Genomic DNA, 72,089 nt, shown 5'->3' with positions numbered 1-72,089 from the left:
CCGACAAGGGGGACTGTTGCATAGCTGTAAAGCTGACTTTGACATTGGGATCTTATTCCAATGAATGTAACACCAGTCATGTTGAATAAGTTTTCTTTAAGTACTGAGGCTTTGTTCCCAGTCCCACATCAGCCCAGAGAGGCTGTTTGCACTTGAAAACATATTGGAAAATATCTGCTTTTCAAGGAGAGAGGAAATTAGCTGTATGTATCTCGACAGCTGATGAGATCTTGTAGTTTCTTTGTACTGGGGTCTGCAGGTACAGCTTTTAAAGCCACCTGATATTATTCCACTTCACAGGGATGACGATCTACAATCTGAAATGGTCAAGAACATGGTCAAGGTTGCTTATGACTTACATTCCCTCAAATTTCTCCAGTCACTGTGCAGACTTCCATGGTCCATTATGGCAGCAGCTGAAAGAATCAGAAGTGAATGCATTGGCACAGAGTTGGCAGGCCGATCAGTGGTCACAGACTCATGGAGCGGCTGTGTAGCCACATAACCTATGATCACCCTACAAGGATACATTTCACATGCAGCATACAATGACCACAGATGACTTCAGTATTTACTGTGAAGGGTTAATGCAATTCCCTCTTGAAGGGCTTCTTGTTACCTTATTGGTACAGCCCATGTTTTATGTCAAAAAAAACCACTGGCCCCTCTCACTCTAGCTGTAGTTGCAAACATATTCGGATGTAACTAGAGGAGTCTGATGGAATACTGCCCACTTGCCTGGATGGTGCAGCTCCAACAATGATCAAGAAGCTTGACACCATCCAGGACAAAGCAACCTGCTTGATGGCCACCACATCCACAAGCATCCACTCCCTCCACCATTAATGCTCAGTAGCAGCAGTGTGTACTATCTACAAGATAGAGTCATAGAGTCCAACAGCAGGGAGATAGGCTCAGTTCCCAGACTGGAGTGATACAGACCCTCTGACCATTTCCACCCTAAGTGGTCCGACTGACTGTGCCAAGTCCCCGGATTGAGATCGGATGATGACCAGGACTTTTTAGATGGGAAACCCCTGACTGATTGTGTCCCCCTTGACTTGACTGTAGATGACTGAGCTATAGCCATTTGATTGAAGCACATGCAGCTGTGTCAGCTGCTGGCACATGGTGCAAGTGTAAAATTCCCATAGCATTGTGTCATACAGCAACATGTCCACCCCATGACTGATCACTGCTGACAACCATAACAAGCTGTCTGACTTTGTGTCTGCACTAATCAGCAAAGCAAGGCAGAAGTACTGCAAGCCTTTAAGGTGTAGCTGAGAGGGCATAGATCAAAAAAGGCAAGGCAGGAATACTGTGAGCATCGAAGCAGGCAGAAAGTGAGGGAGTGCTAAGAGAATGAGTGAGAAGCCCCGAGATGCAACCTGCCCTGGCCTAAAGACATGAGACCCTCCGGGTTTGCAAACTGTCCACACCTTAGCATTGCATTGTAAACTTCCAGCATGCTCTGAAGTGCAACATTAAAGTGCAGAATGTTCTATAAGTAATCAGAGTGATGATGAAGTGAGGCTGATATATATCGGACGCCAAGGTGCATGCCTATGGACCGTGCCAAGAGACATTTGTGACTGGTATCCAAGATGGAAGTCCAGAAGAGCAAACAGCAAGTTGGAGTTGCCAGGTAACTGCTCTGAATTTCATATCAGAAATTGTCTGGTTTCTATCCAGTGAATGGACAATGGGAAACTGCATATAAATAAGGCAAGATAAACTAATAATGAGATCCTAAGACATACAAATATGCCTCTCACCACTCACTAGTGAGGATCTTATCTCACCGTACATCACTTGAAGTGAAAATAGACAATGTTGAGAAGCTCCTTCCTAGCTAGCTTGTAGATTTTCCTCGCTTTCTTGCAGATGCCCACATTACTGAGTGGCTGGAAAGAATTCTGCCAGGATTCTATGTGCAACATTGTGTGTCTCCGTACGGTGCACTAACCATCTGAGATAAACAGAGGTTGAAACTCAAGGCACATTAATCACAGAAGGAGAGTCTAAGAGAGGAGCTGAGGTTTTTTGGGGCTCTAATTGTTAGTTAGTGAATAACATGAGGAAAAAGAATCACGTGGTTGTGGCACATACAAGAAACTGTAACGGGTTAAAGCGATACGTAAGAATTTATGTTAATCAACCTGCACTATAAGCGAAATAATTACCACTAAAACTAAACACAAGCCACCAAACTCCAATTTTTCATACTGTATATATTGTACACTGTATAAATTATTGTGTCAGTGCTTGTTTTTTTCATTTATTAATCATATCTAACAAAGACTAGCTAAATTTAAATTAAGAGGAATACTGACACAAGAATGTTCCTATTTTTCATTAAACTAATATTTGAAATATGTAGATTATAAGTATTTAAATGAACCACTTGGTAAAATACAGTGATATCAAGACAAGGAAGCAGCTGATTTGTGAGTAACTGGTGAGTGGTTATTTAAGGCTTCTTTTTATCTCTCTTCATTAATTAATAGTTAAATAAATCGAAATATGGCAGGGCACCTTAGTTCCATGGAATGCACATCTTGTGCCATTTGTCAGCTTCGGCAAGTTGCTGGTGACCTGCACAACCACAGGTGCTGAAAATGTCACCCAGTTGGAAGAGTCAAGTTCTGAGATTTGAGGCGTTAGCAAAAGCTGATCTTTTAATAGCAAATCCAAGACTGAGAGCTACATTTCTGCATGTGACCATTCCACAGCTTATAGTCATACAGAAACAGACAAAATGAGTGACTCAAACAATCCAGGAGAACCAGGTGCAGACTGTGCAAGAGTCCCGCAAGTGCATTTCACTCTCTAACTAGCTCTCCATGCTGGTAAGGGTGATGGTTCCTCAGGTTAGTGCAATCACAGTCAAGTCCATGGCACCAAGAGTGGTAGAAAGAAGATTGGGAAAGCAACTATGATAAGAAATTCCACAGTTAGGGGAATGGACAGACGACATTGCTTCCACAGATTCCTCAATGCTGGGATGCAGGATAGAATTGAACAGGTCAGAACATTCTGAGGGAAAGGGTAAATGGACATAGGCTGTAGTACACATGCATATCACCAATATTGGGATGAAGAAGATTGAAGATTAGGCAGAGTATAAGGAACTAGTAAAGGTGTTACAAACCAGAAGTAAAGTAGAGTAAAATTTTTGATTACACCCGATGCCACATGCTCTACCTTACTTTGAACATGCACGTATGCCACACCTATTTCAACTGCACAAAATAGGTGACAGCCATTCACTGGTTAATTCCTAAGGGAACAGCTTAACTAATCACAGTCAACATGCCTGATTTAAATTTTAACAGTCAATTAACTGTCAGTCATCATCTAACTGGTGCGTTCACCATAGCAATGCCTCTAGCAATCAGAATTCACTTGCCAATTGCCACTATACCCCCGCTTTATGCAGAATAAAAATATTGTTTACTTTACATCGGTGTTCTTACAAATTATCCTGATGAGTACAATACAAAAAGAACACCAGCAAAATGCGCCCTTTCTTTGCTATGCTCAAGTTCTGTATTATTAAGCAATCATTTGAAAGGTTAAATATCTCTGAATGAAAGGGGGAAATAATTTATTGAAATGGATCAAAGAGCAAAATTGGAAGCCAAGGGAGTAAAAAGAAGAGCTCTCACTTCTCAGTGATGAGGGCCACTATTGTGAGTAAGCTCCATGAGGCATAACTGCAAAGGGCAGTGAAAGGGCTAGAGAAATAAGGTATAAGGCCTCAGAATTTACCCAAAATAGAAAAATTAATACTCAAGTTAAAAGAGGAAACACAACCATTTTGTTTGCGAAGAAGAGCAAGAACTCCATCCTCCTGCACAATGCTGGAAAATGCTGAAGAATAAGGGGCACCATAATTTTGATCATTAATGAAGATGGGAGAGCCCACTAAACAGAGAAACAGTATTGTAGTTACACAGAATTTAAAACCTTGAAAGTAGCAAATCACTACAAGGCAGTCTTCTATGAAAATTTAAACGTTTATTGGAGAAAAAAACTTTAAATATTGTGATGACACAGAGTTTAAAAGAGTGAACAAACTTTACAGAAACAGAATTTGCAACAGCATTCAATTTTAGAATATAAGCTTGAAAACAGCGTAATATAAATGGTATTGAGATGCTCCAGATTTAAAACAGCTTTAAAAGTATAAGAATATACATGTTAAGACGAAATGGATGGAGAAATAACACATCTAAAAGTATTTAATATTTGAGATGGACTAAACAGAACACAAATTTAGACATCTTGGAGAAGACAGTTCTTAAGGTACAGAATTCATAATTAAATTAATATAGCAAATTTAATTAAATTTAGTGATTCCAAGTTAAGCACTAAATCTGAGGCTGAACAAATTAATAGAACAATCTATTAAGTGTGTCCTGCAATGGATGATGTTATTGATCACCAGAATGTTAAAGAGCGTTAATAGTTTTGCTAATGTTCTGAAAGTTTTTGAAGTTCAATTGGAGAATCAACTAAATTCACAAATAAGTACGACAGAACTGAAGAGTTCAGTTTCCAGAGGAATCTAAGTAATTTAAACTCTACAGATAAATGGAAACTGTGACAAGGGAGCATTGAATCAAAATTCATTAGAAATGCAATTGTTGTTAGAACCCTTGATGAAATTTTAGCAGATTTCTTACAGTCCAAGAAAGATGTAACTTTTGCAAAAGTTACTCAACTTGTGCTGGAAGCAGAAAGAGCCACTGACAGATCCCAAGAGGGGAACCACCCTACCTCAGAGAAGCAACAGAGTATTCAGATCATCATACATGATTGCTCTACAGAGGCAGGTGACAAGCCAATACAAAAAATAAACCAAACTGTTTAAGTGTCAACACTGTGGGACAATAAGATCTCACAATCACAGAGGGTGCCCAGCCATGACAAAGAAATGTTATATTTGTAAAACTGCAGGTCACTTTCTGAAGATGTGCAGAAGCAAGATGAGTGCAGAAAATTATGACATACAGTTGTCTCCCCAACATTAAGTATTAAACTGATAGATAGTAGTCATTCTGCCTGAGTGTATGGAAGTCTCTCCCTCTTGAGTTGATGTTCCGTCACCAGCAGTCCGACAGTGCCAGGGTTTCATAATGGGCGCTGCTGGGACTGCAGGCAAGCCAACAAACAAGTCCCAATGGATTCCAAGTGAGAGCTTTGGGCCAGGGAGACTTAAAGTAAATGTCAATGGGAAGGTAAGGAATACTATCTTCTTGGGGAGTGCCCTAATGTTGGCATAACTGTTTTATCCTGTCAAAAGAAACAAAGACACAGAGTTTACAGCACTGGTGAAAATATTCAATTCTCTGTCTTCAAAAGCAAAGTAGTGAATGGGATTTACATAGATAGAACTGAGAGGAATAGTAATATTTCAATAATACCACTGAGAATGTGGAAAGGTCCAGTTCATAAGTCAAATAACTTAAGAAGGTGACTGAAAGCATCCAAAATAATAAACAAGTTGAAGTAAAAGTAATATATTCTTTATTCCAGGTGCATCAACAGATCAAGAGTAAAGATTTGCTTCAATGAAATGGAGATGAGCTATAAAGGATTCCATGGAAGCCAGACCAACTTCTACAAACCCAAAACACAAAACAAAAGAAATTGCCTGGTCTGAAAATGGTTAAAAAAAATCTGTAAAGGTTACTGTAAAGAAGAGAATACATGCTGCAATTTTAAAATAGGTATTGCCTGATCCAGAAATCCATACTACTGCAACAAGAACGTGCTTGTTCCAACAGAGCAGCTGTCTTTGCATGAAAAGCAGGACGTCCAGGGTGGTTATCTTCGGTTTGCTTCCAGTTCCTCAGGCTGGTGAGGCCAGAAACAGGGAGATAATGGTCTTGAACGTGTGGTTGGGGAACTGGTGCAGGAAGCAAGGATTTAAATTCTTGGATCACTGGGGTATGTTTTGTGGTAAGCATAAATTATACAAGAGAGACGGTTTGCACCTTAATAGGCTGGGGACCAGCATTCTGGCAGGCAGGTTTGCTACTGCAACGCAGCTACATTTAAACTAAGTAGCAGGGGGGAGGGGACAAACTGGATGTTTAAGAAGGAAATTGAAGGAAGAGTTAGAACAAGGGAAGTCAAGAAAGACAACTGTATCAATGAGGCAGAAAACTCAAAAAGGGACCATGCGGTAAGGTTGAGTGAAATAGGAGTTGATGGGAAGGGTGAGGGCAGTAACAAATTAAAAATACTATACATGAATGCACGAAGCATTAGAAATAAGATGGATGAGCTTGAGGCTCTTTTGGAAATTGGCAGATATGATATTGTGGGGATAACTGAGATGTGGCTTCAAGTGGACAGGGCCTGGAAATGAGTATTCAAGGCTACACATGCTATCGTAAGGACAGACTGATGGGCAGAGGGGATGGGGGGTTCCAACAGAGCAGCTGTCTTTGCATGAAAAGCAGAACGTCCAGGGTGATTATCTTCGGTTTGCTTCCAGTTCCTCAGGCTGGTGAGGCCAGAAACAGGGAGATAATTGACTTGAACGTGTGGCTGGGGAACTGGTGCAGGAAGCAAGGATTTAAATTCTTGGATCACTGGGGTATGTTTTGTGGTAAGCATAAATCCCCCCTTGCGCGGGGGGACCTAGAATCAGGGGATGTAGAGTCAGTATGGATAGAGCTGAGAAATTCTAAGGGTGAAAAGACCCTCTTGGGAGTTATCTACAGGCTCCCAAACAGTAGTCTGGATGTCGGATTTAAGTTGAATCAGGAGCTGAAATTGGCCTGTCACAAAGATGTTACTACAGTTGTTATGGGGGATTTCAACATGCAGGTAGACTGGGAGAATCAGGATGGTATTGGACCCCAAGAAAGAGACTTTGTGGAGTGCCTCCGAGATGGATTCTTAGAACAGCTGGTGCTGGAGCCTACCAGGGAGAAGGCAATTCTGGATCTGGTACTGTGCAACGAACCAGAATTGATCAGGGACCTCAAAGTGAAGGAGCCATTGGGAAGTAGTGACCATAATACATTAAGCTTCAATCTGCAATTTGAGAGGGAGAGGGTACAATCGGAAGTGACAATATATCTGTTGAATAAAGGGAACTATGGAGCTATGAGGGAGGAGTTGGCCAAAGCTCAATGGTACAATACCTTAGCAGGGATGACAGTGGAGGAACAATGGTGGATATTTCTGTGTAAAATGCAGAAGATGCAGGATCAGTTCATTCCAAAAAAGAAGAAAGATCCTAGGAGGAGGCATGAGTGGCCGTGGCTGACGAGGGAAGTTAAGAAACATATAACGTTAAAAGAGAAAAAGTATAACATAGCAAAGATAAGTGGGAAAACGGAGGACTGGGAAGCTTTTAAAGAACAACAGAGGATTACTAAGAAGGAAATACACAGAGAAAAAATGAGGTACGAAGGTAAACTGGCCAAAAATATAAAGGATGATAGTAAAAGCTTTTTTAAGTATGTGAAAGGCAAAAAAATGGTTAAGACTAAAATTGGGCCCTTGAAGACAGAAACAGGGGAATATATTACGGGGAACAAAGAAATGGCAGAAGAATTGAATTGGTACTTCAGATCTGTGTTCACTGGGGAAGACACAAGCAATCTCCCTGAGGTAACAGTGGCTGAAGGACCTGAACTTAAGGGAATTTATATTTGCCAGGAATTGGTGTAGGAGAGACTGTTAGGTCTGAAGGTTGATAAGTCCCCGGGGCCTGATGGTCTACATCCCAGGGTACTGAAGGAGGTGGCTCGAGAAATCGTGGATGTGTTGGTGACTATTTTCCAGAGTTCGATAGATTCAGGATCAGTTCCTGCGGATTGGAGGGTGGCTAATGTTGTACCACTTTTTTAAAAAAGGTGGGAGAGAGAAAGCAGGAAATTATAGACCAGTTAGTCTGACCTCAGTGGTGGGAAAGATGCTGGAGTCTATTATAAAGGTTGAAATTACAACACATCTGGATAGTAGTAACAGGATAGGTCAGAGTCAGCATGGATTTATGAAGGGGAAATCATGCTTGACTAATCTTCTGGAATTCTTTGAGGATGTAACTCTGAAGATGGACGAGGGAGAATCAGTAGATGTGGTGTACCTGGACTTTCAGAAAGCTTTTGATAAAGTCCCACATAGGAGGTTCATGAGCAAAATTAGGGTATATGGTATTGGGGGCAAAGTACTAACATGGATTGAAAGTTGGTTGGCTGATAGGAAACAAAGAGTAGTGATAAACAGCTCCATTTCGGAATGGCAGGCAGTGACCAGTGGGGTACCGCAGGGATCAGTGCTGGGACCGCAGCTTTTTACAATATATGTTAATGATATAGAAGATTGTATTAGTAATAACATTAGCAAATTTGCTGATGATACTAAGCTGGGTGGCAGGGTGAAATGTGAGGAGGATGTTAGGAGATTACGGGGTGACCTGGACAGGTTAGGTGAGTGGTCAGATGCATGGCAGATGCAGTTTAATGTGAATAAATGTATGGTTATCCACTTTGGTGGCAAGAACAGGAAGGCAGATTACCATCTAAATGGAATCAATTTAGGTAAAGGGGCAGTACAAAGAGATCTGGGTGTTCTTGTACACCAGTCAATGAAGGTAAGCATGCAGGTACAGCAGGTAGTGAAGAAGGCTAATAGCATGCTGGCCTTCATAACAAGAGGGATTGAGTATAGAAACAAAGAGGTTCTTCTGCAGCTGTACAGGGCCCTGGTAAGACCACACCTGGAGTACTGTGTGCAGTTCTGGTCTCCAAATTTGAGGAAAGACATTCTGGCTATTGAGGGAGTGCAGCATAGGTTCACAAGGTCAATTCCTGGAATGGCGGGACTACCTTACGCTGAAAGACTGGAGCGACTGGGCTTGTATACCCTTGAGTTTAGAACACTGACTGGGGATCTGATTGAGACGTTTAAGATTATTAAAGGTTTGGACACTCTGGCGGCAGGAAACATGTTTCCGCTGATGGGTGAGTGCCGAACCCAGAGGACACAGCTTAAAAATAAGGGGTAGACCATTTAGAACAGAGATGAGGAGAAACTTCTTCACCCAGAGAGTGGTGGGTGTGTGGAATGCTCTGCCTCAGAGGGAAGTGGAGGCCCAGTCTCTGGATTCATTTAAGAAAGTGTTGGATAGAGCTCTCAAGGATTGTGGAATCAAGGGTTATGGAGATAAGGCAGGAACAGGATACTGATTAAGGATGATCAGCCATGATCATATTGAATGGTGGTGCAGACTCGAAGGGCAGAATGGCCTACTCCTGCACCTATTGTCTATTGTCTATTGTCAGACATTTAAGAGATTAAAGGTACCAACAGCCTGGTCTACCAGGAATGACATCCTCCACAAAGGAGACTCAAGAAGTAAAAGATCCTGCAGCAGAGAACTGATTTACAGGAATTTACAATCAAAGTCAACAGTCCTCAAAGAAAAATCCTACCATTCCTTCAAGTCCAAAGAAAGTATAATCATGGAAAAATTACGAAACATCCAAACCATTGTGAAGTCAGGGATTTGGAGGACAGATGCAGGAGTGGTAAATGTAAAAGCAGTTATGTGCGTTAATTTACAATAGGCAACTATGAGGAAAATGCTTGGACAGAAATGTTGTATAAGGTAATCATTCCAAAGCTGTTAATTTTATGCAAGAAGATCAACCCATTTTGATGATGTCAGAAAATCTTTGGCTGGAAGCAGTTCCAATCTACATGAGTTCTGAAAAGGAGCAAATACATTGTGTAGACATGTTCCTGATAGTCGTATGTATGTATGCCTAGCTAGTTAATATAAATTGATATCATGCAATAAATAATCTTGTTGCATAAAATTAGTGCTTTTCGATTAAGATTCACCAGTGGTCTTTCCTGTACTCCCTGACAAGCAGACAGGCTCTACACTTAGCATACGGAAAGGAGGATTTGAAAAGGTGATCCACTCAAATCAGAGCACTACAAAGTTAAATCCAGCAGGACAGTTTTCCATCAATCCTGATACATCTACCACTTCAAATAGACCTTCTATTTTGGTCATGGACAGCGTCTCCACATTGAGGTGTCTGCAGTTGCTGACCTGCCTTAGTAATGCTCACCTCTCTCTGGAGACCTGCTGCATTGAGGGCCCACTCATCATCCTTAATAGGGTGGTAAGTGCAGAAACAATCATTTAGGAAGCCTCCTCCCCGAGTATTGCGCTAATACTTTTACTGCCAACAAATGCAGAATGTGAATTCCTGTTCAGTCTTGACATTGTACTCCAAAAGCCCGTAAGAAATTTTATCCCCTCTCCTCAGGAAATTCTAAGTTCAGAACTTTTTTTTATTAGCAAAGACGTGTCTTTATAGGACCCACTTATATCCTGAGATTTATTTTTTTTAATAGCTTTTCTGGAATCTAAGATAGATGACAAAAGAAGGCAGACAAGGTTAAATAATGAGCGTGTGTGAAGCTGGTGAGGTGGGACTGGTGAGCTGATTCAGTTATGAATGGTCTGAGATGAAGGAGCAACCGCTAAATTAAGTGAAGGAGTTGAGAAATTTGTATCGTAAATAATCATTTTTGATAATATTGAAAATCTGCATTTTTTACATCTTAAAGGTTCCCACCACTATTTCCTCTTAGCCGCTGCCACAGCCCTCCCCCTCAAGCATCACTACGCATGCACCAACCAACACCCTCCCCACCCACCCCCTCCCCATCTGCTTTTGCACATCCCTCCCTGTTCAGCTAAGTTCGGAGAGGCTGTGTTTTTCCCATGAAAGGGTGGCTGGCACCTGTGAGTTATGAATTTTAAAGTGATCATTTTCCTTTCACTAGCAGTGGACAATGGGGAGGGGGAAGCTCCTTTGACTCACTTTCACAGTTCAGTGAGGTTCTCAGATCAGCCACATTCCGAACAGATTGGAGTCAGATCAGGGCTGTACAAGATTGTATCAGAGGCTCCCACAGCAAGACAGGGAGCAGATGGCCAGTCTTTAGCACTCCTCCCCTTTCAGAGTGCATTCTCTAGGCAATAGCCAGCAATGTGGGAAACCAACTCCCCAGCCCAGCCTATTGATGCCTGAATAAGACCACCACTTGCAACAAACCTGTAGGTATGAACCTCTGCTAACAGATGGCGAGATCATTATGAGCAATTAATTCCTTTAATGTCTCAGTGGGAACATATTCAGTGGACGTTGTGAGCATGCTCTGAATGGACTGTGAACTGTCCCCTCCTCATAGTTAGCATTAGTTCCATCACTACATAGCAAGACAGTCATCTTCTGCAATACTTAAAATGCAGGCTTTAAACTATTAGAATCTTTTTTCACTTTTTTTTAACAGCCAGAAGCACTAAAAACACTGAATTTTGTTTTCTCACTTCTACATTCTGGGATTCAATTATGATTAATCTGAGAACAAAACGATATTTGTACAGATCCTTATCACGTCTCTTTCTCTCAGCATGTCCAAGAAATGTTGAACTCATTCATGGGATGTGAGCAGCAATTTTTATAGCCGACTCTTAATTACTCTTGAGAGGGTCATGGTGAGTCATCTTCTTGACCCACTGCAGTCCATCAGGGTAGGTGCACCCACAGTGCTTTAGAAAGGGATTCCAGAATTATTGACCAGCAAAGATAAAGAAACAGCAGCATATTTCCAGGTATGGTTTGAATGGGGAAATATAAGTGCTGCCATTCTTGTGTGCCAGTTGCCCTTCTTCTTCCAGTCAGTAAAGGTCACAGGTTTGGAATTTGAAGCTGAATTAACCTTGGTGAATTGTTGCAGGACATCTTGGTGCTGATGCTGAGTATGATGGTGAAGGCAGTGATGGTTTAAGGGTGGTGCATGGGGTCTCAGTCCACAGTTTACTTTGTCTGGGTGGCTGTTGTTGGAGCTACACTCATTCAGACATGTGTTCCTTCACCTGCCTGACTTGTGCTTTGTGTTAAGTGGACAGGCTTTGGTGGAACCAGATGGGTTATGCGCCACAGCAAATGTAGTGCCACACTGCTCTCATAACTGCAGGACTTGTCCAGTTCAGGTTATAATCAGTGGCAATGCCTAGGATGTTAGGGGATGTTTTCAATGATGGGAATGCCGTTGAATATCAGGGGAGATGTCTAGAATTTAACATGTTTGAGTTAGTCATTGCCTGACATTTGTGTGGGGCATTTATTACTTGCTACCTGATTCTAAGGGTAGTTTCTCTTCTCACACACCTCAGGAAATCAACTCATTTTTTTAACATTTGAACCAAGAACTTAATGAGGTCTAGAGTGAATGGTTCTGCATGAATACTGAGCATTGATAAACAGCGCTGTTACCTAAGTGGCACAAGGTAGTATTTTCAACAGCAACGGCTCTGATGATTGAGATGGAGCACACGGGACTGATGGGACAGGAATTAGCCAGGTTGGGTTAATTCAGAGTTTTGTGAAGTGCTCATAACTGGGCATTTTTTTCTCGCGGTCAGGTGGATGTTAAAGTTATAGCGGTTCAAGAATACCTTGGCTAGGGGTGCAAATAGTTTTGGAGCAGAAGTCCTCAACAGAACAGCAGAGGTTTTGCTGGAGTCTATCGCTATACGCAGGGGGCTAAGCAGTTTCTTCATTCTTTCTTGGAATGAATTGAGTTGGTTGAAGACTGGCATTTGTGATACCAAGTCTGATGAATATGGGGATTATAATAATGAAGTAACCAAGTATTTAAATGAGATATTATATATTTGCAATGCACTTCTATATTCTAGAATATGGATGGATGAAACAAAGTCAATTGTAAAATAAGAAACTGACTTATTTGATATCCAATGGAATACATTTCTTCACCAGTGCAAAAAAAAAGGCACAGTAATACATCCTGCCACATAGCCTCTGAATTTTTCATTTCACTCAAAAATAATGCAGAAAACAAAAATTAGTCCATCCTCTTTCTGTTAGCGGTTAAATACATTTTCCTGACTAGTAAGTTCTCTGAAACTGGTGGACACTAAACTTTAGTAACGAGTTCGCACTTTCTGAGTCTGACTTAGGTCCCAAGCTTCTGCAGACTTGGGCTGCATCTTTAGCAGTTTGAACGAAAATTAAAAGCTTAACTTCTGATCTTCCTCCACCTCTCACTGGTTTGCTCATTTGCATTGGCAAGTTAATCTGCTCTTATCCTCCTTTGTCTGCACTCCAGGCAGTCAAGTTGGCAAACTCACTTGTATTGGGCCACCTCAAAATAATTATCTGAAAGTTTACTAGTACGTTTTTTTTAACAAATCTCCTTTGTGTCAAACTGATGTGGGGTCACCATTCAGGATACAAGAATCTTCTGATCTAATCTGAATTCTGAACAGTATTGCTAGTAGGACTAAATCCTTTCTTAGCAAAATTTAACTTAATAGCAATACCTTGCTTTACTTTACCCAAAGTTCCTCCTTCTGTCTGAAATGAAATATTCTTTCCCCACAGACCCATATCTTTTGACTGATACAAAGCAATATTCATTTTACAAAGTTTACAATTCAACCTAGATGTGAAATCCTCAATTTCAAATTTAGATACTCCGTATACAGAGCCGTTCCATCTCACTCCATGTAGCTGAATTGTACTTGCTAAAACAGGCAGAAGAAGTTGAAAATCTCACTATCGCAAAGTTACTTTAAAAAAAATGCCTGTACATACATAAAGATATTTTATAAACAGGCATAGAGTCATAGAGATATAAAACATGGAAATAAACCCTTCAGCCCACCCTGTCCATGCCACCAGATACCATAAATAAATCCAGTCCCATTTGCCAGCACTTGGCCCATATCCCTCTAAACCCTTCCTATTCATATACCCATCCAGATGCCTTTTAAATATTGAAATTGTACCAACCTCCACTTCCTCTGGCAGGTCAGTCCATACACGCACCACGCTCTGTGTGAAAATATTATCCCTTAGGTCCCTTTTAAATTTTTCACCTCTCACCCTAAACCAATGCCCTCCAGTTTTGGACTCCCCATCCCACGGAAAAGACTTTGCCTATTTACCCTATCCATGCCCCTAATGATTTTATAAACCCCCATAAGGTCACCCCTCAGCCTCCAACACTCCAAGGAAAATAGCCCCAGCCTATTCAGCCTCTCCCTATAACTCAAACCCTCCAACCCTAATAACATCCTTATTAATCTTTTCTGAACCCTTTCAAGTTTCACAACATCCTTCCGATAGGAGAGAGACCTGAATTGCATAATATTGCAAAAGCAGCTGAACCAATGTCCTGTACAGCTGCAAGATGATCACCCAACTCCTATACTAAATGCACTGACCAATAAAATCAGGCATACCAAACACCTTCTTCATTATGCTATCTACCTGCAACTCCACTTTAATAGAGCTATGAAGTTGCACTGCAAGGTTCTTTGTTCAGCAACACTCCCTAGGACCTTACCATTAAGTGTATAAGTCCTGCTAAGATTTGCTTTTCCAAAATGCAGCACCTCGCATTTATCTGAATTAAGCTCTATCTACCACTCCTCAACCCATTGGCCCATCTGATCAAGATCCCGTTGTACTCTGAGGTAACCTTCTTTGTTGTCTACTACACCTTCAATTTTGGTGTCATCTGCAAACTTACTAACTACACCTCATGCTCACATCCAAATCATTTACATAAAAGACAAAAAGCAACGGACCCAGCACTGATCCTTGTGGTACATCACCGGTCACAAGACTCCAGTTTGAAAAACAACCCTCCACCATTACCCTCTGTCTGCTATCTTCAAGTCAGTTCTGTAACCAAATGGCTAGTGATCTCACCTTGCTAACCAGTCTCCTATGGGTAAGCTGTCGAACGCCATACTGAAGTCCAAATAGATCACATCCAACACTCTGCCCTCACCAAATCTCTTTATTACTTGTTCAAAAAACTCAATCAAGTTAGTGAGACATGATTTCCCATGCACAAATCCATATTGACTGTCCCTAATCAGTCTTTACTTTTCCAAATACATGTAAATCCTGTCCTGCAGGATTATCTCCAACAACTTGCCCACAAACGATGTCAGGCTCACCGGTCTATAGTTCCCTGGCTTCTCCTTATAAGTTTTTTTAAATAATGGCACCACATTAGCCAACCTTCAATCTTCCAGTACCCCATCTGCGACTATCGACAACATAAATATCTCAGCAAAGGGCCCAGCATCCTCTTCCCTTGCTTCCCACAGGGCTCTAGGGTTCAAGTCCCTGAGATTGATCCACCTTTATGTGTTTTAAGACATCCAGCTCCTGCTCCTCTGTAATAGGGACATTTTTCAAAATGTTGCTATTTATTTCCCCAAGTTCTCTAGCTTCCATATCCTTCTCTACAGTAAACACTGATGCAAAATACTCATTTAGCATCTCACCCATCTCTTGTTGTTCCACACAAAAGCTGCCTTGCTGATCTTTGAGGGGCCCTATTCTCTCCCTTTTGTCCTTAATGTATTTGTAGAATCCCCATGCATTCTCTTTAACCCTATGTGCCAAAGCTATCTCATGTCCCCTTTTTGCCCTTCTGACTTCACTCTTAAGTATATTCCTACTATCTTTATACTCTTCTTGGGATTCACTCGAATCCTGCTGTCTATACCTGACATATGCTTCCCTCTTTTTCTTGACAAAAACCTCAATTTCTCTCATCATTCAGCATTCCCTACACTTATCAGCCTTGCCCCCTCACCCTAAGAAGAACATACTGTCCCTGGACTCTCGTTATCTCATTTTTGAATGCTGCCCATCTTTCAGCCCTTTACCTGTGCACATCCACCCCAATCAACTTTTGAAAGTTATTGCCTAAGTCAAAATTGGCCTTCCTCCAATTTAGAACTTTAACTTTTAGATCATGTTTTATTATGCTTCACCAACATTGCTTCCGGTCGTCATTATTATAGAATCCCTACAGTGTGGAAACAGGCCCATCAAGTTCACACTGACCCTCCAAAGAGCATCCCACCCACACCCACCCCTATCCTACCACCCTGCATTTCCCATGACTAATCCACCTAACCTACACATCCCTGGACACTATAGGCAATTTAGCAAGGCCAATCCACCTAACCTGCATGTCTTTGGACTGTGGGAGGAAACTGGAGCACATAAAAGAAATCCATGTAGACACTGGGAGAATGTGCAAACTCCAGACAGACAGTCGCCCAAGGGTAGAATCAAACCCAGGTCCCTGGTGCTTTGAGGTAGCAGTATTAACCACTGAGTCATTGTGCCATTGCTTGGGGGCATCAATAAGATATGGTTCAATGGATCTCCATCCCTCATTCAAATTATCATTATCAGTGTGTAAAACTGGAAATTTTCGGGGCTTTTGTCAGAAAATATGGCTGTGCATGATTTCCACAGACTCAGGTAATTCTGCTGGCATCTGACTGCATTTCACTTGGGGGAGATTGGGGAGCCTCATTTAAAAAGCAAGATAGGAGGAGAGGAGGAATGTTGCTCCTGGTGGTTGTCTATCGCTGCGAGGGTGGAACATTGATCCAATGGTAGCAGACAACAGGCTGCTTTAAGGACCAAAATAACAGATGGGTGAAGAAGAGAAAGCGAGGCGCTGGGGACGGGAAGAGTGGTGGAGATGGAGGTGGAGGTGGACCAGGCCTCCCCAAACAAACAGAGTTTAGGCTCGCAGTCTCCAAAGTTAAGTGATGATAGCTGCAAGGTTATTTTATGTATTTTTTTTTCATTGGTGGGCAGATTTAATCTTTGCCATCTGATTACTTGCAAAAGCAAGCCCACAAAAGGTAGATGGTTCTTTATTCCTGCAGATGAAATGATTTTCACCACATTGAACTCAGTCTCCATTCATGCCCCTAGCTCAACAGCTGAAGCCACCACTCTTCCCTCACCCCACTATCCATTCCTGGGCTCGCAAACTCATATGTTAAAATGGCATCCCCACCAGAATATAAGTGAGAGGCACTGAGGTGGAATACTTAAATATCATTTCAGAAGTAACAATATCAGAAGACTTTGTAGTAGCTAAAACCCCAAACTCTTAGAAGGAAAAGCAAGGTGAGAAAGAGTATTTGGGGTGGATATCTCTAATTTGGGCTTTGCCCATTTCTGATATTACACTGTCCTTACTGTCATCATTTCACCCTCTATGTCCTTGTGATTATCTTGCCAAAAAAATTGATACAATATAATCACAAGACAGAAATCCATTATGTCTAAAAAGACAGCTCGCTTTAAATTTTCTACTTAATTCAGCAAGTCTCCTGTATTGTAGCCTTCATCTGGAACATTGTTATCATGTGCAACATTGCACCTTCTGGATTAAAGTGGTGCTGGAAAAGCACAGCAGTTCGGGCAGCATCCGAGGAGCAGGAAAATCGACATTTCGGGCAAAAGCCCTTCATCAGGAATAGAGGCAATGTGCCTGCAGGATGGAGAGATAAATGAGAGGAGGGTGGGGATGGGGAAAAGTAGCATAGAGTACAATAGGTGAATGGGGGTGAGGAAGGAGGTAATAGGTCAGAGAGGAGGGTGGGGGAGGGTAGCAAAGAGTACAATAGGTGAATGGGGGTGGAGATGGAGGTGATAGGTCAGAGAGGAGGGTGGAGTGGATAGGTGGAAAGGAAGATAGGCAGGTAGGACAGGTCATGAGGGCGGTGCTGAGCTGGAAGGTTGGAGTTGGGGTGAGGTGGGGGAAGGGGAAATGAGGAAACTGGTGAAGTCCACATTGATGTCCTGGGGTTGAAGTGCTCCGAGGCGGAAGATGAAGCGCTCTTCCTCCAGGCGTCGGGTGGTGAGGGAGTGGCAGTGAAGGAGGTCCAGGACGTCCATGTCCTCTGCAGAGTGGGAGGCAGAGTTGAAATGTTGGGCCACGGGGCGGTGGGGTTGATTGGTGCGGGTGTCCCAAAGATGTTCCCTAAAGCGCTCTGCTGGGGGACATCCAGTCTCCCCAATGTAGAGGAGACCACATCAGGAGCAACAGATACAATAAATGATATTTGTGGATGTGCAGATAAAACTTTTATGGATGTGGAAGGCTCCTTTGGGGCCTTGGATGGTGGTGAGGGAGGAGGTGTGGGCGCAGGTTTTGCAATTCCTGCAGTGGCAGGGGAAGGTGCCAGGAGGGGAGGGTGGGTTGTTGGGGGGTGTGGACCTGAGCAGGTAGTCACTGAGGGAATGGTGTTTGCAGAAGGCGGAAAGGGGTAGCGGGGGAAATATATCCCTGGCGGTGTGGTCCGTTTGGAGGTGGTGGAAATGTCGGCGGATGATTTGGTTTATGCGAAGGTTGGTAGGGTGGAAGGTGAGCACCAGGGGGGTTCTGTCCTTGTTACAGTTGGAGAGGTGGGGTCTGAGGGCGGAGGTGCAGGATGTGGACGAGATGTGTTGGAGGGCATCTTTAACCACGTGGGGAGGGAAATTGCAGTCTCTAAAGAAGGAGGCCATCTGGTGTGTTCTGTGGTGGAACTGGTCCTCCTGGGAGCAGATACGGTGGAGCGGAGGAATTGGGAATACGGGATGGCATTTTTGCAAGAGATAGGGTGGGAAGAGGTGCAATCCAGGTAGCTGTGGGAGTCAGTGGGTTTGTAAAAAGTGTCAGTATCAAGTCGGTCGTCATTAATGGAGATGGAGAGGTCCAGGAACGGGAGGGAGGTGTCAGAGATGGTCCAGGTAAATTTAAGGTCAGGGTGGAATGTGTTGGTGAAGTTGATGAATTGCTCAACCTCCTTGCGGGAGCACGGTCCTACCCTACCTCCTGCAAAAATGCCATCCTGTATTCCCAATTCCTCCGCCTCCGCCGTATCTGCTGACAGGAGGACCAGTTCCACCACAGAACACACCAGATGGTCTCATTCTTTAGAGACTGCAATTTCCCTTCCCATGTGGTTAAATATGCCCTCCAACGCATCTCGTCCACATCCCGTACCTCTGCCCTCAGACCCCACCCCTCCAACCATAACAAGGACAGAACGCCCCTGGTGCTCACCTTCCACCCTACCAACCTTCGCATAAACCAAATCATCCGCCGACATTTCCGCCACCTCCAAACGGACCCCACCACAGGGATATATTTCTCTCCCCACCCTTTTCCACCTTCCGCAAAGACCGTTCCCTCCGTGACTACCTGGTCAGGTCCACGACCCCCAACAACCCACCCTCCCCTCCTGGCACCTTCCCCTGCCACCGCAGTAATTGCAAAACCTGCGCCCACACCTCCTCCCTCACCTCCATCCAAGGCCCTAAACGGGCCTTCCACATCCATCAAAGTTTCACCTGCACATCCACCAATATCATTTATTGTATCCGTTGCTCCCGATGCGGTCTCTTCTACATTGGGGAGGCTGGACGCCTCATAGCAGAGCGCTTTAGGGAACATCTCTGGAACACCCGCACCAATCAACCACATGGCCCAATATTTCAACTATCCCTCCCACTCTGCTGAGGACATGGAGGTCCTGGGCCTCCTTCACTGCCACTCCCTCACCACCAGACGCCTGGAGGAAGAACGCCTCATCTTCCTCCTCGGAACACTTCAACCCCAGGACATCAATGTGGACTTCACCAGTTTCCTCATTTCCCCTTCCCCCACTTCACCCCAGTTACAAACTTCCAGCTCAGCACTTTCCCATGATTTGTCCTACCTGTCTATCTTCCTTTCCACCTATCCACTCCATCCCTCTCTCTGACCTATCACTTTCATCCCCACCCCCATTCAACCATTGCACTCTTTGCTACCTTCCCCCACCGTCCTCCCTGACCTATCACCTCATCCCCACCCCCCACTTACCTATTGTACTCTATGCTACTTTCTCCCCACCTCCACCCTCCTCTCATTTATCTCCTCACCCTGCAGGTACTCTGCCTCTATTCCTGATGAAGGGCTTTTGCCCGAAATGTCGATTTTCCTGCTCCTCAGATGCTGCCTGAACTGCTGTGCTTTTCCAGCACCACTCTAATCCAGAATCTGGTTCCAGCATCTGCAGTCATTGTTCTTACCAACATTGCACCTTCTCAATTCTTTCTGATCTCTTCCAATCCCAGCTGATTTTATTCAGATAGGAGCCTGGCTTAATAGATCACATTTTGATTTGTTTTGCTTTTAACAAAGTAGTCTCCCACTGAAACAGAGGTGAAAGTGAGGACTGCAGATACTGGAGATTAGAGTCGAGAGTGTGGTGCTAGAAAAGCGCAGCAGGTCAGGCAGAATCCAAGGAGCAGGAAAATCGACGTTTCAGGCAAAAGCCCTTTCCTGCTGCAGATTTTGGCTTAAAAATAAACCTAAGTATATTAACAAAGGAAATTAAGACAAAATAATATCAACTAAGCTATCTACTTGAAATACAACTTCAAGAATGTTTAAACATAATAAAATATAATCCTCTCAATCCCAAAATACTCCTTCATAAACTGAAAAGAAACAAAACAGCTTTTGTACAATTCTGAAAACACAGCCCTGGTCCAGTGCCCAAATAAACCACTTGTACAATACTCACACCACAATCAAACACCTCAGTAGATTTAAACAAATTGCATCTTCAACTTTTAGACTGAAACAACAGGTAGCTTCTTCCTAGAGCTTTTGTAGACCTGAGCTTCAAAATATCAGTTTCAAAGGTTTTATGATAATATTCTGGTTGAGGCTAACTCCTGGGTAACTGTGTCCACTATATCGACATCTCTTCTCAGGATTATGGGTTTGTACAGATATCCTATTCCAAAGACTGCACAGGATGGTCTCGCAGAAACTGAAACTCAAAAAGCTCCACTGCTAAGCCTAAGAAGACAAGTTCCAGATGTCTCTGACATCTCGAGGGCCCATTATTTGCCATGCTGGGTTGCAAGACAATCTTAAATAAGCAAAAGTTTATGATAGTGCACAAAACCAATTCACTCTCAAGCCAAGCATCAGAACGGCTTTAAAATAATTGGCCATGGCTATATAAATACTTACAAATTAATTATCAACTTCAGGAAACCCACTGATTACAAATTCTAAACCCAAAAACCCAAATTTTCCGTAAATATAATCCCAGTTTCCATGACACCTCCCCCCAAAACTGTAGCTGAAAGACACATTTCCATTATTCATAAATAGTAATCTTACCACTAATACTGTGACATACTAACACTAATTACATGTCAATATTGATTATACACTGTGCCCCAGAGTCATAGAATTATAGAGATGTACAGCACAGAAACAGACCCTTTGGTCCAACTTGTCCATGCCGACCAGATAGCCTAAATAAATCTAGTCCCAATTGCCAGCATTTTGCCGAGATCCCACCAAACCCATTCTATTCACATACCCATCCAAATGTCTTTTAAATGTTACAATTGTACCAACCTCCACCACTTCCTCTGGTAGTTGATTTCATACACACACCACCCTCTGCATGAAAAAGTTGCCCCTTAGATCCCTTTTATATCGTTCCCCTCTCACCCTAAACCTATGCTCTTTAGGCTTGGACTCCCCCATCCCTGGGAAAAGACCTTGCCTATTTACCCTATCTATGGCCCTCATGATTTTATAAATCTTGATAAGGTCACCCTTCAGCCTCCAACTTTTCAGAGAAAATATCCCCAGCCTAGTCAGCCTCTCCCTATAGCTCAAATTGTCCAATCCTGGCAACATCCTTGTAAATCTTTTCTGAACCCTTTCAAGTTTAACGACATCTTCCTATAGGAGGGAGACCAGAATTACATGCAGTATTCCAAAAGTGGCCTAGCCAATGTCCTATACAGTCGCAACATGATCTCCCAACACCAACACGTAATTCTCTGACCAATAAAGAAAAGCATACCAAATTCTTTCTTCACTATCCTATCTACCTGCAACTCCACTTTCAAGGAACTATAAACCTGCACTCAAGGTCTCTTTGTTCAGCAACACTCTCTGGGACCTTACCATTAAGTGTGTAACTCCTGTCCTGATTTGCCTTTACATAAATGACGAGAAGTAGTGGATTCAGCTGTTGCACACTGCTGGACACAGGCCTTCAGTCTGAAAAGCAACCCTCCTCCACCACCCTCTGTGTTCTACCTTCGCGCCAGTTCTGTATCCAAATATCTAGTTCTCCCTGTATTCCATGTGATCTAACTTAGCTAACCAGTCTCCCATGAGGAATCTTGTTGAATGCCTTTCTGAAGTCCATATAGATCATGTCCTCTGCTCTGCCCTCATCAATCTTCTTTACTTATTCAAAACTGAAATTAAATTATTGAGAAATGATTTCCCACACACAAAGCCATGCTGACTATCTCTACTGAGTCCTTGCCTTTCCAAATACATGTTAATCCTTTCCTTCAGGATTCTGTCCAACAATTTACCCACCAACGATCTCAGGCCCACTGGTCTGTAGTTCCCTGGCTTTTCCTTAGCACTTTTCTTAAATAGTGGCACCACGCTCGCCAACCTCCAGACTTCTGGCTCCTCATGTGGTTATCAATGATACAAATCAGTAAGGGGCTCAGCAATCACTTCCCTAGCTGCCCACAGTGTTTTCGGATACACCTGATTAGGTCCCAGGGATTTATCCACCTTTATGCCTTTTCAAAACATCCAGCACCTCCTCTCTGTAATATGAACATTTTTCAAGATATCGCTCTTTATTTCCCCAAGTTCTATATCTTTCACATCCTTCTCCACAGTAAACACTGATGCAAACTACTCGTTTAGTATCTGCCCCATCTCCTGCAGCTCCACACAGAGGCAGCCTTGCTGATTTTGAGGGGTCGTATTCTGTCCCTAGTTACCCTCTTTCTCTTCCTGTATTTGAAGAGTCCCTCTGGATTATCCGTAATCCTATTTGCCAAAGCAATCTCATGTCCTCTTCTTTTATTTCCTTATTTCCCTCTTAAATATACTCCTACTGTCTTTATACCCTTGTAGGGATTCACTTGATCCCTGCTGTCTATACCTAACACTTGCTTCCTTCTTTTTCTTGACAAAAACCTCAATTTCTTTTATCATGCAGCATTGCTTACACCTACCAACCTTGCCTTTCACCCTAAGAGGTACATATTGTCTCTGGACTTTCGTTTTCTCATTTTTGAAGGCTTCCCATTTTCCAGTCATTCCTTTACCTGCAGAAATCTGACCCTAATCAGCTTTTGAAACTTTTTGCCTAATACCATCAAAATTGGTCTTCCTCCAATTTAGAACTTTAACTTTTACATCCAATCTATCCTTTTCCGTCACTATTTTAAAATTAATGTAATTTTTGTCACTGACCCCAAAGTGCTCCCCCGCTGACACCTCAGTCACCTGCCCAGCCTTATTTCCCAGCAGTAGGTCAAGTTTTGCTCCTTCTCTAGTAAGTACATCCACATAATGAATCAGAAAATTGTCTTGGACACATTTAACAAATTCCTCTCCATTCAAGCCCTTAACACAATGGCAGTCCCGGAATATGTTTGGAAAGTTAAACTCCACTACCATAACCATCCTACTGTTCTTACAGATAACTGAGATCTCCTTACAAATCTGTTTTTCAATTTCCTGCTGACTATTGGGGGATCTATAGCACAATCCCAAAAAGATGATCATCCCTTTCTTATCTCTCAGTTCTAACCAAATAACTTCCCTGGATATAGTCCCAGGAATATCCTCCCTAAGTACATCCGTAATGTTATCCCTAATCAAAATGCCACTCCCCACTCCTCTCTTGCCCCGCTTTCTATCCTTCCTTTAGCATATATACTCTGGGACATTAAGCTGCCAGTCCTGCCCATCCCCGAACCATGTTTCTGTAATTGCTATGATATCCCAGTCCCATGTTCCTAACCATGCCCTGAGTTCATCTGCCTTCCCTGTTAGGCCCCTTGCATTGAAATAAATGCAGTTTAATTTATCAATCCTACCTTGTTCCTTGCTTTATTCCTCCCTGCCCTGACTGTTTGACACGCTTCTTTTCCTAACTGTACCAGTCTCAGATTGATCTCTTGCCTCACTATCTCCTTGGGTCCCACCCCTCCACCTTACTAGTTTAAATCCTCCTCAGCAGCTCCAGCAAATCTTCCTGCCAGTATATTAGCCTACTTCGAATTTAGGTGCAATCCGCTCTCCTTATTAAAGGTCACCTACCCCAGAAGAGATTCCAATGATCCAAAAATGTGAATCCTTCTCCCCTGCACCAGCTTCTCAGCCACACATTCGTCTGCTCTATCCTCCTATTCCGACCCTCACTAGCTCATGGCATTGGGAGTAATCGAGATATTGATACCCTCGAGGACCACCTTTTTAAATTCCTGCCTAACTTTCTATTTTCTCTCCTCAGAATCTCATTCTTTTCTTTTCCTCTGACATTAGTTCCAATGTGTGCAATGATCTCCTGCTGGTCCCTCTCCCCTTTGAGAATATTCTGCACTCTTTCTGAGATATCCTTGATCCTGGCACCAGGGAGGCAACACATCATTCTGATGTCTTGCTGTCAGCCACAGAAATGTCTATCTGACTACAGATTCCCCTGTCACAATCGATTGCTTGGAACTTAACGTATCCCTCATTACATTAGAGCCAGTCTTGGTACCAGAAAGCTGGCTGTCAGTGCTACATTCCCCTGAGAGTCCATCAGCCCTTTGTTTTCCTAAATAGCATACTTATTTGAGATGGGAATAGCCATAGGAGATTCCTGCACTACCTGCCTCCCTCTTCTACCTTTCTTGAAGGTAACGCATCTACCTGATTGTATTTTCAGTTTATCTCCTTTCCTGCAACTGCCATCCATCACACCCCCTAGCTCCTGCAAATTTCTCATTGCCTCTAACTGCCGCTCCAACTGATCCATGCGATTTGTTAGGATTCGCAATGAAACACACTCCTTGCAGACATAATCATCAGTAACATGGAGAATCTTCCTAATCTCCCACATCCAACATAGTAGTATCACTCTACTAAATATCATCTTTGCCCTTTAACAATCTAGAGCAATCATCACTCAGTCTCTGGCTTGTGTGCTCTCAATAAAATGGCCACAACTACATTTTCTTTTCCAGGCACATGAATGTTTTTTCAAACTATATGGTTGAAGAATTAAGCTCCAGTGAAATAATCATAAGTTATTATCCCAAATGGTTTACAGAAAAATCAAAGTATTATAGTTGGTATAAACAACAGTTTGTCCATTATTATTGGCAATATTGCAAAAGAACCAGTACAAGATAAAATGTCTCTTTTTCATTGTCTGAATATTTTTCTTGATATCCAGTAAATGTCTGACAAATACTAAACAGGCCATTTAATCCATGTCTTGCCCTCTTGCAATAAAACAGCCTCCGTACTAATGTCTGGTATCAACAGTCAATTTGAATGGCTTTGCATAATTTAATGTGGCTAAAACTGGTGTTGTTAGTCCAATATTCAAACGTTTAAAAGCAATTTGACACATTCTGTCCATTCAACTGTTGTGCTTGTTTTAATCAAGTTTGTTAAGTGTGCAACTGAAGTTTGGAACGAACTTGTGAAAGAAACCACTCATAACAGAAGACTTCACATTTTGTCTTAGGCATGGGAAAATACAGAAATGTTAGCAATTTTATGTTTCTAGGAGTCACCTTTCCTCACAGTACGGGCCAAATAAGCCAACTTGGCCTGAGCAAACTCATTTTTGGCCAAATTGATAACCAAATTGACTTTTTGTAGCCAATCAAACAGTTCAGTCAAATAGTATAAATTCTCTTTCTAGGCGTTATTTCCCAATTTATTTTTTCTGCTGCATAGAGCTCTGAGGTCCATGTACAGCAGCGATTTCCAGAACTGGAAGTCAATTGGTCGGCACACCAATCGCGGTCCATGGAACATTGGAGTGGCTGCCCAGTTTTGTAATTTAGTGGGAATGTCTACCTTTCTTGAAGGTAACGCATCTACCTGATTGTATTTTCAGTTTATCTCCTTTCTTGCAACTGCCATCCATCACACCCCCTAGCTCCTGCAAATTTCTCATTGCCTCTAACTGCCGCTCCAACTGATCCATGCGATTTGTTAGGATTCGCAATGAAACACACTCCTTGCAGACATAATCATCAGTAACATGGAGAATCTTCCTAATCTCCCACATCCAACATAGTAGTATCACTCTACTAAATATCATCTTTGCCCTTTAACAATCTAGAGCAATCATCACTCAGTCTCTGGCTTGTGTGCTCTCAATAAATAGGCCACAACTACATTTTCTTTTCCAGGCACATGAATGTTTTTTCAAACTATATGGTTGAAGAATTAAGCTCCAGTGAAATAATCATAAGTTATTATCCCAAATGGTTTACAGAAAAATCAAAGTATTATAGTTGATATAAACAACAGTTTGTCCATTATTATTGGCAATATTGCAAAAGAACCAGTACAAGATAAAATGTCTCTTTTTCATTGTCTGAATATTTTTCTTGATATCCAGTAAATGTCTGACAAATACTAAACAGGCCATTTAATCCATGTCTTGCCCACTTGCAATAAAACAGCCTCCATATTAATGTCTGGTATCAACAGTCAATTTGAATGGCTTTGCATAATTTAATGTGGCTAAAACTGGTGTTGTTAGTCCAATATTCAAACGTTTAAAAGCAATTTGACACATTCTGTCCATTCAACTGTTGTGCTTGTTTTAATCAAGTTTGTTAAGTGTGCAACTGAAGTTTGGAACGAACTTGTGAAAGAAACCACTCATAACAGAAGACTTCACATTTTGTCTTAGGCATGGGAAAATACAGAAATGTTAGCAATTTTATGTTTCTTGGAGTCACCTTTCCTCACAGTACGGGCCAAATAAGCCAACTTGGCCTGAGCAAACTCATTTTTGGCCAAATTGATAACCAAATTGGCTTTTTGTAGCCAATCAAACAGTTCAGTCAAATAGTATAAATTCTCTTTCTAGGCGTTATTTCCCAATTTATTTTTTCTGCTGCATAGAGCTCTGAGGTCCATGTACAGCTGCGATTTCCAGAACTGGAAGTCAATTGGTCGGCACACTAATCGCGGTCCATGGAACATTGGAGTGGCTGCCCAGTTTTGTAATTTAGTGGGAATGTTGTTCTTCTGTTTGGCTAAAATGTACCGAATCATCAATGCAAACAAAGTCATCAAGCCCTTTGATGACTTTATTTGTTAACTGTTGAAATGTTCTTTGCTCATTTTACATTCAGAACAGTGTAGCTTTACGCTGATTATGTCCATCCAGTGTAACAAAGGACGAGATTTCTTTAGCTTTCTTGGTTACAAGACCTTGCCAATACTCCCTTAGCAAGTTGCTTTTTGTGACAAACAAAGCGCAACCAATTCAGTCACAGTCCAGAATATGAGTCCCCTTTCTTTACCAAGTTGAGTTTATGATAATCGATGCTAAATATTTGTGATTCGATTGGTTTTGGCACCATCACAATAGATGAATTCAGCTTCTTTGACCTTTTCAATAATATCATTGTCCATCATAAACTTAATCTTTATTCTCACCTGAGCTAATCTGACTGGATTAATTCACTACAAGTGTTACTTTATAGGGAATTTTAGATAGCATTCCCCACTTGAACAAGAGGAACAGCCAAAACTATTTCTCCTGGCCTATTCCCACAAATTGTTTGATAATTCTATAATAGCCATTATAAGTTACCTCAATCATTTTCTGGAAGTTAGGACATAATGCTATTTAATCTTTTGAGTACCTCTATATTTTGCAACCTGATTGTTAGAAAGTTAACTTTTGAATTTTCCATTCCAGATTCAAACTTTTATTACCCTAAGGTTTCCATTTCACTCCATACATCCTTCACTGCCATAAACACACTTTTATCCTATCACCCCTTCATATATTTACAACATGTTAACATGACACTCTCACTGAGTCTTTCTTCCGCCTCGACTACTCACTACATAATTTACATCATTGAGTTTCTTCTTAATTTTATAGGGTCTGGTAGACTTTGCATTTAATGATTCACAAGATACGTCAAATATGCTGACACTTTGTCTCCTAATAACCAACATTTTGAACAGTGATCTTTTCATCTGCTCCAGCTAACTTTACTTGTTTAGGTTCCTTCAAATGTTTTAGCCAATTCACATGCATTGGTCACTTTCACTCAAAAAACTGAGATGTAAATTAGCTCTGTTGAGTTTTAGTTTATCACGCTTCTTTAATTAATTTGTGGTGTTCCTACCTCATGTCCATATATCAGTTCAAAAGGACTAAATCCTATGGATTTACTAGGAGTGTTCCTAAAGGTAAATAGTAACAAAGGAATTCCCTTATCCCAAGCAAAAGGATATTCCTGGCAATAAACTGCAATGATGGTCTTCAAAGTTTGATATCCCCTTTTCAATACACATTGAAATTATGGGCAATACAGAGACAATGAGAATTATTGTAAGTATCATTACTGTAAGTATCTGCATCATAACATTTGAGTCCTGATCTGATTGTATTTCTTTGAGTAATCTATATTTTGTATAAACTTGAACAAACATAAGCGTTATAACATTTGCAATCATCTTCTTCAAAGAGTCTGCTTCAGGGAAACCTGTGGAAACATTCATAATCATCAAAAGATATTAATTCCCATTCCTGGTTTTGGCTAGGAGTCCTACACAACTTGTTAACCCCTGTTAAATAATACTTCAAAAGTTGGTATTAGAATTAAGAGGCCAGTTTAAATAATGGTTAGTGTTACCCCCCCCCCCCCCCCCCCCCCCCCCCACCCCCACCTCACTTCTTTATTTTAAGTTTTCTTTGGATTTCTCATGTTCTCTAAGCTCCTTGCATCTTTGGAGTTTGAGTTTTCTTAATTTAATCTCGTTTTGCATTTCTCTCTGATTTTCTTTTCTCCTCTCTCCATTTTCCTCTTCTCTTACTCCTGAAATTCAAGTCTTTTAATTTATTTTTCTCTGTCTAAGTTGTTTTAAACATTTTTAAACAACATAAACTTTAATTCTGATAATCCCAAAACACTCTTTTATAAATAAAAAATAAACAAAGCAGCTTTTGTATAGATTCAAAACACACCCTTGGTACAAATTCATCGAGTGCAGAAAAGGCCCTTTGCCCATCAAGTATGCACTGACATTACTACCACTAAAAATGCTCTAATTCCAATTTCCTGCACTTGTCCACTTTAATGTTATGGTATTTGAAGTACTCATCTAAATATTTTTTAAATGTTGTAAGGTTTCTAGGTGGTGCATTCCAGATTACCATCACCTTCTGAGTGAAAACGTTTTTTTTTCCCAAATTCCCTTGAATCTCCTGTCACTAACCTTATAACTATGCCTTCTCATGATTGATCTCTCAACTAAGGGAAACAGTTGCTCTCCATTCTCCCTGTCCATGCCCCTCATAATCCTAAACAATTCAATCATTTCCCCCTCAGGCTTCTCTGCTGTAAAGAAAACAATCCAAGCCTATCTAGTCTCTCCTCTTGTTCAACTCCTCCATCCCAGCCAACCTCTGTAGGCCTCTCTAGTGCTACCACATTCATCCTGTAGTGAGGTAACCAGAACACTCTACTCCAGTCATAGCCTGACCAACACTTTGTACAACTCCCACAGTACCCCCTTGCTAGTATATTCTGTGCCAAGACTAATGAAGGCAAATGTCCCAAATGCCCTCTTAACTATCTATTCACGTGCTCTGTTGACTTCAGGGATCTGTGCATTATTACTCTAAGATCCCTCTGCTCCACTAAGCTATCCAGTGTCCTTCTATTCATTAAACACTCACTCATTTTGTTTCTTCTTCCAAAGTGCATCACCTCACACATATGGTGTTAAATACCATCAGGGTTAAATGCTACTGGTCAGCCCATCTGACCAACCCATCTATATCTTCCTGTAAACTATAACCATCTTCTTTGCTATTAACCACTCTACCAATCTTGGTGTGGTCTGCAAATTTGCTTAACATTCCCCCACATTTTTATCGATATCTTTGCTGTTGATAACCAACTACAAGGGTGCCACTACTGATTCTTGTGGTACACTGCTGGACACTGGCCCAGTCACACAAACAGCCTTCTACCACTACTCTTTGTGATCTATTACGAAGCTAGTTTCTGATCCAACTCTCCAAATTTCCCTCAATTCCATTTGCTTTAACCTTTTCAATCTGTCTTCTATGTGGAACTTTGTCAAAACCTTTGCTAAAATCCATATAAACCACATCAACTGAACTCCCTTCATCCACACATGATCACATTTTCAAAAACATTCTAACAGATTTGTTAGGCGTGACCTCCCTCTGACAAAACCATGCTGACCACCTCTGATTAACCCATGCCTTTCTAAATGGTTATTAATTGGCTCTTTCAGAATTTTCTCCAATAGTTTCCCTACCAGTGTCATGAGACTCACTGGGCTGTAATTTCCTGGTTAGTCTCTACAACCCTCTTAAAACATGGAACCTCATTAGCCATCCTCCAGTCCTCTGGCACTTTCCTTGTGGCCACAGAGGAATTAAAATTTGTGTCACTGCCCCTGCAATTTCCTGCCTCACCTCCCATTGCAGCCTGAATTAGAATTAGAATTCCAACAGTATGGAAACAGGCCCTTCAACCCAACAAGTCCACACCGACTCTCTGAAGATTAACCCACCCAGGCCCTTTCCCTACCCTATATTTACCCCTGACTAATGCACCTAACACTATGGGCAATTTAGCATGGCCAATTCACCTGACCTGCACACCTGGGATGCCGTTCATCTGGGTCAGCGGATTTGTCTGTTTTTAGGCCCCACAAAGCCTCCAATACCACCTCATTTCTTATGCCAAACTGTGCAAGTTCCTCACAGTCCCTTTTCCTGAATTCCGTATTAATGTGCTCCTTTTCCAGAGTGAAGACCGAAGAGAAGTATTCATTCAACACCCTTCTAATATCCTATGGCTTCACATGCAGGTTGTTCACTTGGTCACGAACAGGCCCTACTCTATTCCTGGTTAACCTCTTCCCTTTAGTGTATTTAAAAACTATCTTTGGATTTCCGCTAATCCTGTTCACAAGTTCTACATCTTATCCCCATTTGCTCTTCTAATTGCTTTTGCAACTTCCCTCCTGTACTTTCTGCATTCCTTTGGACATGCTGTAAGTCCTACTCTTCTTCTTTATTGAGACCGGTATTTTCTAAACATCCAGGGATCTCTGGACCTATTGCTCCTACATTTCTCTCTAAAGGAAAAATGTTGGACTGATAATTTCCCCAATTCCTTTTTGAATGCCACCCCCCCCCCCCCCCCGTCCCCCCCCCCCCCCCGCCCCCCCCCACCGCCCCAACCCCTTGCTCCACTGGAGCTATTCCCAGCTCCAGTCTATTGTGGCCAGATCCTGCTTTACTTTAATAAATTCTGCCTTCCCCCAAGTCAAAGCCATCCTTTGCAGGCCATCCTTTTCATTGTTCAGAATAAATTTGAACCCTACCATGCTGTGGTTGCTATCGCCTAAATGTTCCCCCACTGCCAAATACATGTCCAGCTTCTTTCCCCAGAACAAGAACCAGCACTGTGCCATTTCTTGGTGGGCCTTTGACACAAAGATTGATACAAAGTACTCCCCCAGATACATTCCAAAAAATCTGACCCCTCTAAACACTTTACACTATGACTATCCCAACCTATGTTTGAATTATCATTCTTACACACCTGTGTGAACTGTCAACATGTTTGATCGTCTTTTTCTTGCTGACTCTTTAGGGGTTTATAATACACTCCCAGTAAGGGAGCTGCCCCCTTAACATTCTAAGTTCCACCCACAAAGTCTCAGTTGAGGACCCTTCCAAGATATCATCTCTCCTTATTGCAGCAATTGACCCCTTAATTAGTAGTGCTACACCACCACCCTTTTTACACCCTGCTCTGTCTCACCTAAAGATCCTATACCATGGAATGTTGGGTTGCCAGTCCAGCCCTTCCACTGACCATGTTTCTATGATGGCAAATATATCATACATCCATGTATCAATCCACGCCATTAACGAATTACTTGTACAATACACACACAAGCATCCCTCTAATTTGTAATTTCAAATTTTAACCTGGAATTGCAGATATATTTTTCCTGGAGCCATTGAACTCGTGAACTTCAATGTATCAGATTTATGTAATTTCTTCAGAGTTTTAGCCTAACACTTTTGGTCTGGAACTAAGACAAACTTTTCACTCAACGGTAACCTAGTTCATTGCATTGCCTTTTCTTCTCAGGAATATGGGTCTATTTAGCCATCTTACTTCAAGGACTGCATTGGACTGCTGCACTGAAAACTGAAACTTAAAATTCTGCCTCTCTAAGCTTTGGGTGTTTCCTTTCATCTTCAAACAAAAACAAGTTACAGAAGTGTACAATAAGGATTATATTCTATGATTTTAAACTTTTAACAAACATTGAAGCACCATTATTTACACCATGCTGATTTGCAAATAATCCAAAATAAACAAAATAACATTAGTGGTGCAAAAAACCCATTTAACCTAAAGCTAGGCCTCATGAACATCAACATGAAATCACCATGGTTGCAGAATTACTTATAATTATTAACTTTAGACAGACAGAAGACCCACCAGTTACTAACTCAAAACCCCAAAGCCCAAATTTAGAATTAATATTTTTTTAAAACAAACAGAAATCCCATGGTTTACATCACAGACATCATACTGGCTTATCTGGGCAGATGAGTGAGCTCATGGGCACAAAATCCACACAAGTAAACATCTAGGAGGGAATGCTCAATGAACAATGGTCTGAAAGTATCATTTCTTATGCTAAGGCCACTGAAACCAATTGAAGTTTTCCCCTGCCACAACACAAATGTGAATCAGACTGAGGTCAATCCTAGATTGTACACCCAGTTTAATGAAAGGAAAAGTCCATTCACTTTTTCCCCATAATTGAATTGACATATACATTACATATGAATTTTAAAGTAATCTACGCCCTTTCATAAAAATAGTCAATTGGGAGATCACTGTGAGGTGAGTTTAAAAATATTAAACATGATTTTTAAAATGGATATGTGTGTCATTTTCCTCACTTGTAGGTTTTGGCAAGAAACACTTTTTAAAATTCTGTCTATGTGGTGCTAACATGGCCCAGATCAGAATGACATCTGTAAGCAATCTGGTGCTACTTCACTATTATCATTTCCTCAACAAGGCTGTTTCTGAGTCAGAACAGCTGTGGATCCAGCAGTAGCTACTCAGGCTGAAAATATGTGAACAAAATACAGATTGGGCATTGCTGCATCACAGACCACAGATAAAATTCTCAAACAGAATCTGTCGCAACTCTTTACCTATCTGACAAAATAAAATTATTTCAGAAGAGGCCTTTTACTTTACAAACAAGAACCATTGTTAGAAGACAGACTTATTAACAGTAACTTTCCTCAGCTCCTCACTCACCCACCAAGCCCTCAATTCTGTGCAAAGAGAACAGTGAGCTAGAAAGTTGACGATATTTTTAAAATCATTCAAACGTTTTATGCAAATTTGAATCCCAGGATGCTTTTAAAGTGAAAACTGAAAATAGAAAAAAATACTTAAGGGCCTGAATTTTCCCTTTTTTTTGCCAAAGCTATTATCGAGAGATTCATGACAGCTGGCACACCATGGACTTTTTGACTTATCTCACACAATCCTTTGATTTTCAGTTCATTAATCACACAACTGTTCATGTCAACATACGTTTTGTGGAATTGGGGAACAGAAAAGGCAAAGGTGCTGGCCGCTGCTAGGACAATGTGACGTCCATGCTGCTGGTGCCATACTTATGCCAAAACCGCTGTGCACACAGACACTGCCAGCCAGGAACTACCCCTCTTACACTAATGTGAGTTATGGTAATGGGAGTTATGTACAGACCTCCTAACAGTGCTCAGGACCAGGGGCGCAACATGTACTGGGAAATAGAGAAGGCATGTCAGAAAGGCAACTTCACGGTGATCATGGGAGACTTCAATATGCAGGTGGACTGGATAAATAATGTTGCCAGTGGATCCAAAGAAAGGGAATTCATGGAATGCTTACAGGATGGCTTTTTGGAACAGCTTGTCATAGAGCCCACAAGGGAGCAGGCTATTACGGACCTAGTGCTATGTAATGAACCAGACTTTATAAAAAATCTTAAAGTAAGGGAACACTTAGGAAGCAGCGATCATAATATGGTAGAGTTCAGTCTGCAGTTTGAAAGAGAGAAGGCAAAATCGGATGTAATGGTGTTACAGTTAAATAAAGGTAATTATGAGGGCATGAGATAGGAACTGACGAAAATAGACTGGAAGCAGAGCCTAGTGGGGAAGACAGTAAAACAAAAATGGCAGGAGTTTGTGGGTATAATTGAGGACACTGTACAGAGGTTCATCCCCAAGAAAAGAAAGATTATCCTGGGATGGCTGTCAGGAAATGTATTAAAGAAAAATAGAGATCCTATAAAGTGGCCAAGAGCAGTGGGAAATCAGAAGATCGGGAAGGCTACGAAAACAGAGGATAACAAAGAGAGAAATAAGGAAGGAGAGAATCAAATATGAAGGTAGGCTAGCCAGTAATATTAGAAATGATAGTAAAAGTTTCTTTCAATACATAAGAAACAAACGACAGGCAAAAATAGACATTGGGCTACTTCAAACTTATGCTGGAAGCCTAGTGATGGGAGATAAGGAAATAGCTGGAGAACTTAATAAGTACTTTGCATCAGTCTTCACAGTGGAAGACATGAGTAATATCCCAACAATTAAAGGGAGTTGGGGGCTGAGTTGAGTATGGTTGCCATTACAAAAGAGAAAGTGCTAGAAAAGCTAAAAGGTCTTAAAATTGATAAATCTCCTGACCCCGATGGGCGACATCCTAGAGTTCTGAGGGAAGTGGCTGAGGAAATAGCGAAGGCATTGGTTGAGATCTTTCAAACGTCACTGGAGTCAGGGAAAGTCCCGGATGATTGGAAGATTGCTGTTGTAACCCCCTTGACAAAAGATGGAAAATTATAGGCCAATTAGCCTAACCTTGATTGTTGGTAAAATTCTAGAATCCATCATTAAGGATGAGGTTTCTAAATTCTTGGAAGAGCAGGGTCGGATTAGAACAAGTCAACATGGATTTAGTAATGGGAGGTCGTGCCTGACAAACCTGTTGGAATTCTTTGAAGACGTGACAAGTAGGTTAGACCAGGGAAACCCAGTGGATGTGGTCTATCTAGACTTCCAAAAGGCCTTTGATAAGGTGCCACACGGGAGGCTGCTGAGTAAGGTGAGGGCCCATGGTGTTCGAGGTGAGCTACTGGTATGAATTGAGGATTGGCTGTCTGACAGAAGGCAGAGAGTTGGGATAAAACATTCTCTTTCGGAGCGGCAGCCCGCAGGGTTCAGTGTTGGGGCCGCAGCTGTTCACGTTATATATTAATGATCTGAATCAAGGGACTGAGGGCATTCTAGCGAAGTTTGCCGATGATACGATGTTAGGTGGACAGGCAGGTAGTACTGAGGAAGTGGGGAGGCTGCAGAAGGATCTAGACAGTTTGGGAGAGTGGTCCAGGAAATGGCTGATGGAATTCAATGTGAGCAAATGCGAGGTCTTGCATGTTGGAAAAAAGAATACAAACATGGACTACTTTCTAAACGGTGAGAAAATTCATAAGGCCAAAGTACAAAGGGATCTGGGAGTGCTAGTCGAGGATTCTCTAAAGGTAAACATGCAGGTTGAGTCCGTGATTAAGAAAGTGAATGCAATGTTGTCAGTTATCTCAAGAGGGTTGGAATATAAAAGCACCGTTGTGCTACTGAGACTTTATAAAGCTCTGGTTAGGCCCCATTTGGAGTACTGTGTCCAGTTTTGGTCCCCACACCTCAGGAAGGACATACTGGCACTGGAGCGGGTCCAGCGGAGATTCACACGGATGATCCCTGGAATGGTAGGTCTAACATACGAGGAATGGCTGAGGATCCTGGGATTGTATTCATTGGAGTTTAGAAGATTAAGGGGAGATCTAATAGAAACTTACAAGATAATACATGGCTTGGAAAGGGTGGACACTAGGAAATTGTTTCCGTTAGGCGAGGAGACTAGGACCCGTGGACACAGCCTTTGAATTAGAGGGGGTAAATTCAGAACAGAAATGCGGAGACATTTCTTCAGCCAGAGAGTGGTAGGCCTATGGAATTCATTGCCGCGGAGTGCAGTGGTGGCCGGGACGCTAAATGTCTTCAAGGCAGAGATTGATAAATTCTTGATGTCACAAGGAATTAAGGGTTACGGGGAGAATGCGGGTAAGTGGAGTTGAAATGCCCATCAGCCATGATTGAATGGCGGAGTGGACCCGATGGGCCGAATGGCCTTTCTTCCACTCCTATGTCTTATGGTCTTACAGCGGTGTCCCAGTGCTACCCAGAATGCAACAGCCCAGAATGAAAGTTAGCTCCCCAACTATTGAACAGGGATCTTCAGCTTGGACAGAGTGGTGGACAGGAGGGCTATCCTTTCTCCTGTTGATCACCAAAGAATGCCATGACACCAGAAACAGCCAGCTTGGACTGACATAACGATCTGGGTCAATGCAGTGCCCGGGGTGGAATGGAATTCACAGAAAGAGTAAGTGTCATTATTTCTCTCAGCTACCTCTGACTCACAGGGCCACTCACCTGGCATCATCAAGAGGACAGCAGAGCCAGGGACTCTCAGTTGCGGGGTGAATGTGGGTTCAGCATGGCACCCAGCAAGGGCATTGGTAGCAACAGCAGTGAGGTGGGCCCAGTTGTGAAGAGATGGTGTCTACAGAGTGGCAACTCCTACACTGGTGGGCCAGCAAGTCAGTGGAGGAGAGGTATCGCAACAGATGTCAGTAAGCTGGCTCAGGGCTCAGGACTCTCTTTCAATTATGTAGTTTATCCTTTTTATTCTTAAACTATTCTCTTTCAGTTATATCTTTTATTCTTTTTATTCTTAAATTGTTCAAAATGGCACCAGAGTATGGCGACTGTTGAAGCTTTGCACTGTATGTTACTGTAGTATTCACTGTAAATGCAAGTGTCCACAAATAAGTTGTTCATCGTAACTCTCACCAATGCAATGCAACATGTCTACTCAATGGTTCTCACCCACCTCATCATTCCAAAACTATTTCCGGCCCAACAGCCCTTGTATCAGCATGAATGACTCTCTCATCCACGTCAAGCTTATTCAGCCCTATCTTTATCTTATTAAAATAAAAAAATGCTTCACAACCAGGTCAGGAACAGCAGCGGGTGGGGTGGGAGGGTGGCAGACATAAAACTCCTCACCCCATATCAGGAGAAAAACATTTGATTTGGCCACAGAAGCATCTGGGGCCATGGCATACCTAACCAATCCAGTGAGCTTTTCTGTGTCATGCTGCATTACTGTTCCACTAGTGCCAGTGTTAACTCATTCTGAATCAGCACAAGCTTTAATTTCTCTTCGACAAGTAGTTCCTTCTTTTCTCTTATATAGGCACCAACAGCAGGCAGTGATCCTTAGCCAAAAAAAAGCCAGCGCTGGAGATCCTCATTTCCACCTCTACCTCTGAGGAGGAACACATTGAACTTATATTCACTTGCACTCTCCACCAACTCAGAGAGTTACACCTTCATGGTTTTTCTATCCAGATTAGATTTAGGAGCATAATCTGTGATAATGACATAAGACATAAGAGCAGAATTAGGCCATATGATCCATGAAGTCTGCTCTGCCAATCGACTGTAGTTGACGTTTCTCAATCCCATTCCTCTACCTTCTCCCCGTAACCTTTTATCCCCTTTCTAATCAAGAACCTACTTATCTCTGTCTTAAATACACAGAATGACTTGGCCTCCACAGTTTTCTGCAGTAATGAGTTCCACAGATTCAGCCCTCTCTAGCTGAGTAATTCCTTCTCATCTCAGTTCTAAAGAGTCATCTCCTCACTCTGAAGCTGAGCCCTATATCTCATATATCTCTGTAACTGACTGAAGAAGAAACATCCGAAGCCTCTGGCACTCAGGCAGATGATGATCTCAGGGATTCAGCCATTAATAGTTTTGACAATATACACAAACAGGTACAGGAAGAGCAGGTAGGTTTGTCGGAGGCAGTCAGTAAATTGGATTGAAGGATGGAGAAGTTCACTATTGGTACCAGTACTGTGCTGGCTCTGGTATGTATGAGTGCAGCTGTTTCCATGGACAGGCTAGTTGTTGTCATCGAGACCCGGGTCTAACACCCTCAGAGTCAATAGATGTGAAGCTAGAAGAGCGCAGAGGGTCAGACAACATCTGAGGAGCAGGAAAAGCAATTTTTGCACCCATAACATTGATTTTGCTGTTCCCCAGGGTCTGCCTGACGTGCTCTGCTATTCCAATTTCACATCTATTGACTCTGACTTCCAGCATCTGCAGTCCTTATTGTCTCCTACTAACTCTCAGTTTTGTATGATATGCACGTGGACTCCAGACGTAGTTGCTCGGTGTGTCAATGAGAAGGCAAAAGGATGATAAAGGAGATTGGTCTCACTTCAGGTGCCGTATCTACTTGGGTTCATAGGCTGGTGCAGCAGGCACCCACAAGAGAGAACATAAGAACTAGAGCAGGAGTAGGCCACCTGGCCCTTCGAGTCTGCTCCACTATTCAATAAGATCATGGCTGATCGATTCATGGACTCAGTTCAACTTACCCGCCCTCTCACCATATCCCTTAATTCCTTTACTGTTCAAAAGAATATCTATCTTGGCTTTCAAAACGTTTACTAGAGTAGCGTCAACTACTTCACTGGGCAGGGAATTCCATAGATTTACTACTCTCTGGGTGAAGAAGTTCCTCCTCAATTCAGTCCTAAATCTGCTCCCCCTAGTTTTGAGGCTCTGCCCTCTTGTCTAGCTTCACTTGCCAGTGGAAACATCCTCCCTACTTCTATCTTATCTAATGCCTTCATAATTTTATATGTTTTTAGAAGATCCCTCCTCATTTCTCTAAATTCTAATGAATATAATCCAAGTCTACTCAGTATCTTCTCGTAAACCAACCCCCTCAATTCCAGAATCAACCTAGTGAACCTCCTCCGCACCCCCTCCAGTGCCAGTACATCCTTTCTCAAGTAAGGAGACCGAAACTGTGCACAGTACTCCAGGTGTGGCCTCACCTGCACCCTGTACAGCTGCAACATAACCTCCCTGCTTTTAAACTCAATCCCTTTAGCAATGAAGGACAAAATTCCATTTGCCTTCCTAACTACTTGTTGTACCTGCAGACCAACCCTCTGTGACTCATGCACAAGGACACCCAGGTCCCTCTGCACAGCAGCATGCTGCAACCTTTTACATTCAAGTAATAGTCCTTTTTACTGCTATTCCTATCAAAATGGATGACTTCACAATTATTAACATTGCATTCCATCTGCCAGGCCTTTGCCCACTCACTTAAAGTATGTATGTTCCTCTGCAAAGTTTCACAGTCCTCTGAACACTTTGCTCTGCCACTCATCTTAGTGTCATCTGCAAACTTTGACAAACTACTCGTGGTCCCCAACTCCAAATCATCTATGCAAATTGTGAATAATTATGGTCCCAAAACTGATCCCTGAGGCACATCACTAGTTACTGAATGCCAACCATAATAGCATTCATTTATCCCCAGTCTTTGCTTCCTGTTAGTCAACCAATCCTCTGTCCAGGCTAATACATTGCCCGTAATGCCATGCATCTTTATTTTACTACCCTTTTCATAGGAATGCATTTCCATTCAAGGCTGGGAGGTATACAATGGAACGTTCATCTCTCAACTCCCCCTCATGGTGTACAGGCCTGCTGAGAAAAGCTACCTAAAATGCTGCTTGTCTCAAGTTAAATTGGTTAAGCATTTCAGGGCAAATTAGCAGTGTACACAGTGCAAGGATTGCATCTTTTTAGTTTTCTTTACTTTTGATTGTGGACTAAAATGGGGAAAGAATGTTTTAAAGCCAGGAATTGTGGAAAGAATTTTAAAAACAAGTTACTGGAGCTCATTGTGAGTTGCATTTACACCGTTACTTTGTAAGAAGTGGGAAAGAGATATAAGACGCCACATCTTACACACACAACACATATGGTGTGTGTGCAGAATAAGATTCAGCAGCTGATTGGTTTGTGCAACTGTGACAGTTGTAGATGCTGTAAATCATTAGCTTGATGACAACTCTGACTGGCTCCTGATCAGGTGAACAGTTTGAATCTTTATGATACAGTCGAAGCCTCCAATGCTGTAGGAGCAGATTCTATGTCTCTCAACTCTCTTTTGTAAAAATAATGAACCCCAAAGAAAGCTAACTTTTTCCTATTAGTTGCTATAAACTGTTGCCTTTAATTAGCATCTAAACAACTTCATAATTAGTGAACCAACAGCCCTATACATCTTCAGAAGAAATGAACAAACCTAGAGTAGGATTTCAGAGAACAGAAGGAATGTCTCATCAAATCTTGTGGACTGTTGCTATTGAACTGTGCTTCCCATTGCATTTTCCCCTTCCACTCAGAACAGCAATTTGTTTTTCTTGTCTGTGTCTGCCTGCATATGTGTAGGGTTTTTTTTAAAAAGAGGAAGAGTTTTAATATGCAAAGTATATATTGCTAGCACATTGTTTTGTTTAGCTAGAGTCTATTTATTTGTATTGAACTGTAAATCTGAGTCTATCAATCAGGTAGATTTCAGCCTTTGCATACTTCATTAAATCAATAACTTTTGCGGTGATCCTAGGAATAATGGGGCTCAGGAATCACTGCACTTTCCCCAAGAGGGTCATAGCAGCAAATCTGAACGCAAATACAGCAGTTGTTTTCCAATGTCAGGGCAGCACGGTGGCACAGTGGTTAGCACTGTTGCCTCACAGCACCAGAGACCCGGGTTCAATTCCCGCCTCAGGCGACTGACTGTGTGGAGTTTGCACATTCTCCCTGTGTCTGCGTGGGTTTCCTCTGGGTGCTCCAGTTTCCTCCCACAATCCAAAAAATGTGCAGGTTAGACGAATTGGCCATGCTAAATTGCCCGTAGTGTTAGTTGAAGGGGTAAATGTAGGGGAATAGGTCTGGGTGGATTACGCTTCGGCAGGTCGGTGTGGACTTGTTGGGCCGAAGGGCCTGTTTCCACACTGCAAGTAATCTAATAATACAGATTTAGCTAACCCAGGTAAAACATATAAGTTAGCTTCTGAATACATTTGCCTACCTGACAAGATAAGGAGGCAATAAGTGCAGTGTATTTAATCGTGATAATTGTCTGAGGCCATCATTTTTAATGCTTTATTTTAGTGAAAAGAATTTCCTGCTAATGAAACACAATATGATGCTAGTGGGTGGTATTACTGAATTAGTGGACACATAACGCTCCGAGAAGGGTCATATTTTTAAAAAATTATACTCTACCCCCAAAGAGAAAAACAGTAACCTACACTGCTCGCTCTGGATGTGGTGGCAGCCATTTTGTGCAGTTGAAGATGGCATGGTTCCATCTTCACGTCATTGTGATTTCTTCGCAGACTCTATCTGAGGTACCCTGCCCTTCATGTTCTTTTAGGAGTTGCTGTCCCTAAGCCCCCAGTAACCTTTTAGTGCCACCACCTCTCCAATTTCCATTCATCCTCTATATGATCCCTAATGCCCCTAATTCATCCCCTAAGCCCACGGCTTCGTAAATTATCTGCCCTTGTAAACCATACGCTTAGCCAGAGTGATTGTCACTTGTGAAACCCAACCCCTGCCCTGGGACTTCCTGTTCCCCTCTGAGCTCTATGCGGTTCCACTCTTCTGTCTTGCATTGCCCTATTTCACAGTAAATCATTTCCTCAGTAACCATTATAATTGAAGCCCATCCCAAGCCATGAGTTGCTCCCATGACTTCAGCGACTTTACCCTGATAAACCCCTGATCATTAATATACAATACCCCAGGACTGACCATGACACACTCACATGCTGACTTGGCAGGATAGCCCTTACAGACAGTAGCCCAGCCCAGAGACTATGTCTCTAGTTCCCAGACTGGTACCCAATTCCTGACTCTAGAAGGATCAAATGCCTAACGGACTATAAATCCAGGACAGGAATCAAATGAGACATTTGACTGTGGTATTATCTCCTGATTGCTCATAGTTCCCCTTCAGCCCATCAAGAACTGCTCCCTTTTGACTTTCAGACATGGCCATTTTGTTGAAATACATGCAGTGTGTTTGCTGCATAAGACACTGGCACATCTTGCAGGTGTAGCATTCACGTAGCTTGATATCATATAGCAATATGTGCACCCCATTTGACTGTTCAGTGCTCCAAACCATGAAACTGCATCTCACACTCACAAATATAATTGAGTTTTTGTTTTGAAAAGTTGACCAAGAAGGTAGGTAAATGCAGCTCAGTAGTAGTTGTCTCCATGGACTTTAGCAAGGCTTTCGATAAGGTTTCACATGATAGACTGGTTAGAAAGTTTATACCACATGGGATCCAGGGAGAGCTGTAACCAAAATTGTCTTGATAGTAGGAGGCAGAGAGTTGTTGTTCTGACTTGAAGCCTGTGACCAGCTCTGTGCCACAAGGATCAGTACTGGGTCCACTGTTGTTCGTCATTTACCTAAATTTGGATGAGGAGAGGAGGCATTGTTAGTAAATTTGTGGATGACACCAAAATTGGTGAAATAATAGTGAGGAAGGTTATCTAATAGAACAATGGGAGATCTTGATCAACTAGGCCAGTGGGCCAAGGAGTAGCAGATGGCGTTTCATTTAGATAAATGTGAAGAGCTGGATTTTGGTGAGACAAACCAGGGCAGGATTTACAATGTAATGGTTGGGCCTTGTGTTGTCAAATATAGAGGCCCAGACGTGCAGGTACATAGTTCCTTGGAAGTGGCATCACAGATAGGGTAGTTAAGAAGGCAGTTGGCACAATTTTCTTCATTGGTCAGAACATTGAGTATAGGAGTTGGGATGTCATGTTAGGTCTTTACAAGACATTAGCAAGGTCGCATTTGGAGTACTGCATACAACTTCTAGTCACCCTGCCATAGGAAGGATTTTATTAAACTGGAGAGCGTGTGAAATCAGATATTACACAGATATTACTGAGAGTGGAAAGTTTGAGTTATAGGAATAGGCTGGATCGGCTGGGACTTGTTTCCCCTGGAGAGTAGGAGGCTGAGGGGTTACCTTATCGAGGTTTGTAAAATCATGAGGGGCAAAGATAAGGTCAATTGCCAAGGGCTTTTTCCAGGATGGGCGAGTCTAAAACGAGAGGGCATAGGTTTAAGGTGAGAGGTGAAAGATTTAAATGGGACCTGAGGTGCAACTTTTTCACACAGAGGGTGGTGTGTATATGGAACGAGCTGCCAAATAATGTGCTAGAGTTAGGTACAATTACAACAATTAAAAGATATTTGGACAGATGTATGGATAGCAAAGATTTAGAGGTATATGGGCCAACCACAGGCAAATAGGACTAGTTCAGTTTAATGTCGGCACAGATGTGTTGGGCCATAGGGTCATACAGCACGGAAACAGGCTCTATGACCAGATGTATGCCTCCTCCTCTGCAATAAAAAGCAAGGCAAACCACACAGGCTGGTAGCCTATAAATTAGAATCAAAACGTCTAAACATTAAAAAGCAATTCAAACCACAGAGGATGGCAGTTTTCAACTAAATGCAAAGCAAGTGATGCTAAGAAACTAAAAGCCATAAGTGCATCATGAGTCGATGCAGCAATCTGTCAGGATCAAGTCATATGTGTCCTTCAGTTACAAAGTGAAGTTCTGAAGGGCTGAAGCACTATGATGATGTGGGAAGATTAGTGGCTTGGCGATGCCCACTTGCGTGAACAAAGGGTGAAAAAGGACTGTGTCCATGAGCATGCACGGAAATGGTGATGAGGTGGAGTTGTGCAAAAGGCGCAGAGAAGGAAATGGCAATCTGCTGCTGCCAGGTAACAATGCTAATTCCATGTGGAGAATTGATGGCATCTAGTCTCTCAGGGAAGGCGAAGAAAATTGGGATCTGCACTGAAGTGCGACAAGTTTTGTTATTGATAAGATGTGAATATTTGGAAATAATATTGTTGCTCATTAGTGAGATTCAGAACATATTGTTTTCAAGGAAAACTGGACTTCTTTCCTCAAGGTTAACCATTTGATTTCCCATTTTCACCAAATTTTTCCATCACTGACCACATCGCTCAAGAGTTTGGTAAATTTCACCCAAGGAGTTTGACTTGTTATTGCAATCCACAAAACTATACATTTTTTAAACCAATAGCTTGTCCTTTCTTGTTTATGCATTTATAACAAGCTGCTAAAAATTGATAACATTAAACAAGACTCAGAAATACAATGTGCATTAATGGATTCAAGAAATTACAATGTAAACATGGGTACAATGGGTCAGGTCAGTTCATATTTCCAATTTGAACAGAAAAGACTTGGGGTTCTGTTCATAAAATATAACGAAATCTGCTTTGCTAGTTTTCTCTCGACAAACTTTTATAAGATCACCAAGGGGTCCGAAATGTTTACCATAGTGAGCTGTCAACACATCCTTGAATTGGATCAAATTGTCAGAACACAGCCAACGGTTTCCCAACATCCATTGGCCTTATCACATGTATTACTTTTGTTCTGAAAGAACCCAGTAATTTTAGAGGGCAAGAAAGAAGCCAATACTTACTTACCCACCTCCCCATCCTCTTCCATTCAGTAAGGCGTCACTGTGACATGAAGATACACACATGCTTACAGGTAGGTTTCTGAACCCTTCTCCTGATTGGAGCTGACATGCTTTGGGCTATGATGGCTATCTCTTGCCCGGCACAGGTTCCTACTCCTCTCAGTTTTATTTTGGCTCTCCTCTCCCAACCTTTTTTACTTTTGGCAGCTCTCCAGTGCCTTGTCTAACTGAGTTGGTGCCACGTCAACAGGTCCATTCCATTATACATGGTCACAGCTGCCCTTACCCAAAATGCACTTCAGTGCTGAATAGAAATCAGGACTGGATCAATAGTCTTCAGTTAAAGATGTATTATGTTGACCTTTGCTCTTGCTCCATATGATCATTACTTTTAAGCAGACCACAGGTGCAAGTCAGTTTGATGCTCACGAGTTCGGAATGTCATGGTAAGTTATATTTACTTACTGGATTACAAGCATGTATGCATTTTGGGACTTTTAACAACACTTCACTATCAGATTGAGCCACATAAACAGATACTGAACAGGAAAAAGATAGGTTATAAGGAGTGCCTTAAAGCAGCAGACAGAGCAAGATGGAGAGGTTTGGGAGTAGGTGGAATTAAAAAGCTAGGAGGTAGACAGTTGTCAATGGTGGAGCAAAGGAAAGTGAGAATGCAGAAACAGCCAGAATGAGAGGAACACAAATTTTTAATAAGAGGGGTGATGTTACAGAAAAATGCTCTTAAGGGATTTGAAGACAAAGATGAGTTTCCAATTCAAATTATTGCGCCAGGAGCTATAAAATGCCAATGAGCAGAGGGGTAATGGGTTAGCTGGATTTGGTGATTGCTAAGATGCAGAAGACATGCTGAAGTTTACAAACTGTAGAAGCAAATGGTCAACCAGGAGAGCAGAGGAATGCTTCTTTCAGTTAAGCATCAAATAAACTTTTGATACTCATTTCATATTCCTCTTTTTTTATGATATTAATTTTCCGTCTCCTTCTGGGTTATCTGACATTGGGCCCAATAAGCGATGCTTAATAGCCTGAAAAAGCAGGTGCATTAATTGCACTAACTATCACTAAGGGCAGCACGGTGGCTCAGTGGTTAGCACTGCTGCCTCACAGCACGAGGGTCCCAGGTTCGAATCTGGCCTCGGGTGACTGTCTGTGTGGAGTTGCACATTCTCCCTGTGTCTGCATGGGTTTCCTCCCACAGTCCAAAGATGTACAGGTCAGGTGAATTGGCCATGCTAAATTGCCCATCGTGTTAGGTATATTAGTCAGAAGGAAATGGGACTGGGAGGGTTACTCTTTGGAGAGTTGGTGTGGACTTGTTGTCCGAAGGGCCTGTTTCTACACTGTAGGGAATCTAATCTAAAGTGTGGTGATCTCAGTCAGGTGACTTTGCTGAGGTGGAGGGTGCACTTCCCTGCTAAAGCTGAACAGTTAATACCATAGAACATTCAACAAACCACCCAACAGACCATTTCATTCAAAATGTCACCTTTCCAAGTAATTAGTTCAGTCATATTTTAAATTATGTTTGCCCAATAATTGTGCTTCAGACGAAGTTGTTATTTATCATAACAGTTCAGCTCACAGCAAGTCACCATTTGGAACAGCTCTTCTCAGAACTATATACACCCTAACTTCACAATGAGAGAAGGATTGCTTTAAAATCAACATATATACACGCTTGGTGAATACTTTTTTCTTTATTTTACCTTCCACAACTAACGCAAACCTCTCACTTAATAAAGTGCAATTGGAATAATATTCATTTTCTGTACCCTACAGGAATATTTATGATTGTATAAACACCTTTAATTGACATTCAAAAAGTGGACACAGCTGCTGAGTTTGTGATGGAGTGTAGTCTTGCTTAGAAACAAAAACAAGCTTTTCATACAGCTCTACAGTACTTTAAATAAACTTTTACTGGACTGAGCAAACCACAGCCGAAGTGCAACAAATCGGTTTATTGGTTTGTGCATATGTTTACTTCACTTGAGATGAGGTCTGTTTTGTAAATTACATCCTAATAATTTATTTCAATTACAACTTTTAATTTTACAATGTCTTGCAAAGAGCAAAACGTGTACAACATAACTGGTTAGCAGTAATTGCTGCATTCTTAATTATTTCCACAAAATAGTTCAGTGGATAAACTCAATGCCTGATGTAGTACTGACGTATGAAGTGTGTGAAAACCTTAAATCAAGCCAATTTCTTACACTGCATTGGTGTCAGTAGACCCCAATCAAGACCATTGACCTTCAAGTCCCCAAATTAAGGAGGAAAATTATTGGCAGCCAGAATACCTACTCTGGCTGCTGACTAATAACCCCCCCACTTTTGGATAAGGACAGGATTTGGCTAAGCTACAGATAATTCATCCTCTCTCAACAAGTTGCAGTGCAGTCAAGCGTGGATTTTCACCCCTCTGCATCTCACATTAGCCATTTAATGCTGCTGAGGCAATGCAAAGATTTTCAAAAATGAAAGGACTGTCTTGTCTAGGTTTATTCTTACTGGTAATGTTATAGGACAGGTGCTACAGCAAAACTGCAACTCAGTAAACTGATTACCACCAGGAACCCTTTAAAAAAAAAACTGAAACAAGAATTCCAGAAGATGAGGCATTAGCAGCTCTCAGGGAAATAAATGAAAATAGTGAAAAGCCCTTATTTAAGTATAAAAAGATTTTCTCAATTACAACTTTAAATGGACACGTTCATAAATGTGGGCTTTACATGTTTTTTAAAAATGACAACGATAACAAACATTGGACAAGCCACTATCTCTTGATCTATCGTAAAATTAATTACAAAGTATAATTCCCAGATACTGCCTGTCGTATTTTGATGTTTGTATACTTTTGCCTTTTGAATATCTCCATGTAAATTAAATCTTAGACTCCACTTTGTTATTTTTTGGGCACTGACAGATATGCAAGAAAAAATTATGAAATTTAAACACAGTAACCAATCTTCATGTTGTATCTATGCAGTAATGTCCAACCAATGTACATTTGTCAATATTCATCAGTTCCATAAACTGAATTGTTTGAACAGTGCAAAGAAAACTCAAACTTGATAATATGTAAAGTCCACTTGTTCTTGCTGAAGTGGGTCATCTTGCAACATGCCCTGTGGGACATTTTTCTACATATTTCAGCTGTAGTTTTTGCATCATTAATCTGTAAGAGTGACAGTTGATACTGGCACAACAAGCAAGTAGTAATGGCAACAGGATGTCCTCAGTGAGTAGTGGGATCAGCAGCATCTGGCTCGATCCAAGAAAGGTAAAGATTGAGAATGAAACAAAATGAGGAGGATGAATCAGAGTACTTTAAAAAAAAATTAAATAGCACGTTTCACGAGCAGACATCTAGTTCTTTCCAATCAATTAGGTACGTTTGACACATAATAATGTGAATGTTTGATCACACAGCATTGCCCTTTGATGTGAAGGGCACTGCTTGTCACTGGCCACTCGGGTTCCTATCTTCCTGGTGGTGGAAATTGAATAAAGATTCGTGCACCTTGTGTCTCTCACTGTGTCTCACACCTGCACACACACACCATGGGTGCTGGAGAAAAATAATCACTACTGCAGTTAGGCGGTCGTGTGGGGGTTAAAAAAATTAAATAATGTGAATGTTGTATCAGCTAATTTACAAAAGGTAAACTCTCTCAGAGACTGATTTGGAGATGCCGGTGTTGGACTGGGGTGGACAAAGTTAAAAATTACACAACACCAGGTTATAGTGTAAGCACTCGGTTTCAGAGCACTGCTCCATGACCTGATGAAGGAGCAGCTCTCCAAAAGCTAGTGTGCTTCCAAATAAACCCATTGGACTATAACCTGGTGTTGTGTGATTTTTAACTCTCTCAGAGAGGAATGCGATAATAACCAGATTATTTGGGGTTTCTTTGGTAAAGTTGATTGAGAGATAAATATTGGCCAGTACACGAGGAATAGTTCCCTGCACTTCTCTGAGACTGTCTTGGAATATTCATTTAAGCAGGCAGTGAGTTAATGCCTCATCCAAACAGCAGCATCTCCAACATTGCAGCTGCCCCTTCAGTGCTTCATTGAATTGTCAGCCTTGACTTTGATGTTGAAGCGCTGCAGTGAAACTTGAATCTGGATTTGACATGGGGTCACAAGATGCTAATACAGATATTTAAATAAAATATACAGAGGAGAAAACTAGATAAAGGTAGAAACAGAAAAAAAAAACATTTTAAAATTACCAAAAGAATCCATCAACTGAAAGAATGAGATTTCAGCCTCAAATGGTTGATTGCCAACGCTTGTATTGCTAGCTAACAGCACTACCTTTCTTAAGCAATTAAAAATAGCCAGGTGGTTGAAGACTATTCCAATGGCACTTAAAAGAACCAGCAAATTCTGAAGATTCACAACTCATGCTGCATCTCTTAATCCCGGCATTTGTTATGTGATTTGCATGTCAATAATAGTGGCTTGTTAATACACTTATCTATCCAGCAGGATTCGACTTGTGAGCACTGTCATCAGTTTCATTAGATACTCCTGTTGCCCCATGTCAGCCCATCCTAACCTGTGACTCTACCTTCATCGTTCCAAATCTAAACAAAGTCCTTTCCTCTCTGTCATTTTCAGATAACATCAAGGACAGCTCAAATAATTAGAAATCAGTACAGCTAACTGGCCTGCTGACCTATATAGATTAATCAGAATGTGCCAAGGAGACATTTTATCTGCACATTCTTTTCTCATTACAGATCACTTGGATCTTGAAACTTCAAATTCCCTCATCAGATCTCTAGTATTGCTATTGACCAAGATAGATAATACCTAATTCAGACAAAAGCCTATTCTAAGCAGTTAAATGGGTGCAATCAAGTAATATTTAATAGCAATGGGGTGCATTTAGATTAAGACTGTTCAACAGTCAGAAACAGGCAGAAATGAAAAGGGACTTAAATCAGTACATCAGATTCTGGACCTGTTGATAGTGATTATTTTTCACTTCAATGAGAATTCCTCAAATCCCAGTGATTCTTTGTAATATTAAATTGGAGTATCAGTATTAAAACTGACATTACAGAAATAATGTTACTCTGAAAACTGCAGTGGAGGATCAGAACATAAATGTAAAAATATTTTAAAATTATCGAAATTTCAAAGGTCATCTAATCGAGGCAAAAAATGATGAACAAAAGAAAAACACGTCCGCATATCTGATTGCTAGATAATTATTCCACTAAGTTCAATTTTCCCCATTACGGCCAAAATTTCACTCATAACATGGCTCAAGGATAAGATTAGCCTACCTGTCCCTTGAGAAGCTCTTAACAGACAGCTTCATCTGGCTCAGTGCCTCTATTTACATCCTGGCTGCTCTGTGATCAGGACGAGAGAGTGTGATACATCAAACTACATACAGCGAAAGCTCCTTAAAGTGACCCAAATTGTAATCACAAATATAGGGTGAATTTTCACAAAGATGATGGGAAGCAGGATTTGGGCAAGTTCCAAATTCCACAAACCTACTTCCATTAAGAGGAGGCACCTGCCTACATATTTTTATTCTGGGGATTCCACAGTGAGATGGATAGATCAGCAGATTAGAATACCTGCCTTCAGTTACTTTGACAGAGCTCAACTGTAATCACAAATGTCAGGCCCTTAAACCCTAATCCACCATCACCATCCCCATATCTCCCGTGTCCCTCCATGCAACCTCCAGACCCACTCTCCCAATATCCACTGTGTAGCCAGGACAAATAAGCCATCGGCAAATCTGGCAATCTTGGTAATGTTCAAACTGACATAATAAGCAAAGCTTTGAAAAATCTGAGAAGATGCATAGCCTACAAAAAGTGTCAAACAACTACAGCCATTCATAGTGCCAATGTCAAAAACCTTTATCCACTTTGTCTTTAATCATGTGTAAATAAATATATGAATTGAAAAAAACTGTTCAAAAGAAATAACAACTTGTGACAAGGTGATAAATGTGTCAATCGAACAAAGTTTTTGCTTTAGACAAGGGACAGCTAGTCTAATCTTATCCTTGGGCCATGTTAAGAGTTAAACTTTGGCCTCTGCAACAACATCAATATGGCCTGCTGAACCAAGTGTATTAGTTATTTTTGGAGATTAGGCAGGCACCCATAATGAAGCCAAATATTAACTTTAATCAAAAGAAATGGTTAAGACACATGACCAGATGGCTGTTTTTTCCAAATGGCCATTATGAATCAACCCCAAGTGATCAGTACTGGTAGATCTGCATCAAATACTTCCTTAGTAAGGCGTAGCAATATCCAAATGACAATAAATTAGTCTGTACCATAACACCAATTGCAACAGAGTTACTCATTACAAATACCCAATTTGATAATCCCTTTTTCTCTCCTGTCTCTGCCTCCCTCTTCCCTCTCCTGGCAATGCTTACATATCCAAGTGCATTCACCAAATTGTGCAGTGATATATATGTATACTCACCTGACAATCCTAGTAGTTGTTCATGACACGAATGCTGAAAATGTGTTGCTGGAAAAGCGCAGCAGGTCAGGCAGCATCCAGGGAACAGGAGAATCGACGTTTCGGGCATAAGCCCTTCTTCAGGAATCCTGAAGAAGGACTTATGCCCGAAACGTCGATTCTCCTGTTCCCTGGATGCTGCCTGACCTGCTGCGCTTTTCCAGCAACACATTTTCAGCTCTGATCTCCAGCATCTGCAGACCTCACTTTCTCCTCAAACATGACACGAATGCTTTGACAGTGTGGTTAAACCAACTAACTGTAAAAAATATTCCAGTTACAGCAACCAAATCTCACATTAAAGGCATTCTCAAAAAATGTTAAGAGTCAGAATCATTGGTGACCCTTAAGCGGCAATTGGATAGGTACATGGATAGGTGCTTAAGCTAGGACAAATGTTCGGCACAACATCGTGGGCCGAAGGGCTTGTTCTGTGCTGTATTGTTCTATGTTCTATGTGGTTTAGAAATACTTACCAAAAAAATCAATTAAAACCCAAAACAATGGATAGACACAATAGGAACAGACAGCATAGTCAGAACTTCAGAGGACAAATTCAAGACAGGAATTAGGGAGGTACATCTTTACAAATTGTGCGAACACCAAGAAAAATTAACCAAGTACCAGACACTGAACCCATTCACGAAAACACAATGCTACATTGTCAAGATTCTGAAGGTGATGATCAGGAAACATAGGTTTTGATGAGCTGTCTACTTCACACTAGCCTATCTAGCATGGATTTAACTTAAGACTAACAGATGTACTACATGATTTGGCATGCTACATTGGTGAAACCAAGCAGAGGCTACGGCAACGGATGAATGGGCACTGCACAACAATCAACAGACAGGAGTTTTCCCTCCCAGTTGGAGAACACTTCAGTGGTCCAGGACATTCGACCTCGGACTTTTGGGTGACCATCCTCCAAGGCGGACTCCGGGACAGGCAGCAGCGAAAAATGGCCGAGCAGAGGCTGATAGCTAAGTTCCGTACTCATAGGGCGGGCCTCAACCGGTACCTTGGATTCATGTCACATTACAGGTGATCACCATTGCACTACACACACACTTAGACACTCCTACACACACACACACACACACACACGTTTGATGGGTGAATTTGTACTTGCAGAGTTACATTGTACTTTGCTTAAAAACTGCATGAATCCATGTAAGACTCTGATAACTCATTTTTTAGATTAGAATCAGTTTAAACATTATGGCACAGACAACAGCACACAGGGGGCTAACACCTTCAACATATTACCTGGGCTGACACCAATTGTTAAAGTTAACCTGAGAAAGTAACTTTTAAAAAAAAGCTTTGTGATTTACATATGAAAGAAGTGAAACTAACATGGTCATTCTAACAGATGAGAGACTTAACAATCAAGGTATTTTTCAATGTATAATTTCAGTTACATCACACTGTAAGCTTTTGCTATAAATTCTGTGTCTTACAATTGTGTCCTCCACAACTACCTGATGAAGGAGCTGCGCTCTGAAAGTTAGTGCTTCCAATTAAACCTGTTGGACTACTACCTGGTGTTGTGTGATTTTTAAAGATGTACTACAGATAATGTCCTTGTGGGTTACTGAGAAGGATATTTCATGCCATTAGTTTTGAGAAAGAGCAAATAATTTGTAACTTTGATTATATGAATTTATCAAATTTAAAGATCATTACAAATTATACCCCAAAGCTCTCAATTTAATTTTTATTACTGATGTATGTTTCACAAGTCCCTAAAAGGTAATTCAGAAATAAAAATAGTTCATCCCCAATTGTTTATCTCAGCCTTTTCAATCAACTTCTCAACATGTACTTCCATGTTGCTCAAAAGAGAAGAGACTATCAAAAGAGTAAGAGTGAGACAGGAAGGTTCGCACCCAAAACAAAAATCACATCTGAAAAATACAGCACATGTGCTTATTTCTTCTACATTCTCAAAGAATTTTTTTTCTCTTTCAGAGGAATGGGATGCTAAAGACTGAACATTTCTTTCCATTCTCATATTATAATCTTACAGTCTACTAATTGTCCATTCCACTTAGATTTAAAAGTAAAATATAGAACATGTTATTTATACTGGCCTTTCATCTCTGGAATGGTAGCATAAATCTAATCTAGAAAACCTACATGAAAATTCCTTGTCAATTCCTTAGTAAATGAAAGGGGCTAATATTAGGCCATTCTTGTTGAAAGGTGTGCTATGTCTGGGCACAATGTAGCCAACGTTGCACAGAGGACTGGAAAAACAGGACACAAGGGTTTGAGTCTATACCTTCAAAATACTGAATGACAATAGATACAGAAGCAGCTATTTTAAGACTTTAAAAAAAACGCATTAGATTTAAAATTAACTATAGAAAGAAACAAAAAAATTAGATTTCTCACCAAAATATTAAGTACATTCTCAGTAAAAGTAGTTGATCAAGATTAGTCAAGGCAAACAAAAATCAGAAATGATAATATCCCAACCTCTGTCAAAAATATATTTTATTAGGACGAAAGGTTTACTTTTTCTGGGTTCCCTTCTGAATTTGTAAAATAAGTATTTGCTAGGTTTGCTAAATTTATTTCTCTTTAATATTCAATTCTGAATTGAAATGAGAGAAAAAGCACTGACAGCAGAAACCTTCCTTAATTATCATCAATATTTCTTGACTATGCAAAATGCATTGCTAATCTACAATGGCTGGACTGGCGAGGAGCACGTTATGTATTCTTCCAGGCAGATAGTGGAAATATAGGACTTCTTGCTCTGATAAATCAGCTCATTCACAGTGTAGCTCTTTTTTCGGTTACCTCACACATAAATGAACTCTGCAAATATCATTTCTAAAGATATGCTTTGCATTCTTACAGAAGGATATTTGTTGCAGTTCTGATAGCTGATAACATCGGATCAGGCTGCGTGTACGATCTGTTCTTTTCCTGATTCATGTTCCATAAATTGAAAAAGTTGATGATAGCAACTGTATTCCATTTTTCTGCATGGAAATAAAAATCACTTTTTTTAGTACAACATTAATTCAACCAGTTTGCACATCAATACTTACCTACAAAGGCCATCGGTACTATAGAAAGTATGGTGATCTAAATGCCGACCAATCACAAGTTGAATATTTAAAACTTAGACCACACTTGAAACTGAATCCTACTGATTGTGAAAAGCACTACAAGAGTTAAAGACACTGAAGCAGAAACTTTGTCAACTTTCAACATGGTTATAAAGACAGCTGGAGGAATATAGAATAAATAGGACTGGAAAAAGCTGAACACAGAATTAAGATATACTGTTGTTGCTGTGTATCCACATCAAGTAACAGTTATGCCAAAATATAATTTCTATTTTGTAATTTCTACCCAAGATTAACCTCAATTTGCAACACAACATTTCTGGTCTCCTTTCTATCGGAAGGATGTTGTGAAACTTGGAACGGTTCAGAAAAGATTTACAAGGATGTTGTCCAGGTTGGAGGATTTGAACTATAGGAAGAGGCTGAATAGGCTGGGGCTGTTTTCCCTGGAGCATCGGAGGCTAAGGGGTGATGTTATAGAGGTTTATAAAATCATGAGGGGCATGGATAGGATAAATAGACCAAGTCTTTTCCCAGAGTCCAGACCTAGAAGGCATGGGTTGAGGGTGAGAGGGGAAAGATATAAAAGAGACCTAAGGGGCAACTTTTTCACGCAGAGGGTGGCAGGTGTATGGAATGAGCTGCCAGAGAAAGTGGTGGAGGCTGGTACAATTGCAACTTTTAAGAGGTACCTCGATGGGTATATGAAAGGAAAGAGTTTAGAAGGATATGAGCCAAGTATTGGCAAATGGGGCTAGATTAGGTTAGGACATCTGGTCGCCATGGATGTGTTGGACTGAAGTGTCTGTTTCTGCACTGTACATCTCCATGACTCTGTTTGGCCACATGTTACACTCACATCCACAACATAAAAGATCATAATCTACAATAAAATCATTGTTAAGAAGTTGATCCACTTCAGGACACATAACAGTTTCAAAAGAACTGTCTGCTGGTTGTGTTGTATAACATCACCCCTCAGCCTCCGACGCTCCAGGGAAAACAGCCCCAGCCTATTCAGCCCCAGCCTAAAAAAAATCCATTAAAAGATTTGCAGACATCTTGTTCCTACTAGGATGTTAAAATAGAGACAAGTGTGACAGCAAGGTTTGGCTGGAATTTAAATCCAGCCCATGACTGTATTATCAAATCTGGAATTGAGAAACAGATCACACAAAGAGACTAGCAAAAGGATAAAATAAAATTTCAACTGCCACTTGTGCAATATTTTTCCACATATATAATTCCCCATTAAATCTGAAATACTCGTTAGAATCACTACAAAAGGCATGTGGATGGGTATATGAAAATGAACAGTTTTCAGAGATATGGGCCAAATGTTGGCAAATGGTATTACACAGCTTAGGATATCTATTCAGCATGGAGGAGTTGAACTGAAGGGTCTGTTTCCATGTTGTACATCTCTATGTAATTTAGTTCTTCTTTGCACATTCTTTCCATGACATTATCACTCCAAATCATCAACAAAACTAAGTTCCTTCCAAACTGTGTACTGCCCGATGTTTTCCACATGTTAACATAAGGATAGGCCTCGGCCACAGGCCACTCAACTTACATATAAAATTTAAAATACGAAGATACAGAAACAAAAGCACAAAAACAAAAGCATGCAAAACACAATATGACTGATAATATACAATACCATATATAGCACCTTCAAAGTCAAAAATGGTGATGGGGACTTTGCAAAGTCTAGACTGCAAGATACATAGAGCTGGAGAAGACTGCAAGATAGGGCAAGTTCAAGTCACAAGGATGAGAAGTGACTTCTCAAATATTAGGGGACATGATAGGTCTATGTGCACATGGAGTAATAGCCAAATGTAACGTGTGGGTTAGGATGTATGCAGGGGAGCTTTTGAAGGACAAATATTGATTTCACACTAAAGTTTGTCAAAGCAAATAAATTCCATGCACTTATACAGTAAAACAAGGATATTTTTACAATTAAGCCAAGTAAAAAAAGGTTTTGTGGATGGGTGTATTTTGCCTGCTCAGATTATTTAAAGACAAAAATACACCATTTCCCTCTTCAGATAATACATCACATTTTAGCGAAGTTGCTTCTTTCAGGCAATGTCATAAAAGAAAATCCAACCCTTATGAATCTTAGAAATGGCAACAGCAAAAAGAAGGCCAGTTGACCCATCGTTTACATGGCAACTCTATGCAAGACGACATTAACCATTCCAGCTCCCCAGCCCTTTCCCAAAGTGGTTTCCCTTCAGATAATCAACTAATTCTCCTCTGAAAGTCACAATCGGATCTAATTCAATCACGTGCTTAGGCAGTGCATTCCAGATCCTGGGGGGAGAAAGAGTGGAGCTGGAAAAAGCACAGCAAGTCAAGCAGCATTAGAGGAGAAAGAAGTCAACATTTCAGATTGGAACCTTTCATCAGGACTGGGGGAGGGGAAGGAGGCTGAGAAATAAGTGGGGACATGGGGCTAGGAGAAAGGTGGGTGAGATGGCAATAGGTGGATGCTGGTAGGTGGTGGCTGTGATTGGTCAATGGGAACAGTGGAATGGATAGGAGCTTTCGGACAGAGGAGATGACCGGGGGGTAGCAGTGGGAGAGAGAGACCCATGGAGATCATTGCAGAGGGGGGAGGAAAACTTCTTCAAGTTAGGCATTCTTGGTAGAGACTTTGTAATCTGATGTTCAGCAACTTGGAGACAGTGAGAACTGCAGATGCTGGAGATCAAAACCCAGATCCTAACAACTGGTTATGCAACACAGTCTTTCCCTTTATTGTTGCTTGTTCTTTTGTTATTCATCCTAGTGTCGTATGGTTCTGGTTGTCCATGAGACAATATCACTCCATCTGTTATCTAGATTGTTATGATTGGAAAATCTTTATCAAATCTCCTCAATCTTCTCCAATGTACCTCCCAAGCAAATTCATTTTTCCTGTGACCATTCCGGTAAACCTTTTCTACATCCTGTCTGAAGTTCCCACAGTCTTCCTAATGTGGTTCCTGAACATTAGATAGAACATTCTAATGAGCTGAATCAGTGTTCAGTATAACTTTCTTGTTTTTGATCTTGTGAGAAGTTATTAAACCTTGGATGTTGTAAGTGTGTTTAACCACTCTCTCAATCGGCCTTGGCACCTTCAATGACTTTTGCACACCCCGTCAACTCCGGAATCAGCCTGGTGAACCTCCTCTGCACTCCCTCGGTCTCCCTGTTCCTCAGCCCCGTTTAAAACTGTCTTCTTCATTTATACTGCCTCTCCTTCTCCCCAAGATGGATCACTTCACATTTCTCTGCATCAGATTTCATCTGCTACAATTGAACTTGTACATCAAACCTGCTATGTCCTCTGGAAGTTTATCACTATTCTAGCTCAGAATATAAAGGTGGATAGCAAAAGTTTCCATAAATATGATAAGCGAAAAAAAAGTAGCTAAAGTAAACATTGGTCCTTCAGAGGATGAGAAGGGGGATTCAGTAATGGAATATGAGGAAATGGCTAAGGCATTGAACAGGCCCTGTGTTGGCCTTCACAGTGGAGGAGACTAATAACATGCCAGTAATTGACAAAGAGACAAAGGTAGGTGAGGGCCTGGAAACAATCATTATTATGCAAGAGGTAGTGCTGGGCAAGCTAATGGAGCTAAGGCTAGACACATTCTCCTGGTTCTGATGGAATGTATCCCAGGATGTTAAAAGAGATTGCGGGAAAAATAGCAACGGCGCTTTTGGTAATATTCCAAAATTCGCTGGACTCTGCAGCAGTTCCAGCAGATTGGAAAACTGCAAATGTGATGCCACTGTTTAAAAAGGGAGGTAGACAAAAGATGGGAAATTATAGACCAGCTAGTTTAACTTCTGTAGTGGGGAAAATGCTGGATTCCATTATCAAGGAAGAAATAGCAAGGCATCTAGACAGAAATTGTCCTGTGGGAAGACACAGCATTAGGTTCATGAAGGGCAGGTCATGTTTAACTAATTTTTTGGAATTCTATGAAGACATTATGAGCATGGTGGACACAGGGACCCAGTAAATGTGGTGTAACTAGATTCCAAAAGGCATTTGACAAGGTGTTGCACAAAAGGCCGCTGCATAAGATAAAGATGCAAGGCGTTACAGGCAATGTATTAGCATGGATAGAGGATTAGTTAACTAACAGGAAGCAAAAAATGAGAATAAATGAGTGCTATTCTGGTTGGCAGTCAATGAGTATTGCTTGAAAGGTAAGAAATGGCAGCATGCTGCTGTGCAGGGGGGTTCTGGGTGTCCATGTGCAAGAGTCACAGAGGGTTGGTCTGCAGGTACAACAGGTAATTAGGAAGGTAAATGGAATTTTTTTCCTTCATTGTGAAAGGGATTGAGTTTAAAAGCAGAGAGGTTATGTTGCAGCTGCATAGGGTGCTGGTGAGGCCACACCTGGAGTACTGCGTGTAGTTTGGACTCCTTACTTGAGAAAGGATGTACTGGCACTGGAGGGAGTGCAGAGGAGGTTCACCAGGCTGATTCCGGAGTTGACGGGGTTGGTTTGTGAGGAGAGACTGAGTAGACTGGGATTATATTCATTGGAATTTAGAAGAATGAGGGAGGGATCTTAGCAAAACATATAGAATTATGAAGGGAGTAGATAAGATGGAAGTAGAGAGGATGTTTCTACTGGCAGGTGCAACTAGAACAAGAGGGCATAGCCTCAAGATTAGAGGGAGCAGAGTTAGGACTGAATTGAGATGAAACTTCTTCACCCAAAGAGTTGTGAATCTATGGAATTCCCTGCCCAAAGAAGTGGTTGAGGCTTCCTCAGTAAAGGTTTTTAAAGCTAAGATAGATAAAGTTTTGAACAGTAAAGGCATTAAGGGTTATGGTGAGAGGGCGGGTTAAGTAATGCTGAGGCCACAAAAAAAACTAGCCATGATCTTATTGAACAACGGTGCATGCTTGAGGGCCAGATGGCCTAGCCCTGATCCTAATTCTTACGTTCTTTCACATAGTTCACAATAAGTGTACGGTTTGCCTCATCTACAAGGTTTTTATCTTATCCTGTACACCCAAGACCAAGTCATTTGTATACATCAAGAAATATAGTGACCTGATGCCAATGGTTGGAGAATTCCACTGTATATTGCCCTCCAGTCCAAAACAAATTCACCACTACTCTCTGGCTCTATCACTCAGGCTAATACATATTGGTATTGTTATGAAGTTAAAGGCGTGTAGTGTACCTTAAAGAGAGGGTGTTCTGCACTGAGAGCTTACAAGCACCGGTCATACGTCTAGCTCGCAATCCCAAAGTGTACTGGAAAATTGAAAAATATGTAACGTTTGGCTGTGAAATGGATGCCTGAGTTGGTTACTGTTTTGACAACAATTTGAATTTAACCAATCAGTTTAAATTATGCCTCAGGATTCTAAAACTCAATTGATTTTGGATATACTGTTTTGCCAGAGTTGAAACAATGAGACGATCCGATGTTGGGGGTACAAAAAAGTCAGGCATCTTGAAAGTCAGACAGAGCAACTGCCATTGAGATTGTTTCAATGTCTTGGATCTCTCTCTATCAACGGTACCTTTTCATATGAAACTATTTTGCAGTAAAAGAATGAAGACGTCCCAGGGAGCCTTCAGTTAGAAGAAGAAACTCACCGGAGATGACAGCTGCTTTATAGTTTTGAAATTAAGTTGATGTAATTCTAATAAGTGTTGTATTGGAACAGTATATTGTTATAAAGTTGGAGACAGATACTAATTGTTAAAGAGAAAGGGGGGCTTAGCATTGGTTTAATGTTCACTTTTAGAGTAAAAGAATAAATTGATATTATTTTCTTTAATTAGTGGAATTTGGCAGTCCTCTGTCACCATATTTTAACAGATTACAAAGTGAGGTGTACCTTTCTGGGTGTTAGGTTTAATTATCAGAGGAGTTCACCCCCGTGTCATAACCATTTGGGGGCTCATCTGGGATTTGGGCAGATTGAGATTGAGATTTGGACACATTTGAACAGATTTGCTGCACAAAAGATCCCATCAGTTTGAAACACTTGATGATTAGTGGTCTAGGTCTTTCAATAAAACATAGGTGAAACAATTTGTTTAATTTCAGTTACTTGTGGTTGGTTAAATTGAAAGTGAGAGCAATGGCTCTTAAGATTGCTAAAGAGGTTCTGGGGTTTGAAGATGCTTCCCAAATTTGCCCAGAAAGTTTAGAAAGACAGAAGAAGGACATACTTTTAGAATTAGCAGTTACGTTAGAATTGGGTCTAACCAGGGACAAAAGGAAAGCTGAACTTGCAATGGAGTTAGTCAAGCACTTATGTGCATCAGAGAAACAGACAAGAGCAGTAGAGTTAAAGAAACCTAAATTACAATTGAGGCAAATGCAGTGAGAAGTTGAAGAAAGGAAAAGATGAGCCATGAGAGAAGGCAGACTGAGAAAGAAAGAGAGGGAAGGTTTTTAGCTGAGCAAAGAAAGAGACAGAAGAAAGAGAGAAAGAAAAGAGAAGAAAGAGAAATGGAGAGAGAATTTAAACTTCAGAAGTTGTGAATTTGTCAGGAAATTCAAGTTAACAGGACGGAAAAGAGAGAAGGTAGTGATGAATACAACTATGTTAAAACATTGCCCCACATTTTGATGAGAAAGCTGTCGAAGCCTTCTTTATTTCATTTGAAAAATTGGCTAGGCAGCTGGAGTGGTCAGAGAACTTGTGTGTAATGCTGGTTCAGACTAAGCTGGTAGGCAGAGTTAGTGAGGTATTTGCAGTGCTGTCAGATGAAAGGTCAAGAGATTATGAAGAGGTCAAACAGGCTATTTTGAGTGCTTGTGAATTGATATCAGAAGCGTATAGACAGCGGTTCAGAAACATAAAGAAGGAACCAGATCAGACTTACATTGAGTTCAAAAGAATTAAACATAGTAATTTTGATAGATGAGTGTGGGCCTTAAAAATAGATAAGACCTATGAGGCTATAAGAGAGATTATACTGCTGGAGGAGTTTAAAAACTAACTTCCAGAGATGTTAAGAATTCATGTGGATGAACAGAAAGTTCAAGAAGTGAGAAGAGTGGCAGAGATGCCAGATAAATATGCATTTGTTCATAATGCAAAGTTTAGCTTCTGGCAGGAATTTCATCCTGTGGGGGATAGAAATTGGGAGAAGGAAAGATCCTACACTACAAAACAAAGAATAGAGCACACTGGGAATAGTTTGCCACAGGAGAAAAAAAGCCCAAGAAGGTGGGAGTGATGACAGAGTGTAGGTTCCAGGAATTCAGTTTGTTCTTGGGAATGATTTAGCAGGATTCAAGATGGGAGTGATAGCCCTTGTTGTGGAGAAACCAAAGGAAGACCAGGGAACTGAAGAGCTAAAAAGGAAAATACCCGGAAATTCTTCCAGTCTGTATAGTAACATGATCCCACTATCGTAAGTCACGGCACAAAGCAAAAACTAAAGGAAGTTGAGGTTCTGATGGCGGACACCTTGTTTGATGTAATGATGCAGGAAAGCCTGAATGGGCAGAGGGTCAGACAGACATGTTTAGTTCTGAAAGACTAATGGATTTATAACAGAAAAAAGGTATATATATTAATGCATACTCAGAAAAGGAATCAGAATGTATTCCTGAGGGTTATTATCTTAAATATAGAATCCTAAGATGAAACTGGAGACCACAGCAGGCTAGTGCAGAGAAGAAATGGGCAGAGGTGCACCAGATTGTGTTGGCGGTAGTATACAGACAGAAGGTGCTACGGGTAATTTTAATGTATGAATTACTAGTAGGAGGTTGCCTAGATGTGAGGAAGACTCAGGCTAAGGTACAAAAGCATTTCTATTAGCCCGGAATACACAACGATGTGGTTAACTTTTGCCATACACGTCATACGTGCCAAATGGTAGGTAAGCCACAGCCAGTAATAAAACCAGCACCTTTGTTGCCAATTCCCACATTCGAAGAACCTTTCATGAAGGTTACGATTGATTGCGTAGGTCCCCTCCCGAGAACTAAAAGTAGGAACAAGTACTTGCTAACCATAATGGATGAGTCTACCAGATTTCCGGAGGCAATTCCTTTATGGAGTATTAAGGCAAAAAGGGTGATAGAGGAGTTAGTCACTTTCTTCATGTGGTATGGGCTACCCAGAGAAATTCAGTCAAACCAAGAGTCTAATTTTACTGCTACATTGTTTAAAGATGTCATGGATCAAGTGCGTACCATTCTGAATCCCAGGGAGCTTTGGAAAGGTGGCGTCAGACCATGTTAAGAGCACACTGTTTCAGATAAAGGATTGTGTACCTGTATATGTGTGTAGAATTAATATGAACGTAGACTAACGTCCTATGTTTTTCATTGTAATGGGATTAAGAATTAGAAGAAAAATAATGAAGCCATCTTTTCATTATGACGGTTAATGTTTTTATTAAGGGGGGAGGTGTTATGAAGTTGAAGGTGTGTACTGTACCTTTAAGAGACTAAACGCTATTCTGCACTAAGAGCTTAAAAGCACCTGTTATGTGTCTACCTAGCAGTCTCAGAGTGTACTGGAAAATTGAAAATACATATCATTTGGCTGTGAAGTAGATAACTGAGTTGGTTGCTGTGTTGACAACAATTCAAATTTAAAATTCTGCCCCAGGATACTAAAGCTCAATCCAGTTTTGCCAACCTCGAACCAACAAGACAATCCTATGTTGGGGGTATAAAAAAGGCAAGTCAGTTTGAAAGTAATTGCCATCGAGAAAGATCCAAAACATTAAAACATTCTCTATCAAAAGGTACCTTTTCATGTGAAACATATTTGCAGTAAAAGGAAGAATACGACCGAGGGAGATCTTGAGCCAGAAGAAGAAAGACACCGGAGATGACTGCCGTTGTATGGTTTTGAAATTAACTTGATGTAGTTTTAATAAGTGTTTAATTGGAACAGTATATTGTTATAGAGTTGGAGGCAGATAATAGGCAGTTAAGAGAAAGGGGGGCTTAAAGTTAGGAATAGTTGTTTTTTTAACGTTCACTTTGAGAGTAAAAGAATAAATTAATATTTTCTTTAAACAGTGGAATTTGGGAGTTCTCTGTCACTCAAAATTTAACAGATTACGAAGCGAGGTGAGCTTTTCTGGATCTTTGTTCCATTAACTGAGGGGTTCACTGCTGTGTCTTAACAGTATCCATGCTATCATTGTTAATGTAATTCCATGGGCCTCAACATCGCACTTTATCAAACACTTTGAGGGTGGCACGGTGACACAGTGGTTAGCACTGCTGCCTCACGGTGCCAGAGACCCGGGTTCAATTCCCGCCTCAGGCGACTGACTGTGTGGAGTTTGCACATTCTCGCCGTGTCTGCGTGGGTTTCCTCCGGATGCTCCGGTTTCCTCCCACAGTCGAAAGATGTGCAGGTTAGGTGAATTGGCCATGCTAAATTGTCTGTAGTGTTAGGTAAGGGGTAAATGTATGGGTGGGTTGTGCATCGGTGTGGACTTGTTGGGTCGAAGGGCCTGTTTCCACACTGTAAACTAATCTAATCTAATCTAATCTAATCTAATCTAAACTTCTCATCTCAAAGAGTACGATTCTCGCTTTGGAATAATCCGTTGAACAACAGACCAGAGAACCCAGTTTCAATTCCTGGTCAAGTCCTCATTAACTGTCCATCATTGTGCAAATTGTCAGTTTCATCTTGTTTATAAAAGGTCTGGCTGAACCCTGAAAGTGACAGAATCGGAATGGTCAGGACTGTCAGAAACGCTGTACTGGAAATGGTCCAGGCAGAAGGTCGTGATGACTTCAGCGTTACATTTGTGTTGCATGATGATGACCACACTCAGGAATTCAATACAATATAACATTATGAGGAAAGGCAGAATTTTACAGTTGCAGCATCCATCAGAAAGCAAAGTTAACTTCTAAGTTCAAACAAGAGGGGGAATTCCACCTGTAGTACCTTTTCACAAGGTTCTCAATGAACTAATGACAGTCTATTAACATGTGCTGAGTACATTTGAGGTCAGTGAGCAGCAACAGCTGAATTCTGATAAGACATGCATGTATAATGCTGTACATTTTTATAACCTCAAAATAAACAGATTTAACAACAAATCAAAAATTCAAGTTAGTTAAACATTATTTTCTTTAATAAATCCATGCTGTCTTCTTTCTTTAATTCATCCCCACAAATCCAAGCCACTGTTAATTTTTTTCCAGACCAAACATTTGAAAAAAAAGTGTTTTCATCTTCGAAGTTCAAATGTCTGACTTAAACTATCAGGGTTATCAGTTCACTTTTTCTTTGAACAACAATGCAACATTTGCAATTCCCCAGCACTGTTGCACTATCCAAGAAAAACTAACAGATCGTGGCCAGTGTCTTTGTAATTTCCTTGCTTACTCCTCTCAGCATCCTCAGATGTATCCCATCAGCTCCTGGTGACTCATCAACTTTCTTGCACTTACTCAATTGTTAATCCAACCAGTGTCTAAAACACCACCTCTTTCACTAATTTAGTTAGCAAATTCTTGAATTTCCTTGAAATGACAGATGCAAAACATACAGTTAGTACCTTAGCCATGCGTTCTGGCTCCAGGCACAGATTGTCTATTTCACCTTATTCTTTTTTAGCATCCTTGATGAGCCCACTAAACATGTTGCAGTCTGGCTTGGGAGAAGTAATTTTTTAAATTAAAAGTAGATTCCAAGTATTTTTGAATTGCGATTAGATGCTCCACAAAGCATCAAATAGCAAATGCAGTCATTACAAATTTTATGGATCTCTCAGCAAACGTCCTGCACATTAGTGATATTGTGGGTTGCCAATTTTGTCTCTTTTTAAAAGGGATTCTATTTCTTACTTTCAAAGACCAAGCTTTAGAACTCCCACAAAATCTATTCTGTCACAAACTACTCAAATGTTGGTAGTTTAATTACCTCCTCTGAGATTGGGTTCCCTGGTGCTTACTCATGCACATTTCTAATTCGTTTGCAGACAGCTGACTTCACTAAAGCCTCAGACTTCTTAGAACTCCGCATTTCTAACCTGCACCAAGCAGGTACTACTTGTGGGCTTTTTTCACAACCATTCTCAGCTGCACTATCAATGGATGCAAGTTCTTCTTCTGAGCCTTAATTGTCTGACACAGAGCCAGCATCTTTTTACCATTTTTTTCAGCTGCTGGGGCTTCTTTCAAGGTACAACTGCATGGAATGGTCACACAGCTCCTGGAACTTCTTCCTGAACCCAAATACAAAGAGTTAGTGGCCCTCGGCTGTCTTCCCAGCAGCACTTTTCCTACATAAACCCCATTCCTCAGCTCCTCTCCATCTGACCAATCTTACCATGGGATACCCCCTTTTATGGCTGTTCCTGGTTGCCGGTTGGATTTTCATGCCATCGACAATCCAGCTGACCCACCTGAGGATGGCCAATATCTGTAGATGCATAAAGGAATGTAAAGGAATAGGAGGAATATGTTGTTTTGTACATGTACCAGAGCTCAGTTTCTGATCATTAAAATTATAATATTGGGTTTCTTAGGAACATGTTTACAGAGGACTTTTGAATTACCTTTTATTTTAACAGCCAGTCTATTTTCATACCCTCTGCTTGCCTCTCATTTCGTTTTTCACTTCATATGAATTTTATAAATTAAGTATTTTTCCTCGTTTTTTTTAAACAGGAACCATCTTTATTTTAAAAACATCATGTTGTATGCCCTTACAGTTTTCGATTCCAAACTTGTCTGCACCAGATGTGTGTTCACCCCACTAAAATTGGCCTCTCTCCAATCAAGTTGTTTATTCTAACTTGATATTTGTCCTGTTCAATAACTAAAGCTGACCACACAGTCACTGTTCACCTAAATGTTCTTCTACTGACATTTGATCCAGTCAACCCACATCATTTCACAGAACCTGATCCATCAACGCCTCCTTGCACAATGGGTCACATCAATCAAATACTCCTGAACATATCTGGTGTTTCAGATCTAGAAAGCGAAGACTCAACATTTGAGCATTTTATTTTTCTGTTTCAATGTCATTCGTGTTTGTGGAAAGGGCAGTAGAAAGAAATAACGTCAGATTCTGGTACTTCAACGGATTAAGTGGGCTCTTTTACTGAATGTTGTCACTTGCGGGAAACAAGAATGTACACAGCCACGTGGACCACATCATTTCAAGACTTGGAAAGAAATCACATTACATGGAGATACATGAAGCATGTAAACGTCGATTGATCGGCTTCAGGCCTGAAATTATTTGAAAACGACTTTATGAATGTGTAATTAAATATGCAATATACATTTCGAGGACCGCTTGGACGCATAATAAGTAAATACTAGATGACTTCTTAAATTTTCAGCCGCCGTGCTGCATTTATGACCAAATATGAGAACTGAAAACTGTTTATAGATGTTACACATAGTTACAACAAGCCAGTGTAAGCTATAAATGCTATACTTGGCACACAGGTTTGGAGGGATATACACATATGGCTATAAAGCTGCAGGAGAGAAGCAATAGCCAAGTTAATAGTGAACTAACCATTCGCAGCTGAGAGTGTAGGTAAACGCCATGAGGGTTTAAATGCGGCCACCACACGTGAAGCAAACTTTTTTTTTCTAAAAACGGACAATTTTTCGAAAAAAAATGAGCAGATACATACCACTTTCCTCGGTCCAAGGGGTTTCCAAGCTCCAAGAGTCCTGTAGCACGAAAGACTTCTTCCACCAGGGCCTGAACATCCAAATACATTCTGCATCCAGGCGGCTGTTTTAAACAAAAACTGCACGGTTCTCAAGGCAATATTTCAATCCCGGGGACGAGGTAAAGGATGGGGGAAGGGTAAAGCAAAACTTGCCTGATTTTAACATAAAATTGCGACAAGAACGTGAAAATCGCATTTACAATTAAGCATTAGGTGAAACTTCAGCTAAGTGTGCACGCGCAGCTGGATTTTAAAAAATATAAATCTGTACAAACAGGAAAATGGTACTGTCAGCGATGAGAGAGGATATGCAAGGTGTACAATTGCTCCCTTCAGTGCCCAGGTAAAAGGTGCAGAATGCAACAACAATTCATTCATCAGCGCGCGGGAGCTGCTGGCTGCGTTGTGGCCGGCCTGTGATTGGCGTGCCCGTTGCCATGGCAGCCGCCGGGCCGGCGCCAGCTGATGGGGGGGTGGGGGGGGCGGGTTTGTGTGAATGGGTGACGTCACGGGCTTGGCGCCGGCCAGTCTGGGCGCGCGATCCCGCTGCCAGTGAACTCCGCTGTCAGTCATTCATTCATTCATTCAGGCCAGCCGCAGGAATGCAGAGTGCACGCAGCAACTCCCCCCCCCCCCCGCCCCCCGCCCCCTGCAAGGACCCTCCAAGGTGTGCGCCCTCTCCTCCTCAAGCTGCCCGTCTCCACCTTCGCATCTAACATATCTGACGCGTTGTTACTGCAAGTGACGGGATATCCAAAACCAAAATTAGATCAAATAAAGGCTGATCTGTCACTGCCTCTCGCCCTCTCTGTGTGTCCCCTTCTCTTGGGGATAACACTTGGGAGACCAGAGGGAAGTGGCAATGTTTATGAAGGGTTACTGTCCAAAGCATCGGAGTTTATAAGCAATCATTTCTCGTACTTCAAGCAAATTTCATCAGCGTGATGCATTTGATACGTCCCTTTTATTCAGAACGAAATATTTAACGTAATTGTTCTCGTTTGATGGAGATTTCATATAAAGTGGATTTCCGCTCCTCGCCGCGGCGATTTACGTGTGGCTTTCTAGTACAGACAGCCCTGCCGATGATACAGTAGATACTTTGTGGTTAATGTTTCAGTTCCTGTCAAACATTGTGTCTCTCTATGTCGGCCGTCAAAACAAACAAAGGAGCCCAGGCACTTCAACCGAGTTAAGAGTTAGTTCCTGATTATTTAGGGACGGAAACAGAAAAATCGCCTTTAAAGGCAAAAATAACAGGACATTATGTTTACAGAAAATGCCCGCGGGAAACAATAACCTTTTATTTTCCTTAGACGTCGTGTTTCCACAATTTTTCACATTTTTACGATTTTTTAAAATGTTATTGTGAATTTCAGTATAGGCCTAAGGACAACAGCGGTAAGTGAATGATAAGATCTTGACATATAACCTGATTTAATAGAACAATATTTCCTGAGCACTTATTAATTGTCTTTATCTATGGATTGAACGCCGATTTAAATTGTTCACCAGAATTCATATGCAGTATTAGGGCGTGTGTGTGGCAGAGACAGAACAGTAATTGCAAAGGAATACACTTCCACACTTTGGGTGCACTGTCTGAACTATTAACTAATGCATCCCAGATCTATCTCTGTGGATATAAACGTATGACTCTCATATTTTAAGTTATACTCGAACGAATCGTAATTGGATGCAAAGATGCCTGGCGGAAACGGTGGCTGTATTTCATTATGAGCAATACTTTCCAATAAGATGTCAGAACAACCAGTACTCTCCTGTCTCAACAAAGCATGTGCTAAAACTGCTTAAAAACTATTCCATGAGTTTTTTTTTCAGCTTTGACAATGGATTTCAACATTCAACAGTTTTCATTTCTAATCTTATCCATAGTTGCTACTGTGGGCTCCTCATCTCTTTCGGGTACAACTTTAACTGTAGATTTTCAGCTGTGAGATTAAATCCTGTTTGTTGGTGTTTTAAAGGTGACCAGGAATCTAAGAAGGAAGTAGATTTTAGCTCAGCCATTGTAATACACCTTCAGCAACTTGCAGCAATTCTAACAAGTGGTAAAAGCAACAGGCAATAAATGCATTCAATCAGTATGTAGAAATCAGTGTGTAGACTTTTCATTTAAAACAAGCTCCATTGAGTGTGACATTGTTTAACAATCTAACACTAGACTCCTGAAGTAACTATTTTGCTCAGAACCCAGTAACAGCATAGGTATTCTCAGAGCACTCCTGTGAGAGATCAAAGTTGCAAGTTCCCAGTTTGTGACCAAGATTGTGAAGATCATTCATTCATTCTGTGTGGAGTTTGCACATTCTCCCAGGTCTGCGTGGGTTTCCTCCGGGTGCTCCGGTTTCCTCCCACAGTCCAAAAATGTTTAGCTTAGGTGAATTGGTCATGCTAAAATTGCCCGTAGTGTTAGGTGAAGGGGTAAATGTAGGGGAATGGGTCTGGGTGGGTTGCTCTTCGAAGAGTCGGTGTGGACTTGTTAGGTTGAAGGGCCTGTTTCCACACTGTGAGTAATCTAATCCAAAAAAAAGTGATGAACACATTGAGAGTCTGCTTTGGAAACACACAGAGGGGACATTAAAGCATTGCTGAGTCTGCACAAACCTCCAAATAGCTCATCCACCCAATCCTTCAAGCATCATCTGGTGGGGTTTGCAGATCATGCATTGGACTTAACACATTTGGCCATTGCAGAAACTATTAAAGCAGATTGGATGTTCCTGATGGACTACCAAAAAAATGACTTTTTACGTGAAATAGCCTATGGGTTAGACATGACTATTACATAAAAGTACCATTGAATATTAAACGCAGTTGGACAATGACATGAAAAGATTTGTGCAGACAAAATATCTTTGCAGTCTGTTCCAACAGACAGCATTTTGCATGCAACATCCTGAAAACCCTGTGGGAACATAGGGTGCAGGATCCTGCAGAATGGTTTCCTGAGTCGACTGGGACAATCATTTGACAAAATAACTCATCAGTTGAACTTTCAATTCAGCATTAAGATAGAGCTTGACTAGTCATGTCAGATCCTTCCTCCACCCTCAGATCTGAACAGTACAGCACACTGCTTCCGGAAGTGCAGTTTAGAACAGAGACCACCCATCTCCTTCTGGAATACCGTTGGTAAGAAGGTCTAGAAAAAGATGCAGGTTTTTTTTGTTGAGCTTTATCCCGACCAGCTTTGTAACAGTAAACTCCATGCTCCAGGATTGTTCCTAGGGCAAACATCAGCTGCTTTTGAAGGACTGACAATTCAGTGAAAAATGCTGCTTGGCCTGCCCAAAACTTATTGACCTTCCAGTTTAAGGAGCTGCCCATGACTGAGTGTTGAAACCCGTCTCTTAACAAAATCAATAATTATACGCTGAGGGATGTAACTAAAGTCTTGGGCAGCGGTCCCAAAGGCTAATTCGAGGAAGACCTTCTGCTCTGGTATACTGAGGGTCTGCAGCCCATATGAAGTCCTTTGGGCTTTATAAGCCAGAGAACATTTAACAGGAATTGCAAGCTGTAAATATATCTACCAGTTGTAAGTGTAGCAGGCCTCCCAGAATGCTACATATTGTATTCAAGGAAATGACTATACAGGTGTCCCCCGCTATCTGAAAGTAGAATGTTCCTGGGAAACCTTTCATAAGGCAAAATTAGTGTAAAGCGAAGATGTATGATTTATATGGGAAAGTGTTTGCGATTGTTTTGTAAATGCGAAAATCCGCTTCAGAGTCATGAAAACAGGTACTAATGTCGGTCTTTCATGAAAACAAAGTGGCATAAGGCAGGGGAAACAAAGTGGCATAAGTGGCATAATTGCCTGTATTACAATTTATGTTATGTAAAATTTCAACTGTTATATAATGCATTTTCCAAATTTTTATTGAAATATTGCATAAATGTACAAATTGTTAGCTCCATAATTTAGGAACATAGGGATCGATACTTTCCAATTCCTCACGATGTAAGAGATATTCTGCACCTTGTTCCTTCTACCAAAGTGGATATCCTCATATTTAGCCACATTGTATTCCATGTATGATGCCTACGCTCTGAGTCGATGTTCCTCTAAAATCTCTTTGCATTCTCCTCACAACTCAAGGTTTGATACAAAAGTTGGAAATATTACATTTGCCTACCACGTCAGAATCAATGATATAAATTGTGAAAAGCTGGGACTCAAGTTCAGATCCTTGAAGTACCCGACTGATCAGACTGCCAACCTGAGAATGACTCACTTATTTTAACACTCTGCTTCCTGTCTTTTAACGAATCCTCAGGCCATGTTTGGTTTAGCTTATATTTGCAAACTTCCAGGCTGACAGCAACATTGCAGAGTTGGATCTTGAAATGCATCCATGGTCTCATAGCCATCTCTTTCGACACTGGGGAAAAGGTCATCAGGTTCTGGGGATTTGACAATTTTCAGTCTCATTAACTAGTCTAATACTATGTTTTTACTGACACTAATCTCTTTCAGTTCCACACGCACATACAAACTCTGAGATCTTCATTATTTCAAGCAGATTTGTGTCCTCCTCTGTGAAATGAGGCACAAAAGACATATTTATCTTCTCTGCCATTCTTCCATTACCTCAAGTAAACTTTTTTGCCTATGCCTTTAATCTAGCACATCTTTAACTTGTCTTATTACCCATTGCTCTTTTGCATTTCCTGTTGGATATCTTTGCCTGATAGGATTGCATTTTCTTTCTTAAATAATGTGTTAATTGTTCAATACAAACCATCTCCTATCTACTATCAAGTCTTTTATTATTTACTATGGATCTTAATCACATAATATCAAAGTCTAAAAGAATGAAAAAAATTTATGCTTGTGAATACTTCTTTGCTTTTAAGCATAACATATCATCTCATGGAAAAATTATGCCAGTTGAAATTTTCAGATTGAACTCACCATGAGGCAAGTTGCACACACAGGATCTGGCTTTACAGGGTGCATAGGATGATCAGTCTGGCTACGTGCCTCTATTCTGTGGCATTCTCTGTGCTATGATGGACCTGGAAAAAAAGCACCCAGTGTCGCAACAGTTCACTTCACAACTTTCACAAGCAGGAGGCACTGCCAGAGCTGAAATATTAAGTAATAATTGAAAAAAGAAAAAGATGTAGAA

The 72,089-nt window shown here is 41.1% G+C and overlaps 1 long non-coding RNA gene across 6 annotated transcripts; it reads right to left on the bottom strand.

Moving 5' to 3' along the window:
- Window positions 1-40,189: 40,189 nt before the first annotated feature.
- LOC148141143 (uncharacterized) lies at window positions 40,190-67,304 on the bottom strand. Of its 6 annotated transcripts, none has more exons than XR_015752882.1 (5): window positions 67,084-67,304; window positions 66,889-66,992; window positions 65,562-65,654; window positions 54,025-54,151; window positions 40,190-42,526 (listed from the first exon to the last, which is right to left on the bottom strand). It is a non-coding gene; the product is annotated as an uncharacterized LOC148141143 (long non-coding RNA). The 6 variants fall into 6 exon arrangements; XR_015752883.1 differs by lacking the exon at window positions 40,190-42,526 and adding an exon at window positions 46,058-47,900; XR_015752884.1 differs by lacking the exon at window positions 54,025-54,151.
- Between the last annotated feature and the right edge of the window lie 4,785 nt (window positions 67,305-72,089).

This window comes from Chiloscyllium plagiosum, unplaced genomic scaffold (assembly GCF_037043375.1).
Source record: "Chiloscyllium plagiosum isolate Xiang-an unplaced genomic scaffold, Cpla_swu_hap1 HiC_scaffold_34, whole genome shotgun sequence".
Classification (NCBI taxonomy): Eukaryota; Metazoa; Chordata; class Chondrichthyes; order Orectolobiformes; family Hemiscylliidae; genus Chiloscyllium; species Chiloscyllium plagiosum.
Note: the sequence above shows the minus strand (reverse complement) of the source record. Positions and strands in the feature narration are given on the sequence as shown.